At 49.2% G+C, this 61,562-nt stretch overlaps 2 protein-coding genes across 2 annotated transcripts in view; one reads left to right on the top strand and one right to left on the bottom strand.

Annotated features, from left to right (window-relative positions):
* Positions 1–1,357: 1,357 nt before the first annotated feature.
* Positions 1,358–40,853, bottom strand: LOC115082577 (immunoglobulin superfamily DCC subclass member 4-like). Its single transcript, XM_029586795.1, has 7 exons — positions 40,633–40,853; positions 15,265–15,579; positions 12,235–12,376; positions 11,994–12,127; positions 5,851–5,985; positions 4,208–4,362; positions 1,358–1,450 (listed from the first exon to the last, which is right to left on the bottom strand). Exons 1-7 carry the CDS (start codon positions 40,679–40,681, stop codon positions 1,358–1,360), a joined length of 1,023 nt encoding a protein of 340 aa, XP_029442655.1. The 5' UTR covers positions 40,682–40,853.
* Positions 40,854–61,468: 20,615 nt separating this feature from the next.
* Positions 61,469–61,562, top strand: part of LOC115082578 (very-long-chain (3R)-3-hydroxyacyl-CoA dehydratase-like) — a gene marked incomplete at its 3' end in the record, with an annotated part of 23,830 nt that continues 23,736 nt past the window's right edge. The window contains exon 1 of the mRNA XM_029586796.1: positions 61,469–61,562. This exon is cut by the window's right edge and continues 245 nt beyond it.

The following is a 61,562-nucleotide window of genomic DNA, read 5'->3' as shown; positions in this document are numbered from 1 at the left end:
AACTATTTTAATGTAGCAGGTTCATCTACAACCAGTACCGCAGCTGTGCGACGCTTTGGTCTATTTAAAACGCGTGGGAGCAGAAACATGAATCACAAGCTGCGTTATTTATGGGCCACGCTCTTGTGCCCACGTGGATTTTCTTGATCAGATAAGCGTGAACCTTTCTTTTCTTCTGGCTGGTAGCATTGCCTCACTACTTCAAGCCTTGCGGGCTTCTCCAGTGTCACCTGGACAAACTAAAGAAAAACAATTTGCTGCAGCCGCTCAGAGAGGTCAGAAACGTGCACAGCAGGGCAGGAACCCGCACGCAGCCCCTTCTCGGGTGGATGAAGGGTGTAAGCAAGCTGCAATAATCTCAGTCAGGAAGAAGAGAAAGGCAGAGCTTCAGGTAGAACAAGGCGCTGCCCAGGATGTATGTCCACATGTGGCCCCGGCCGCTCACCCGCTCCTCCAGGCTTCCTGCTCAATCAGAAACTGCCTTGGCTGGGCTACAGCATCACGAGCCTTCCTTGGCAGCCACCAGCAGGGATGTCTTCCCCCCTCCCATCCCCCAATTTGAATCCTTTCTTCTATCTATCCCAACCATGGCAGCAATCGTCCTCACCCCGAGCCTTATCAATTGGGGTCACCACTGCAAACATCACTGGACTCCCCCCCCCCCCCCCCCCCTACACACACACCAGGGGCTGCATACCAGCTCTTGCTGGCTCAGGGATTCGCACCCGGGTCTCTGTGCTCACCTCCAGCACAGCCCCATGCAGATAATGATTGCAATTAATGTAAAATCCCCAGTCAGTTATAGCCAAGGTCTGAGCTATTTATGCTCCTCGCTAATCAGAATACAGAGATTTGCATATAAATTTCAGTTTCTGCAGGCATTGGAAGCCGCCATGCCATTTTAATCTAATCAGAGCCCAGGGATTTGCATACCCAAGTCTACACGCTGCAGCTCATCATCCCTGCGCTCTGATTGGCTGAGGAGACAGAGAGGCCCTGAGTACAGTTCTTGTATGGGGTCCCAGCAGGCTCCCCACCCTGCCACGCACCGGCAGCTTTCTGGTAATGGAGAGAGAATCCAATGATCTGCTCGCTGTTCTGCTCCTGGGCGCTGCCAGGACCCACGGCAACGCTGCTGCTGGCGAGGGGGAACGGCAGCCACGTGCTGTGGGGCACTGGCAAGCCTTCCCGGACGATGACGGAGAGTCTGGCCGTGGCACACGCCGTACCCAGGCTGCTCTCCCGCCAGGCACTGGTAGTAGCCAGCATCCTCCAACCCAATCCTGTTCATTACCAAGCTGCCGCTGGGCTGGATCTTCACGCGGCCGTTGGCGGCTGAGGGGTTAAATACCATTTCTCAGCCACGAGACGCTGGGGGCCGGCTCGCCTTCCGCCCTACAGACAAACCGGGCCGTGGCTGGCTCTGGTGCGGGAGATCGGTCTCAGGGTACTGGGGATGAATGGAGGAGCTGAAAGAAACACAGCAAGATCATTCCCACAGCACCTTTCAGCTGAACAGCCACGTCTGGGGTGGAAAGCCTGCAGCGCATTACAGCACTCGATTTAAAGCTGGACAGACGGAGGCAGATAAAGTGACCTGGCAGAATCACACCGAAGGGAGTGGCAGAGCTGGGATTAGACTCAGGCACATAGATTTGCATACGCTTTCTATGTTTTTATTACAGACTGTTTTATTTAATTTGTACTTTTTTAATTGATTTATAATTGTTCTAAGACCATAGATTTACATTATGCTTTTTATGTTTTATCATTACTTGTGTTCTATTATCACATTTAATTTTTGTTTAGATTATTTTTACTGGGATTTGTATATGTTTGAAATGTTTGTAAACCGATGGGACGGCTAGTCTAAACAACGGTATATCAAAGCCTAACAAATAAACATTTAAATAAATAAATAAATGACTTTTGTGAAAGTGAATTTTGCTGTGAAAAGGGATCTTGAGGCTTCAAAACAAAGCCGTCAGGGACGTACAATTGGGTTTGTCATAAAGCTGGTTTATTGGAAGAGAATGTACCTAAGACATGAAATGCCAGGGCAGGTTTGGCTCTGGTGGGAGGGGGTGATCAACTGTCATATTTTGGCCCCATCGTTGGCTGAAAGCAGGGGCAGGGCTCAAAATGTCAAAGAGATGCACTGGTCTGGTGGATTCTGTTACGGACACTGCCAATAAAATGCTCACTTTTACCCATAATGAGGGTGAAAGCCCTGTACACCGGACTGCTGGCCTGGCCCTACACCGGCTCTTTCTCCACTCACCCCCCCTTATGAGAAAGCTGGACAAGTGTGGACTCGTCAGCCTGAAGATAAGACAACTGAGAGGGGATATGATAGAGGTTTGTAAATTCCTGAGGGGGTGGAACACATATTTATTCTCTTAGACAGTACAAGAAACTAGGGGATGCTCCATGAAACTACAGGCAGCAGATTTAAAACAAATTAGAGGAAGTATTGTCAGAGGATGTGATCAAGCGAAGTTGCTTACCTGTAACAGGTGTTCTCCTAGGACAGCAGGATGTTAGTTCTCCACACGTGGGTGACATCATCCGATGGAGCCCGGCAGGGAAAAACTTATGCCGCTAAACCACGCGTCCACGCAGGGTCTCTCTTCAGTCTCTTAAGTAGATCACGAAAAAAATAAGACAACAAACCAGGAGAACCCCACTCTGCAGGGTGGTGGGTGGGTTTCCTGAGGACTAACATCCTGCTGTCCTAGGAGAACACCTGTTACAGGTAAGCAACTTCACTTTCTCCTAGGACAAGAAGGATGGTAGTCCTCACAAGTGGGTGAATCCCTAGCTGCAGGCTAGACCAGAGACCAATGGGACCCAGAGACACCAAACTAGGCACAAGCAACAGAGGTGGCTGTTGGTAACATCGGGAACAGACTGAACCCAAAATAGGGCCATGGGTAGGAAGAGTTGGATTCACAGCTGAAAAAGATTTCTGAGGACAGACTGGCCAAATCTGCTATCACGATGGCCGTCCCTTTCCTTCCAAGATATGGAGAGAATGCCACGTCGCAGCCTCGCAGATCTCCACCACCAGGTGCACCAGACGTTCCAAACTCCGCCTCAATCAAAAGCCTCCGATGAAAGGGCGAGGGGAGAGAAGACGACAAGTCGGAGCCCCCGAGGAGGATCGACGTCCGGCACCAGAACTGGTGTGGATGGCCTCGGGCCACTGGCATCGAGGGAAGATGGCTGCTTCAGGGGGTAAGGCAACAAGCGCAGTAGCCAGCCCGAGCCCGGCCCCACGTGCAGACGGGGACTGGTGACAGTGCTTCTGAGACCTCCCATGGGGCTCAGCCTGGTCCTTCCCCGGCGCAGAGGAAGACTATCCTGATGTCCGTGACTTGGAGGAAACTGAGACTGGGCGATCCCCGGAGGGCTGGTTCCCCCCGCAAGACTCAGGGGAGGAGTGGTCCTTGAGGGATCGAGGACGAATGGTTCCCCTCAGTCCTTAGATGTCGATGACATCGATGCCGAAGTGGAGGATTAGGATTTTCCTGAACCAAAAACCTTCTCCATCTTGGCCAACCTGGCCCGATGGCCTTTTGGGGTCATTTGAGCGCACAATTCGCAGCCCCAAACATCGTGCAATGCCCCAGGCAGAGGATGCACACTTCATGTGGATCCGTCAGGGACATAGTCCGGGGGCACTGATGGAAGGCCGAGGCCGCCATGAGGCTCACCACGGACCGGCGGGTACGGGAGAAGCACGAAAAAATACTCACCGACCAAGAAAGAAGTGGGAACCAGAGAGAGACCCAGCGCAGGAAGAAAAAAAGTGAAAAACTCACTTTTAATAAGTTTCCTGAGAGAAAAGAAGCACAAGCTCCACCTCCACGAGACGATAGCTCCACGGAAAAGAAAGAACTGAAGAGAGACCCCGCATGGGCGTGTGGGCACGCTGGGCATGCTCAGTGTGCCAGTTACCCATATGCGAGGGCGACCATCCAGCTTGTCCTAGGAGAAAGCACTGCTCATCCCTGGGAGCGGGCACCAGGACATGGATTGGCCACTGTCAGAGACAGAATGCTGGGCTCGATGGACCCTTGGTCAGACCCAGTATGGCACTTATGATGTTCTTAAGAGCCCAAGCCAGGAATAAAATCCCAGTCTCCTGTCTAGATGCATGGAGTATTAAAGATGATGATGACCGGGAGCTGAGCTTTCTACTCACCAAGAACTCGCAGCTCGGCTTCTGCTGTGACAAAGTATCGGGTGCGGGTTTATTGGCTCGGCAAACATAGACCCCGGAGTGATGGGGCTGAGTGTCAGGGATCAGCAGGTTTGCTTCCCCAAGAACAATCACATCCATGGAGATAGGTTCACCATCTATAGGACAGAGAAAAAAATGGGAAGCAAAGACGGGGGTGAGAGACAAGAGATTCTCTCTCATTGTATCACACGGTGCAGGGAGAGATCATCTCCGGGTATCTCCATCCCTTTCATCTCATTGTATCACACGGTGCAGGGAAGAGAGATCACCTGCAGGCATCTCCATTCCTTCTATCTCATTGTATCACATGCTGCAGGGAAGAGAGATCATCCACCCACATATCCATCCTTTCCATCTCATATCACACGGTGCAGGGAAAAGAAATCATCCCCACGCATCTCCATCCATTCCATCTCATGGTGCAGGGAAGAGAGATCATCTCCGGGTATCTCCATCCCTTTCATCTCATTGTATTACACGGTGCAGAGAAGAGAGATCATCCACCCACATATCCATCCTTTCCAACTCATTGTATCACACGGTGCAGGGAAAAGAAATCATCCCTACGCATATCCATCCTTTCCATCTCATTGTATCACACGGTGCAGGGAAGAGAGATCATCCACCCACACATCCATCCCTTCCATCTCATTGTATCACACGGTGCAGGGAAGAGAGATCATCCACCCACACATCCATCCCTTCCATCTCATTGTATCACATGGTGCAGGGAAGAGAGATCATCCACACACATCTCATCCCTTCCATCTCATTGTATCACACGGTGCAGGGAAGAGAGATCATCCACACACATCTCCATCCCTTCCATCTCATTGTATCACATGGTGCAGGGAAGAGAGATCATCCACCCACATATCCATCCCTTCCATCTCATTGTATCACACGGTGCAGGGAAGAGAGATCATCCACACACATCTCCATCCCTTCCATCTCATTGTATCACATGGTGCAGGGAAGAGAGATCATCCACCCACATCTCCATCCCTTCCATTTCATTGTATCACACGGTGCAGGGAATGCACACTATCTCCAGGCATTTCTATTCCTTCCTACTGTATCACATGGTATAGGACAGGCGCAGGCAACTCCTGTCCTGGTGTACCACAAACAGTTCTGGTTTTCGGGGCATCCACAATGAACATGCATAAGATATTTTTGCATACAATGGAGGTAGCATATGCAAATATACCTCATGAATATTCATGGGGCTAGAATTGCATACCCCTCATTTAGGGTACAAAGGCCATCCCCAGGCATTGCTATCTCTTCTATCACATGGTGCAGGGAATAAAGACCATCCCCAGGCAACCCCTATCCTTTCCATCTCACCATATCGCACAGCATAAGGAGATAAATAACATCCCCAGGAGAAGTTTCACTTACCTAGGGTTGCCCCATGACCCCGATAGGCTCATTCAGGATAGATTTTGTCTCATTTCATTTCTGGGCTTGCAGCCCTGCCTCTGCAATGGGCCAAATCCAGAACTGGATCAGCCTCTCAGGGTTGACTCGGGTCAGGTGGCAACCTTTAATTCTTAGTCTACCGTAACCCAGAGACCTTGGGGGGGGGCGCGGCTCCTTACCCTGCCGTATCCAGGAGACCAAGGGGGTGGGATTCGCTGCTGCCACGCACTCCAGGACTGCGCTCTGACCGGCCACCACTGTCGTGTTCTGGGGAGCAGCAACAATGGTAACGTCCTTAGTGACGGGCTGAGACCCTGCAGAAGAAGTCACGTAATCAGGTTGAGTTATAGCAAGCAGTACAGGGCCCCCTGCTGTACCAGGCGGCCACCCATTGCATGCTGGGACCTGTAGTTCCTGCCAGGGTACCTGCATAGCCCCGTCAAGGAGCCTTTAAGCTGGTGCTGAAGGTTTTCTTTTGAAACAGACTTTCTTGCTGAAACCCTTCATGGACACTAAAAACCTACAAGTCATTTTGGTTTATCTCAAAGCCAATAACGGCAATAATCTGACTTTCTTCAGTTGCTGCTGTCTGCCAGGATCCCATCACGGAAGGGGTGTCAGAACCTGGCCTAGCCGACTCCCCACAGAACTGAGTGACTGGAAGGTGAGAAAGTCAGCAGGAGCTTGGTTTTTTTAATCGCCTGCAGGAGTTGACTTCATTTAAAAGGTGTATAAGTGCTACTGGGCTGAATTCCAGCCCATGCAGCCCAGCGGATTCCAAACAGGAAATTCCCATCCAGGCTGCTCACTCCCGGATGTGGGAGGTGGGAACATCTAGGGCTGTCCCTCTGGACCACTCCTTTTTGAAACCCACAAATACTTTCACTGCTCTAGTAGACTGGGATAAGACTTAGCGCTGGGCAGGAGAGGGGAGTCGCCGTAGCCAGCAGCGCATCACAGCGTGGCCTGCTCTCAGATACTCTTTAGGGAAAAAGCAGACTAGAACTCAAATTAAATAAATAAGTGGAAACTCCACGTTACTGGGTCAGTCAGCCACAGAAAACCCAGTGTTTGCTGAAACAATATTAAACCTTACAAATATAGGAGACAGCCTGCACACCAAAGGCTGCTGCTGATATACTCCACCACCCAGAATTCCCTTTGATCCCATAGTACCCCAGCATCCATCCGAATGGTCCAAGACTAATAGGATATATAAAGCCGCAGTGTTCACATTCTCCACTAGATAGCACTAGAGAGCCAAAGATGAGAGCAGCACTCATCTGTGCCAGGTGGCACCATAAGGAGCATTTACCTTAGAATGCCGAAATTCCAGACACCCAGCGCCCCCTCCTCTGATCTGCCCAACGACTTCTCATGAGGCTGCTCCGGTGCCACATGGACACTATTGTCAGCTTTCAAAGCCAGAAGAGCCAGCCACCTGCGTCCACCCCCCTATCTCCCCTCCCCACGGACCTCTGGCAGCAGCAGCTTATAAAATCGTCAGTGCTGCCTTCCCCACCCCTAAACCATGCCTTTCAATATGGAAGTCAGGCGGCGTGGCCAGCACGGGGCTGGGGAGCAGAGGAGCCATACATCAAGCACCTCCGACCAGCCCCTGATTGAACAAGAAAGGCTCCATGGCGGATGAGGAGACCGTTTCAGCGGGTGTGGAAGACAGCAGCCTGCAGAAACCCGGCACTCACATTGGCTGCTTTCAAGCTTGGGCCAGCCGCTTGCCTGCCTAATGGAATGGAAATCAGCCAGGCCGGCCAAACACTAGCCGGTTGGCAATCCCCACGATTCCTGAGTGGGCTGGGGGAATTCAGAGCCCATAACTGCAAGGTTTGGAAGCAGCCTGGTGTGTGGCTCCCGGCTGTCACTGCAGCGGCTGGAGGGGGAGATAAAATAGTGCAAGCAATCCCCAGGTGCCAGACCCCAGCCCCAGGTCTGACTGAGCTGCAAGCAGAAGGGAACTGCCAAGTCAAGAAAAGCAAGCAAATGAAACAAAAATCACCCTAGCACCCTAGGAGGGAACTGCAGGGCCTGAAGCTCCAGTAACTTGACTCTGCAGCTGTTACTCAGGAAGGGGTTAAAGGGCAGCTCAGGAAGAAAACAAGCAAAGCCCTAAATCAGTCAAGGACAGGTATCAGTTTCCACAGCAAAGGGGCTCAGTCTGAGAGACAGATATGGAGAGTGGGGAGAGAAATAGTGGTTGGATTAACTACTGGAACTTCCACGCTCCTCTAGCGACATCCTGCAGGCAGCCACACGGGCAGCTGGGAGCTGGAGCAGTGTAAATCGTAAGCCCAGGGTAGATCGGATGAGCCAACAGTCGTCTGCCGGGGAGACCAGGGAAAAAGAGGGGACCCCGCAGTCATCAAGCAAGCCTGTTACTCAGATGCCAGGAAGCTTTTAGTAAAAGCTTGCAATTTCCTAAGGGAAATATTATTACACAGAAGTCAGATTAATGAGCTGGAAAACAGAATCACACTGACTGCAAAGCAAGGATAAAGGATATCCCAGCACTGGGAAGCCAAGGGATCCAGGTTCTAATCCCACCTTTGCCATCAATCTCTCAGTGTGACCTAGTGCTGTGCCAGGGCCTGGACACCAGCAGACAGACACATGCTCCAGTTCCACCTCCAGTGTCATTGTGTGACTTGTGTTCAGATCACAGAGCTGTGCAGCAGCAGATCCAGATTCCAACCCCACCGCAGCCACCAATGTCACAGTATAAACTAGTACTGTGCCCATAGCTGGGGACCCCAACAGCCTTTGTGACCTTCGCTAAGTCCCTGAAGGTGCCACAGCTGGAAACCAGAACTGTCAGCTTCTGAGACAGGGACTTTCATAAACCTATCAGGTATCCTGGAAGGAGCGGCTGCACAGCGTCAGCTCCTTTCAGCGCCACACAGGCAGCTGTCCCGTCAAAGGAAGGGACCCCCCCCCCATCTCTCGGTGCCTGCCTCTGCTGTTCAGTGCTCCTGGGTGTCAATCATTTACTGTCTGCGACAAGATGTCCTTCCTACAGAGGCATAAAAAAAAGCAACAAAATTAAAAGCCCTCTGGAGATTCTTCAGATGAAAACTCTGCCCTGGGGGAATTTGGTTCTGTGTAACAATTACTCAACCCTACACAGGATTGCATTAGGACCCACCTTGACGCCCCTTATTCACAGCATCTCACAACCGAAGCATCACATGCACACCGCATCTCAGTGCACGATTCGCTTATTACTAAAAGCAGCTCACAGAATAAAACTTGTGCTACATTTAACCCCCTTGATTAAATGAGAACACCCAAGCCTTTCTTTCCCGAGTATAACTCTCTAAAGCTAATCACACCCATAAGAAGTTGGGCCAATAACGAGCTGTCCCCTGCAGCTTGTTTCTTGATCTTTGGTTCTACAAATCTCATGCAGCTCCAGTCTGGTCGCATACTGATGACATCATTGTTGGAAACCTGTGATGTCATCAGCCAGGGGCCGGCTCCTCCGCCGCATGGCGGCAGTAACAGTGCAGGGGGCTTTTAAAGCCGGAGAACATGAGCTGCTTACGGAGCACTGAAAGTAAAACTCACTGGAAAGCAATTAGTCACCCAGAGCTCACAGGAGAGCGGTTGTCCAGAAGTGAAACTGACACCAAACAAGCTTCTGTACAAGATTTAATTTGCATAAATAAATTATGGGCGCTGGTGACAGATAGCATAATGTGCGCCATCCATGCTTAAGATGCTCAGCCCTGGAGACCTGTGTCCCAGATTTCCCTCCCTCTGCATCCTTTCATATCTTCCAGCCGCATGCTGGTGGCAAATTCAGAATTTATAGCATCCCCTGTGCCCTTCTGCTGAGCTCTCCTTATAGCATTTATTTGTTGTTCCCAAGGCAGTGTGGCCATGAAACCAGGGAAGGCAACAGCTTCCCAAGCAGGCACTTCACCTCCCAGGCTCTGCCAGTGCCCCACACTGCTCTAGGGGGGACAAGAAAAGCCAGAGGAGCAATAAAATCAATCAAGACCAAACGCTCCCAGAGACTCAGAAGACGTCAGCAGAAAAGGATCACTTTGTTTTCATCCAGTTTGGATCATGCATGCTAAGAGCAGAGTCCAATACCGCAGCCACCAGAGGAGAACGGACAGGCCGGGATGCAGCAAAGGTAGGTAAGGTAGGAGGCAGGGTGGGCACTGCCTCTTCTGCTGCCCCTCCCGAGTGTCTGAAGATGGTTTATAGTCGCATTGGGGTAATGTTACAGAAGTTGGGGTTATTTTTCCCTATATGCATCACCTTGCACTTGTCCACATTAAATTTCATCTGCCATTTGGATGCCCAATCCTCCAGTCTTGCAAGGCCCTCCTGTAATGTATCACAATCCGCTTGTAATTTAACTACTCTGAATAATTTTGTATCATCCGCAAATTTGATAACCTCACTCGTTTCCAGATCATTTATATATATATTGAAAAGCACCGATCCAAGTACAGATCCCTGAGGCACTCCACTGTTTACCCTTTTCCACTTAGAAAATTGACCATTTAATCCTACTCTCTGTTTCCTGTCTTTTAACCAGTTTGTAATCCACGAAAGGACATCGCCTCCTATCCCATGACTTTTTAGTTTTCTTAGAAGCCTCTCATGAGGGACTTTGTCAAATGCCTTCTGAAAATCCAAATACACTACATCTACCGGTTCACCTTTATCCACATGTTTATTAACCCCTTCAAAAAACTGAAGCAGATTTGTTAGGCAAGACTTCCCTTGGGTAAATCTATGTTGACTGTGTCCCATTAAACCATGTCTTTCTATATGCGCTACGATTTTGATCTTGAGAATAGTTTCCACTATTTTTCCAGGCACTGAAGTCAGGCTCACTGGTCTATAGTTGCCCAGATCGCCCCTGGAACCCTTTTTAAGTATTGGGGTTACATTGGCCATCCTCCAGTCTTCAGGTACAACGGATGATTTTAATGATAGGTTACAAATTTTAACTAATAGATCAGTAATTTCATTTTTGAGTTCCTTCAGTACCCTAGGATGCATACCATCTGGTCCAGGTGATTTGCTACTCTTTAGTTTGTCAATCTGGCCTACTACATCTTCCAGGTTCACAGTGATTTCATTCAGTTCATCTGACTCATTACCCCTGAAAACCATCTCTGGAACTGGTATCTCCCCAACATCCTCATTAGTAAACACAGAAGCAAAGAATCCATTTAGTCTTTCTACAATGGCCTTATCTTCCCTAAGAGCCCCTTTAACCCCTCTGTCATCTAATGGTCCAACCGATTCCCTCACAGGTTTCTTGCTTCGGATATATTTTAAAAAGTTTTTATTATGAGTTTTTGCCTCTATGGCCAACTTCATTTCAAATTCTCTCTTCGCCTGTCTTATCAATGTTTTACACTTAACTTGACAATGCTTATGTTTTATCCTATTTTCATCAGATGGATCCTTCTTCGCTTGCCGATACGTGCATCTATGGGCGCACGTGCGTTTGTTTTAAAATTACCATCTAAGCCTGAAATGCCTCATAACGAAGTGGAAATAGCAATCCAGGGGCTTTAATACGACATGAGAACCTGATCAGTCCAAACTGCAGTCTTTAGTATTAAAATCCAGCCTTGTTTAAAACAGAAAGATTTTCTCTGGAAGTCTGTGGTTATGTTGGGGCACCACAATCCTGCCTGCCCATCCTCTCACCCTCCTGCATTGAGTTCCAGGTTAAAAGGACCAGCCTGTGCCAGTTCTGGTTTTATCCCATTGCATATAGGAACACAGATTGTTGACCACCCCAAGTCCATTCATGCAATGGAGTAAAACCAGGACTGGCTCAGCCTGGCTCTTCTGACTTGGAGCTTGCCGGGACCCTACGAGAGCGTGCAGGCTCACATTAAGTCCTGCAAAACCTTTGCAAGACAGAGAGAGAGAGAGGGCACACAATGGTCTCCTGCTGCACCACAAGCATCAAATTGCCCAGGAAGTCCTTCCCAGCTCTGGAAAGTCTTGGAGACTTGTGAAAGGGCTCTGGTTAAGCCCGATCCTAGGATCCGATAACCTGATACTGCACCAGTCTAACCCAGCAGCAATGCTCCATTCCCCTCCCCCCCTCCAGAGCTGCCACACCGGTCCCTGGGGAATCTATCCCAGAGGTGGCTGCATACATCTTTCTGAACTGCATGGGCATGGAGTATCTATGTAAGAAAGAGGACAGGAGAGGCCTCCAGAGAGAGCAAGCACGTGCCAAAGAGAAGAGAATGTTCTAGAAAAGAGAAGAATGTTAGAGAGAGGGTGAACCTCTCCAGTGGTACCTGCTTCCTGGCCCTACCTTTTATCACAGTGAGACGAGCCTCGTTGCTGTGCCGGGCATGCACGGCATTAGCTGCAAGGCAGCGGTAAGATCCTGCGTCGTCCTCCTGCACATTTCCAATCTGCAGCACGCCATTGGGAAACACCAGGAATCTGCTGGGTCAGAGGGGGAAAGGCAGCTGTTAACACAGGGACGAGCAGGATACAGCCAGCTTGGGCGCGCGGGGACAGTATCTTATGGCCGGGCAGGATACAGTCACCTTGGCTCCACAGGGACAGCTTTTCGGTTCCTTTCCCAGGTGATGCTGGGAGCTGGCAATCCCTCGATTCTACACTGGAAACGAACTGTCCGATTCTCAGTCGCACTCTGAGGCTCCGGATGCTGCAGGAACTGGGACAGAACTACAGCAGAAGAGAGGAGACCCACCTTAAAAAACACCATAACAGATGTGTAAGCTGCTGCAGACTGTACCTGCAAGTGCATGCTGCAAGCTGTAATCGTGTGTGTGTGTGTGTGTGTGTGTATGCTTGTGTGCTGCAAGCTGTAATCTTGTGTGTGTGTGTGCTTGTGTGCTGCATGCTGTAATCGTGTGTGTGTGTGTGTGTGCGTGTGTGTGCTGCATGCTGTAACCACACATGTGTATGTCTGTAATTGTGTGTGGTCTGCAGTCTGTAATCCTGTGTGTGTGTGTATCTGTGTGTATGCTTGTGTGCTGCATGCTGTAACTGCACATATGTATGTCTGTGTGTGGTCTGCAGACCGTAATCATGTGTGTTTGTGTAGGAGAACACCCCTCATGCACAGCTCATTTCAGCATTATCAGTGCAGTGCACTCTCCATGGAGAAGTCAGCCCCTTATCAGTGTTATCAGTGCAGTGTGCTCGCCTTAGTGCTCTACCCTCCAGGTGATTAACATAAAAACATAAGACTTGCCACACTGGGTCAGACCGAGGGTCCATCAAGCCCGGTATCCTGTTTCCAACAGTGGCCAATCCAGGCCACAAGTACCTGGCAGCATTCCAGAAGGTTTATAGATTCCAAGCTGCTTATCCCAGGAATGAGGAAAGGATTTCCCAAAGTCCACCCTAACAATGATTTACAGACTCTCCTTCCAAGAACTGGTGTAAACCTGTTTTTAAAACGCATCTTTCACCACATCCTCCAGCAATGAATTCTAGAGTTTAATTATGCATTGAGTAAAAAAATATTTTCTTCTATTTGTCTTAAATGTATCAACTAGTAATTAACTTCATTGCATGCTCCTTAGTCTTTGTAGTTTTTGAAAGAGTAAACAATTGATTTGTGTTTACCCATTCCATTCATTATTTTATAGCCCTCTATCATATCTCCCTTCAGCTGTTTCTTCTCCCAGCTGAAGAGTCCTAACCTCTTCAGCCTATCCTCATAGGGGAATCAATCCAGCCCCTTTATCATCTTGGTCACCCTTCTCTGTACCTTTTCTAATTCTGTTGTATTTGGGAGGTGGTCACCAGAATTGCACACAACACTCAAGAAGAGGTCGCACCATGGAGCGATACAGAGGCGTTATGATGTTCTCTGTTTATTCTCCATTCCTTTCCTAATAATTCCTAGCATTCTTTTTGCTTTTTTTGGCTGCTGCTGCTGCACGCTGAGCAGAAGATTTCAACGTATTTTCAATGTTGACCCTACATCTTTTTCCTGAGTGGTGACTCCTAATGTGCAGGTATAATTTGGGTTTCTCTTCCCTAAGTGCATCACTTTGCTCTTGTCCATGCTAAATTTCATTTGCCATTTGCATGCCCAGTCTCCCAGTTTTGCAATGTCCTAAAACGCCTCTTAACTATAAAACCCTTGTGGTTGATCAATCCCATTGTTAAAGGCTACAGTCATCCCTCAGGCTTGCATTCAGGAAGCACATGATATGAAAGGGATCATATCTTGAATCCAGCAGCAGTTCTGTCATTAGGATGGATACATTTTAGGGTGGCGGAACGTATTCCCCTCCCCCCCCCCCCTTTCAACAGCCACCTCCCTTAATGAAACAGAGTGCTGAAAGGCTATAGACAATGTCTCATGCTACAGAGGTCTATTAGCAATTAACGACCACATATTGCAGGCTCCCTCACCACTGTCTGCCTTGTGCTGCAGTAGAGTTTAGGCCTCGGCTCCAGCAGTTGATGGCTCAGTCCTGGTTTGCACTGCCGGCTGAGCTCTGCCTATTTGCTGCGGGTCTGTGCATGTGTTCAACTGAGCCTTGCCGAGGATCTTTCTTAAGGTCAGCAGTTTATTTTATTTTGTATCTTAATCCCAGCAGAATTATGACGCATGCCAGCAGGAGCATTCACGGAAAGAATGCTGACCACTCATCCCATTGTCGGAGAAAAGGTTTTGACTTAATGACATCCTCACTTATTTTTCCAATCTTGTAATTAGTTGGAGCACTTTTAATCAGAGCACAGAGTGCAGGGACACGTGATTGGTTTTTGGTTGTAATAACTCTTCTGCACTGTTTCTAACAAGATGAAGCTTGCTGGAGTCAGATATCAGCATGTCAAAGAAACTATGAACCAAGAACCCCCCAAACAGCAGACGCACCAAAACTCAGTGTGCCCCTCACAGCGGCCTGGCATGAATCATCCTTCACAAAGCATGTGCCTGGAAACTGGGCCAGCAAGCAGCTCTCCTTTAACCGAAAATTAAATTCATACCAGCAGCTATCCTCGCTGAATCTCAAGATACGGAGTACAGAAAGCAACCGACTGCTCCCTCCAGAACTCTGTGTGTGGCCATTTTGGCTGGGATCCCCCTTCCCTCACCCAACCCAGGGTCTCTGCGGTATCCTCAGCCCCAGCAGGCCTGCGGAGCAGAAGCCCCGTCCAGGAATCAAAGTTGGGTCTGCATGAGAGCGCCCAGTACTTCCCCCGAGCCCTGGCATCAGACCAAGTCTGTGTCCCTCAGTGCCGTCCCCAAGCTCCAGGAGAAATCTACTCCTGTCTGGCCAGGGTTAATTCAGGGAGTCCTGAAACATGTAACTTAGCAGCGACAAGCAGGGGTACCTGGAGTTAACACTGACTGTGCAGTGTAAAGACATCAGTTTAGCAAAGCTTCACACACTGCACTGATAACATCCAAAAAGCGTGCACACTGCATGCATAACACTGACAAGGATGGCATGCTGCACCGATGACCCTGAAAAGGCACCAATTTTACCACTTTAGTTGATGCTGGTAGCCTTCCCCGGAGCACTGAGCCCATACAGCTTGGGTACATTCGTCTACGTTTTGGCTCTGATCACATTGGAGCTCACCTGCAGGTCTGACCAGGACCGTCCTGCTCCTCACAGCACCCAGAGCAGTGTGGGAGGTGCAGGAATAGCTCCCTTGGCTGCCTGGCATCTCCACCTGCTCGTTGTCCTGCCGTGACTGGGTAATGATGAGGGAGCCGTTGGGGAGCATGCGAAGGTGCTCCTGCTCCACCAGGAGTGCCCCATCCTTCCTCCAGGTGATGTTTCTGGGTTGGTCAGCGACTCCCAGGCTACAGTCCAGCATCAGGGCATGGTTGGGCTCCAGGACTGCTTGCCCTGGGCCAGCACTACAGCTCAGCTCCAGCGACGTCATCTTTCCTGCAAGACAAAAGCAAAGGCTCAGGGTAGACTCTGGAATGGAAAGGAATCAGTCAACTTCTGCGAGACGTTCACCACCGGGAGGTTTCAGGTTTAAGTTACTGGTGCCATCAGCAGAAAATTATACAAACGGAGGACTCGTCTTACAGCGTTTTTATTCTGAGAATTTCCAAGACCTCGGAAACATGACGGCAGTACAAAGACCGTGTGGCCTATCTGCCCAACAAATTTACCTTTACAATTCAATCTCTAGTTCAAACCTCAGTTTTTAAGCTCCAGCTCTTATGGTCTAAAAACTTTTTTTTTTGCAAGCGGACAATTTCCTCAGTAACTCAGGCGCTGGTGCTGTCATTCTTAGATTAGTGCAATGCTTTATTTTTCGTCCTGCCAAAACTGACCATGAAAGCATTACGGCGAATTCAAAATTTGGCGGCCTGTACTTTACAAGTACAAATCTCTCCTGTTTTAAGCAATTTGCATTGGTTCCCAATTTTTTGGCGGATTAGGTTTCAAATTTCGGTCTGGTTTTTAAAGCTATTCACCTGGGTGTTCTTCCATTACAGGCCGTTCCCATCCGTCGTGCAGGGAGATGCTGATTAGTGATTGCCATCTAACACAGATTAAAATCTCCGAGAGACTGTATGTATGGGGTGCCAGGACTGTGTCTCTAGAATGAACTTCCTGATTCTCTAAAAAAAGAAACTGACCTTGTGAGATTTAGGAAACAACTTAAGATGTATCTTTTCACCTTGGCTTTTGGCTCTGGCACGATTGATGCTGGCCATGGTTTTTGGGATAGGGTGGACGTAGTTTGGGCATGATTATGTATATTCTTTTTGTTTGTTTATGATTATGGAATTATGTATCTCAATCTGTTCCTCACCGAGAGTTTTGGATGAGCAGGTTATAACATTTTATAAGTAAATAAAATTGCCAGCACTCCCTCAGAGATCCCCTGTGTTTATCCCAGGCTTTTCTAAATTCAGATTCTGTTTTTGTCTTGACCACCTCCACCCTCTCTATAAAGAAATATTTCCTAAGATCACTCCTGAGTCTGCCCCCTTTCACCCTCATCTCATGACCCCTCGCTCTAGAGCCTTCTTTCCATTGAAAAAGGCTCACCCCCTGTGCATGGAAACCTTTGAGATATTTGAATGTCTCTCTCATATCTCCATATCATGCCCGCAACCTAGGAGTCATAATTGACAATGAACTATCCTTCAAGAAACACATCACTGCTAAAATAAAAAGACGGATATCACAAACTCATAACCCTAAGACGACCAAAACCTTTCCTCTCCCAGAACAACTTCAGAACAGTCCTTCAACTACTTATCTTCTCCAACCTGGACTACTGCAACTCCCTGCTATTCAACTTACCTCTCACCACCATCCGACCACGCCAAATCCTTCAGAATACAGCCGCCAGAATACTCACTGGAAACAAAAAACACGAACACTTATATCACTACACTAGCTCCCAATAAAATTCCGAATAGACTACAAAATTCTATCCATATTACACAAAATAATATATAAAAAGCAAACAAACTGGTTAAGTGCAGCAATAAAACTACTCTCACCAAACTGAAACCTCCGATCAACTAACAAAGGTCTCTTAAAAATTCCTCCTACTCGATCCAAACAACTTACCTCAACTCGGAAAAGAGCCATTTCCCTAGGAAGTCCCAAACTCTAGAACACCCTCCCAACCGAACTTAGAGCACAACAAAATTTAAAAACCTTCAAAAAAGAACTAAAAACATGGATGTTCACCAAAGCCTACCAAAACACCCAATGACTATTATTACTTCCCTCTCTACCTGACATTTGTAACCATGTGGAACCAATGTAAGCACGTAATATAACATGTATAGCTCAATATCCGAACTACTTTTATAACGTCCACAATAACTATGTTAACACTCGCACGAATCTTTTGAACAGTCTGTTAAACATCGAAACTTTGTAAACCGTTGTGATGGCAAAACTGAACGACGGTATATAAAACTTAATAAATAAATAAATCTCCCCTTCCCTCCAGGGTGTACATGTTTAGGTCTTTAAGTCTCTCCCCCTATACTTTAGAAGGAAGACCGCTGCCCATTTTAGTAGCCTCCCTCTGGTCCGACTCCATCCTGTTTATATCCTTGTGAAGGTGGGGGTCTCCAGAACTGTACTCAGTATTCCCAGTGAGGTCTCACCAGGGTCCTATACAGGGGCAATATCACCTCCCTATTCTGCTGACCAGTCCTCTCCCCATGCAGCCAAGCATCTCTCTGGCTTTTACCATTGCTTTATCCACCTGTTTGGCCACCTTAAGATCATCAGAATCACCCCCCAGATCCTTTGTGCTTAGAAAAATTTCACCTTCAATACTGTAGCTCTCAGGTTTTTGCATCCCAAATGCATTACTTTACATTAAATCTTAGCTGCCAGACCATAGACTGTGCCTTAAGCTTAGCTAGATCCCTCTTCATGTTCTCCAGTCCTTCCTGGCTGTCTATCTTGTTACATATTTTGGTATCATTGACAAAAAGTCAAACCTTTCCCAACAACCCTTCTATTATATGACTCACAAAAATGTTGAAAAGAACCGGTCCGTGGACCAATCTCTGAGGAACATTGCTAGTAACACCTTTTCTTAGAGTGAACTCTGTTTATCACTACTCTTTGTCGCCTCCCACTCATCCAGTTTCTAACCCACTCACTCACTCTAAGGCCCACACCAAGGACACTCAATTTATTTATAAGTCGCCTCTGCAGAACTGTGTCAAAGACCTTACTGAAATCCAAGCGCACTACATCTTATGCTCACCCCGATCTAACTCTTTGGTCATCCAGTCAAAGAAATTGATCAGATTTGTTTGACAAGATCCACCTCTGCTAAAACCCTGATGCCTCGGATCTATTGGATTCCAGAAACTGCAGTATCCTCTGTTTTAGCAGCGATTCCATTAATTTGCTCACCAGAGAAGTCAGACTAAGTGGCCTGTAGTCCCCAGCCTCCTCCTTCCTTCCACTTTCATGAAGAAGAACCACATCTGCCCATCTCCGGTCCTCCGGAACTACTGCCGACTCTAAGGAAGCATTGGAAAGGTCACCAGCGGAGCTGCCAGGACATCTCTGAGTTCCCTTAGTACCCTTGGATGTACCCTGCTATGTTATCTACTTTAAGTTTAGTCACCTCCTCATGAACACACTGCTCTGAAAATCGATTGAGGTTTACCCCACTTCTAATTTTGTTTGTTTTATGTGGTCCTGCTCCGGGCCCTTCCACATATTCCTCCCCTTCCCCTCTGAGTCTCACAAAGCTACTTTTGTACTTCCTTCTATTACCAACGTAGTTAAAATAAAAGTCTTGTCCCCCCCCATTTACCCTATTTGATATTTTTTCTTCTATTTGAATTTTCGCATTCCTGACTGCTTTCCCAGATATTGCGCCTGCCTTCCTCTTTCTGTGATCTCTTGTAGTCTATGAACGCAAACCTTTTCAGTTACTTCTTTAGAAAACCATAACGGCCTCTTTTTCCTCTTCCCTTTACATTCCTAGCAAAAAGATTTCTTGCTCTTATGATATCACCTTCTAGTTCCCTTAGGTTTTCCTACCCAGCTAATGACTCCTTGAGATGCTCCCCCATTTTAATAAAATTAGTTTTGCTGAAGTCTAGGACTCTCGCCTTAGAATGAATCTTCAACTCGTGCGTCCTAATACCGAGCCACACTGGATCATCCATTACAACATCAGAGATACTGTCCCTGTCGGTAAGCACCAGGTCCAGCATCTCCCCCTCCCATGTGGTTTCTGTTACCACTTGATAGAAGAGTTCTCCCTGCAGAGAATGCAGGATCTCCCGGCTTCATGAAGACACCACAGCCGGGATGTCCCAGTCAACATCTGGCGGATTGAAACCCCCTAGCATAGCACATCCTCTTTCATAGCAATTTTGTGAATATCCTCCATGAAATCTCTGTCCATTTCTTCTCTCTGTATATTACCCTGGGAATGGATCTCCCCTGTAGGTACATCCCAGACATGCAGACTGGCCCCTGTCAGGGCTAGCATGCTGGGCTGAATGGAGCCTTGGTGCCATGCAGGATCAGACTACAGATCCATTCAGCCCAGCATCCTGTCCGGATCTCCAGGAAGTACTGGGAGATCCCAATGGTCCTCACTCCCGGGGTAGGAGATGGCCAATGTTAATGGAACTCATCCACATCTTTTTTTTTTTTTTAAACCCAGCTGTACCATTAGCCTTGAGCCCTTCCTCTAGCAACAAATTCCACAGCTTAATTGTGCACGGACTGAAATAAATAGTCCCCTCAGTTTGCTTTTTTGATCAATACAAAGGCTCATTGGATATATTTTTGGTTCGCAAATAACTCATCTTTTTTCTAACGCAGGCACACGGTCTATAAACCAGACAGAATTTCTGATCCTACAGGCTTAAATAAAACAAAACGTTTAAACAACCTTAGGCTTATTAGCAAATATGTTTCTGGATTATTTTCTAAGTCTTGTTGTGAAGGAGGAGCTGAAGCCCAGTTCCTGCCAGCAAACCTCCGATCCCCGACTAGCCAGGCTGGCAGCAGCGACTCTTCATCTCCAGCTCCCACACCCGAGGCAGCATTTTCAAGGCAAAAATCAGTGCCCGTCTGTAGAGTGAGTTTATCAACCTTGGACTGGAGTCACACGGCTCCCTGCTCGGCCCCTATCCCAGACTCTCCATCAACGCAGGCTCTGGCCAGGCATGGAAGAGGGGATTAGTATCGGGCAATTTCAAATAGCATTCTTTCTCCATTAAAATGTCCTTCATTTAAGCAGATCTTTCACGTGCACAATAATAATTATATCTAATAGGACTAGGAATTGGAAGGCCCAGGTTATTCGTTAATGATGCCAGGAAATGTCACCATCTCCCCTTTAGAAGCTTTCATTCAGCTCAGGTGCCAGAAACAAGCCACCAGGCCACCAAGTACCTTGCAATCTCATTATATACTTTCCAAAGAGATTTTACATTAAAAGTCCGTTTTCTATTCTGGGTAACAAATCCATTCTTCTGCTTTCATTGCCAAAAGAAAAGTAAAAAGAAAAAACAAAACAAAAAAAAAATCCCCCGTATGTAACCAAAGCTGCCAAGGTAGCCAATTCCAGGAGAGCGACTGTCGGCCAGTCCTGGGTTTCTGACACCCTGGGACCTGCAGGAGTTGATGTCAGCGGCTCCAGTCAGGAATGATAAATTGCACTAAGGACTGGATGCAAGTTCAAAATCAGGTCTCTCTCCTGGAACTCTCTGCCGCTCTGTGTGATGCCCGAGGGCAGGGCAGGCCATGGGCGCACGCCAGTGAGTGAGAGCCCCGCAGCACACGTCAATAAATGCCCCAAGAGAGAGAGAGCAAAGTGCAGCCGGCTTGCTGGCCTGAGACACTTCCAGAGCTGACCTCACCTTGCCAGTCTTGGCAGGAAGAGGGCTTTCCTCGAGAGCAGCTGCTGCAGGCTGGAGCCAGGCCAGCCCGCCTCCTCACCCACCCAGATCTGGCACCATGCACCTCCTGGAGCTGCAGCCAAAGGAAATCTTCCAGACGCGACAGCAGCCAGGGAGCATCGCCCTGGGTGAGGGGGGGCACCTCCTGCTCCACCGCGACGGCGGCCGCTGGCTCTTAAAACCTCCCTCCTCGACTCACAACCATTGCAGAGGGAAGAGTTTTCAGCAAAACGCGCCAAACCCCGGAAATGCAAGCTCTCAGACCAAAAACGGGGGGAATTTAATGAAATTCTCTCTCCTGGTGGATGAATGCAGGAGTGCTGCGACGTTAGCTTGCTACACAGCTTTAGTTACAGTTTCTGCACAGGGGGCGGAAGGCAGAAAAGAGCCGTGAAAGGGCCCGGCTTCTGGCTGCTCTTCATCCTCAGGTATCCGGTTCTTCGCCCACCAGGGGGCCTCGCCTAAGTCCCAGCGGCTCGGGTCCCTCACGGGCTCCTCCTGGGGGGGACCGCGGGCTTCCAAGGGTGAAGCCTTCCAGGGTCGTCTTCTCAGCGCCGCCTCCCGCCTGCGACGTCCACTGTGAGTCCCCTCAGTGCATCTCCATCCGTCTCGGCCGACTCGAGGGTCCACGTTCCTAACAGTTAATTCTGTGAATGACGCGGCTGGAGGAGGAACGTTCCTCACCGAGGGAGACACATTCAGGAGTAAAGCCCTGCAAGTCCCCAGCTTCCAGAAACTCTGTGATCCCAACGGCAAGGAACCTTCAGCTGTGCTCATATCACTCCCCAGGCCTGCAGTGTGAAATAAGATTCTGCCTCCTCTTACCAAGAGGCAGGCATCGGTAACCTTTACAAGCTCATCACATTACAAACTTGCTTGCAGTTGCTATGGGTATCTCTCGGTGCACCTATTGTGAATCATGTCCTTACTCTTACACCCTGCCAGCCACTGCCGAGCGTGTCCTCAGATTGCAAGAGCTGAAAACAGAGGAGACTGCGGCAGCAAATCTGAGGGCCTAGGGGCTGAACGTGCTCCGAAGCAGGAATAGCCCTAACCCCGGGCTTCACTTTCAGCCACACAGGCTCCCACTGTTTACTATTGGAGGTAAAAAGATCCTTTTTACGTTCTCTCTCTCTACAGAAAATCAGAGGAGCTCTGCTGCCTTGTTTTCTTTTATTCTACCAATGGCATAGTCAAGTTTCAGAGCTCGATAACCCCTGCTTTTAAAGAGAGTCAGTAGGGCTCACCCCTCCCCTCTCATGCACACCTCACCCTCACATCCCGTCTCACACGCAAACAGGAACTCCGCATGCCACAAAGTCACCACTGCCCGACGCAACATCTGGGCTGTGCTCTCAGCACCTTGAAGCAAGAAGAGACCCTAGCGATGGCTTTTGTTGTAAGAGCTCCTTTCTGCGAGTAGGGATCATTACGCTCGCTGCCTCTTCCTGGCTACAGCATGCGCCCCGCAGTAATGCACGGGCAGCTTGTAGGGCACAGAGAGCAGATACCCACTTTCTGCAGCCCACGCATTGAACTCAGCCTTGGTCTTCTCCCCAGGCTGAGTGTGCACCGAGCACTGGCTGTGACTTACTGAGTGTTGGGAGGAAGGGAGGAACTCTGGCAGCCACGGTAAGGAGCTGAGCACACCACCCCCACCTCCCTTCTCCTAGTCCCTTGTGATGAGTTCAGCTGTGTCTCCATCCCCTCTCTGTGTTTTAAAATTTGGAAGAGAGACTTGCTGGGATTTTCAGAACTCTTCCTTTGGCCACGAGTCATCTTCATGTTTGCAGGTGCGCCTTTGGTTTGAAAAGGCTGAGAAACACTGTAGTAACTGTTACCACACACAATACACATGCAACCAGAATCCTGCACGCGTATGTTCCACCCGGCCTATCAGAGAATCAACTGCACAATATTTATTGAGATTAATCAAAACAAAATGTTTGCATTTTCATTCTTTCGGATGTGCCCACTGGAACTGGAGGTTCCCTCTCTGGGTGTCTTGGCTGGTTGAGTTGCCTCCAGTGTCTCCTCTTCTAGCCAGAAAAATATAGGGTTGTGAGGAGAAACATAAAAATCATTTGTAAAAAAAAAAATATAGTTAAAAATAATTCATCTCCGTTAGCTCTTTGTAGAATTTGATGATGAACATATCAATATTATGGAATGGTAGAAGACAGTAACAGACAATGATTACCTTCCTAACACACTTCCTAAGTAACCAAATAACAAAGCCATGCAATGTAAATGCAACTCTGATAACGTACAGTAAGCGTCAGACATTGTAAAATAAAATGCTCAGTGACAGAGGAGCAACAATACATCAGCTGAAACATACAATAAATTCATTCAGAAAGCACAGCAATGGAAGTCAGCTCCAAAGTCAAGGATGAACGTACTAATTCCCTGCCAAGAAAAGATGACTTTATAAAAGACAAAGAGCAATCACAACGCCCAAGTACACCTAGGATTGAAATCACAATGGGGAAAGGAAGAGAAGAGAAGAGAAGAGGAGCAGCATTCCCAACCCCAGAACTGTAAGCAAGAAAGTAAATGCCGCACTTCCTGCACAGCCAGAGGGGCTGACACCAGCCACCCTGCGCCAAACAAAAACAGAGTCCTGGAGGCTCAGATCTCTCTGAAAGACATAAAAATAGGAATCAGACATGAAGATGTGAACACATCGCTGCAATCTCCTGAAAGGATGGATTATATGCAAAGGCCCCATCAACCCTTGCCACCACCTGCAAGAGGTGAAGGTGCAGAATGATCTGACCCCATGGCATTTTGCCCTCACTCCAATACTCCTGTGGCCTCCTCAAGTACAGGATGACAGGCCTCGGTGGCACAGAGTCCGCTGCCGTGGCTGGGTGAGGGGCTGATGGATGTTGGCTACAATTGGCCATTGAGACCTTTTAAATGGAACAAGCTCACCAGTGGGGCAGAGCGGTCAAGGTCTAATTTGTGTTCATGCTTTTCAAAACATGTGTCAATCTATATCTCTAGACAAGAACATGCCATGTTGACTAAGACCAAGGTTCATGGAGCCCAGCATCCTGTCTCTGACAGTGGCCAGTGGTGTTCCCTCAAAACAAAAAAAATTACTTGTGCCTTATGAGGGTGCTCCTGTGACGGGCCTATATTTCTTGGATCCTCTGATGTTGTAGTCTTCGTTTCCTCGTGCTGCTTCCAGCCTTCATCCTCATCCACTCCTCCAGGCATCACGAGTGGGTTGTGTAGGGTGCCTCATGGCACAAGGCCCACCTTTAAGTCTGCTGATCTCCGGAAGGTCCTTGCTTTTAAACGTCGGGTCCCACTCCTGGTTCTGCGTTCTTGAATCATATTCCAGGTCTTTGGAGGGCCTTGTTCTAGTGTCTGTCCATGTCTAAGAGTCAAGCCCAGGTTCTGCTCCACATTCGGCGTGGTCTGCGACCAGCTCACAGGCTGTGCAGGGCACGCTGTGGCACAGGGCTCTATCTGCACCTGAACCAGAGTTCCTTGTCCCCAATGCCTTTGTCATGTCCTTGTCCCAGAGTCATCTTCCGTCCTCGACCTCCATCTGTGCTGACACACTAGCTGCTCCCAAGCGGCAGGTCCAAAAGAGTTTGAGTGGCCAGAGGGCTACCCAGAGACCAGCATTGTGTTGCTGGGTCTCACTCCTGTGCATACAAGTACAACGGAAGTCCAAGTGTTCAAAGTCTCCAAGTCTGTCCAGCCCATGCTCGGATGTGTCTCACCTACCCACGGTGCGTACCTTGGAGTCTTGCCCTGGGGTTGTGCCGTAGCCCAAGGCTCACTCTCTCGTGCAAGAGACCGCACTCACAACAGGAACGGCTCCCTTAGGAAGAAAGGCTGAGCAGGTTAGGGCTCTTCAGCTCGGAAGTTTATAAAAACGTGGAGTAGGGTGGAACAGATATTTACTTTTTCAGATAGTACAAGGACTAGGGGACACTTCATGAAGCTAATGAGTAACAGATTTAAAATACATTGGAGAAAGTATTTTTTCTTTAAGCGGTATGTGGCAGAGTCCCCCCGTTTTCCCCTTTAAACCTGTGCAGGACCAGTCTGGATGTCTGGTCCACCTTACATCCCACAGAGGGAGAGAGAGCTCTGTGGGCAGAACCCTGCCGGCCAGGGAGAGTCCTGAGGATGGGACCAGCTGGGATCAGGAGGCCCCTGTGTCTCCAGGAGAGGCAGCTCCTGTAAAACTATTCTGACCCAAAAAGGTAACACAATATGGTTTTCGGAACATAACTAAATGTAGCCAACTAGATATACAGAGATTACTCATTATTGTGGGCCACACTGAGGACTGACAGGTTTGTACTGGTCTTGCATATTCAGTGTCAGTCTGCATTTGATCTTCACAATTATATCCTATGGAGCCAGGGTGAAAACGTGCTTTGGAGACAGTGCTGAGGCTAGGGTGGCGGCAAACAGGGCAGCTGTCCCTTGTGATATATTACAAGGAGCGTCAGCGTTTCTCTCTAGATCAGGCAGCCCGTAACTTGTCACAAATAGATTAGCAACATGCAGAATAGTTCAAATGAAATAAAGTTTCTAAAGGTGGTTGCAAGCAAACGCATCCCCCAACATGGCCATGTTTCGCCTATTGGCTTCTGCAGGAGGTTCAAAAGTTGGAGATACCGCGGGGGCTTACATATATGACTAAGTGCAAAAAGCAACACTTCACTCACGTTTTTTCATTATTTGAAATCCTATTCTCTGGCTATCTTGGAATTTATTATTTTTATTAGTATGGTTTTATAATTATATTTCTTGATTTTATTTGGTGTTTTATGGTGCTGATTCTTTTTTATTGTTGCACTACATAATACAGTTGGACTTGTTGCAGTTTCCAGTTCACTTTTTGTCTGCAAGTTTCTATTTGTACTTCTGTAATTGGTGGGGGTCTGTCTGTGCTCTGCATGTGAAGATTCTGGTAGCACAGGGTGGCCGACTGCTGCTTTGTGAGCTTTATGCACTGGCTGTGGCATCGTGTGGGAAGGGGCTGCTGCAGGCTACGGGAGGGCTGGCAGCAAGCACGAAAGGTACATAATGTGGCAGTACTGCGGCAGGGGCAGCACTCACCGAGTGAGCAGAGGAGCAGCAGCACAATAGCAGAGTGTTGTGTGTGTGTGAGAGAACGTGTGTGAGAATGCATCTGCGAGTGCATGCACGTCTGCATGTGAGAGTATGTGTGTGCACATGTGTATGTAGGGGAGGGGGGATGCAGAAACAACTGGTCCTGGCCCTGTTTGGTGGGTTTTTCAGTGATGTAGTGTGGGCAAGCATTTTCGGCATCTTGCCCTTCATTAGCACTGGTGTTGCAGGCTGACCATGCCCCAAGCACTACTTGTAAGGGACAACAGTGTCACTCCACCTCTCTGAAACGATGCAACGAGATTCGGGCACATTGTAACCAAACCAAGCCGTGCCTGCTTGGTCCCACATGCCGCATTAGTTGTTCAATGTCAAGATTCGGTTTTCCCCTTCACAATTTGGCTGCCCCTTCTGAATATCTGGACATGATGGCCTTTATGGGAACAGAGTCTCATGTCCTGACTCGCAGGTTAGCTTTATACAATTTTCAGAATGAAGTATTTAGTGTCAGACTCGGCTGCTGTCAGAAGATGGAAAATGAAAGCTCTTTTCTTCTATATTTTGGAGCTTAATGTGCTCCAGGAATTCAAAGTTGAGGGGGATGACCAATAAGATCCAGGTCACAGGCTGCGCCAGAACTGGACTTGTAGGTCCAGTGTTTCTACAAAAGGCAGAAGTAGAAGACCCGAGATGCACTAGGGATAGAACCAGCCTGTCCCTTGGATAATCGGCGCTGTAGATCTGCTGCTGCTTTATGTGGGTCTGCGATGCTGATCCTGGGGGTGGGGGGAGAAGAGTGCAGCCTGGAGCCAGCTGGGAGGCTGGCACCTCTGTCAGAACAGATGCTGTGTAATGACGCGTCAGCACAAAAGATGCGCTACCTGAGAAATGCTATGTAAATGCCAACCTTGGCTTCCTTCAGTGCTTCGGTTTATGATGCTAATTTAGAAATTGCTCATGTGCCATAAAGGCTGTGTAATGAAATCAGCTAACGACTAAATCTAATGTTGGCTGAATGAAAAGATGAGAGAGATATGAATGAACATCCTCAGAGGAACCTGGCTAATCGCAAACCTATGTGTTGAGAGATTCTTTGAACTCGTTGAAGACCCTTTAAAATCTCACTGACCAAGAATGTGATGCCCATTCAATAACCCGAGCATAGAGCACCCCTGAGAGCCCTTTGAATAATCCGAATTATATACAGAGCATAGAGCACCCCCGAGAGCCCTTTGAATAATCCGAATTATACACAGAGCACCCCCGAGAGTCCTTTGAATAATCCGAATTATACACAGAGCACCCCCGAGAGCCCTTTGAATAATCCGAATTATACACAGAGCACCCCCGAGAGCCCTTTGAATAATCCGAATTATACACAGAGCACCACCAAGAGTGAAAACACCACTTAAATAACTGTTTGGCGTGCAGCCTCAGTTTACTTTGTTGCTTTCTCTCATAGGGGAAAGAGCAGCCCTCACTGGTACAAGGATATTAATAAAATGCTGGCTCTAAGTAGCTGCGAGCGTGGTGCCAGACCCTGTTGCTCACAGCCTAAATTAGCATATTCACAAATCGCATAAAAGATGCAGAAAATTACAGAGAACACCAACTATGATAAAGGGGGTGCAATGGCTTCCTTATGAGAGGGGATAGAATAGAGGGGTGAACAGGTAGATAGAGGCCAAGGTAGGGGACACTCCATGCAGTTCTAAAACAAAAATCGGAGAAAGTGCTTTTTCAGTCAGCAGTGCAATCTGTTGCCAGAGGATGTGGTGAAAGTTAATAGCATAGCTGGGTTTAAAAGGTGTTTGGTGACATTTCTGGAGGTCAGATCCAACAGCCCGTATTAGCCAGGCAGCTGTGCAGATCGGGGCCGGATTTAGGCACAGGCAACAGAGGCACGTGCGTGGGGTGCCAAATTCTGATGGTGCGCAAAAACCGGGACTCCCCTGCTGCTCTGAACCCTCCCCCCCGCGGGAGCTCCCCCTCCTCTATCTGTGAATGCCCAACAGGGAAAGGATCTTCCAAGTGACCTGGACAGGTTGCTGGGCTCGATGGAGCACTGGCCTGACCCCGCACATCTACCCCTTCTAGGCAGGCTAAGCTAACACTCCTAAAATTACAACATATGAGGAAACAATTTAAAACCCAGCCAAACAGCTTAATATAACCCGACTCGTGTCCAGTTCCAGCCCACTGACCACAGCTGTAATATCACAGCCGAGGCAGGGCAGTGTCCGTCCTAAAGCGCCAGAGGGCAGACATCCCTGCCACGGACCCCGAGGGACAGGAACATTCCCAGATCTTAAACACCTGTGTGTCTGCCTGGGAGGCCAGAGGAACATCTGGCGGATACTCCAAAACCTTCTCAGCCACATCCATACGAACATGTGCCCGAGTAGGGGGGAAGAGAGGGCTTTAAAAATCTCCATTTCAATCAGACCCGTTATCAGAGGGAACAAATCAGCCCACACCAGAGAGAGACACAGACTCGGATTAGTGGCCATCAAGGACTATTTAAAAGTTAACAAGATTGTAATGAGCTGGACCTTCGGATGGATGGCCCTGCATCTGGCACTGCTTGGCATGGTCTGAGTGCTCCTGCTGCCACCACTCAGTGCAGTGAGCTCAGGTCATGGACGGAGGACCCTGGGGATCTCCTCGTGGTGCTCGTCATGTGCCGAGGACTGCTTGACAGGACACAGGATCTCCTGACGTGCTCGAGTGATCTTTCCCATGCGCCTGTCGGTGGGAGCGAGAGACCGCTGGACAGGACAGGGGGTGAAGCAGTGAGTGGTAACACTGTTACTGCAGACCAATCCTTCCTGTCCCTCCGCTCTCCAGAGCGAGCATCATTAAACACTGGATCTCTTCCGAGATTTAATTCATTGCTCCTTATTAACCCGGCACTGGGTGACCACCCCTCTCGATATTCCCCAGCTGGGCTCTCAGATCCGGCCCAGAAGACACGGGTAGCTTCACCGCCCAGACAAAACAGCTCAAAGTGGACATTAGAATCACCAGCTGGCTCCAGCTGATTCTGGCCAGGACGATCCACTCCTGGTTTTACCACAGGAGATCAGAAGTCCAGGTCCAAAGAGTAAAAGCAGTCATGGATCAGCCCGTCCTGAACCACAGGCAGCAGCTGGAAAGTCCTGGTTCACGTGCTCAAGGCGTGCAGGAAATGAAACCCTACACTAGGATTAGCTTCTAATCAGAATCAATTTGAAACCTAATCACTCCCTTGTGCGTAATTCACATCAGATATGAAATGATAACGACGCACGTCTGCCAAGGACAGAACATCGGTGCTTGAATGGCTTCAGCCAAGGTCCTTGCTGCACTCCAGCGCTGGCCCAGGAGGTCAGCGCCATTAATAAAGATTAAAATGTTCCAAATTCTGTGAGCCTTACTCATTACTGGGAAGTTCATTAGCTGCTTTGAGCCCGGCCCTTCTCTCTGCATGGGTGAGAGCTCATTACATGAATGAGTGGAAGTCACAGGAGTCCGTCCAGGCTGCAGAATATTTAAATGGGAATCATTTCAATGCTGAGTGACCCTGATCCTAGAGGGAGGCCAGAGGTCAGCCTTGGCTTTGACAACCCTTCTAAGGCCTGGAGTGCTGATTGCGTATGGAAGAAGCTGGGACTACAAATCCCAGAATGCACCGAGATGGAATCATCATCATCCTGCACTGGCTTCAGCTCTCTGTGCACCTGGCAGCTGTGCAGGTATTTGACTCTGGGTTTCTGGACGTAAAAGCGATGGAAAGATGTGGAGATTATGCAGCCCAGGCGCTATCATGCCACTAGTAATGGGTCCTTTACTGTGGTGCAACGTTTTCACTGCTCCCCTGCCTCCGAGTATAATGGGATTACGCTGCTGCAGAAGAGGAGTGCGCGAGCTGAGAAGGGCAACTTCCAATGTTCCCCTTGATGTGAGATTCAGAGGAATTGTGGGTTCTTCCAGTCCAGGTACCAAGAGACTGCTCCTAGGTATTTGCCAGGAGCCACCTGGGAGGACGACTGGAGCACAACCTCATTTACAGGCTCCTCCTGTGAAGAGCAGAGCGGTTCATGTGAGTGCTAAGGAGCAGGCCTGATGCACCAGGGCTCTGGGGGTTATTTTCTTGCAATGCAATCACTCATCCATCAGCGGGAGCAAATGCTGTCAGCAACCGGCAAATCCTCCGTGCAGGAAGCCAGCAGGGCTCGAGGAGGCAGCGCTCTGAATGAAGAGGAAGGGTTCGGGGAGTCCGAGAGACTGGAACAGTAACCCAAAATATCTCAAGCTGCTCAATGATTATTCATGGTCCCTCCCTGCGAGCTTTATCTCAATGACAAGAGAGTTTGGCATCACCCCAAGGGCCGGTGCAAGAATATTTGGTGCCCCAGGTGAACCTTCGGTCATTCACTTACGTCCCCCAACTTATTGGCGGCAGTGGCTCCAGCACGGCGCTCCCTCCTACCGGTGGCAGCTGTGGCTCCAGCACGGCGCTCCCTCCTACCGGTGGCGGCTGTGGCTCCAGCACGGCGCTCCCTCCTACCGGCAGCAGCAGTGGCTCCTGCACGGCGCTCCCTCCTACCGGTGGCGGCTGTGGCTCCAGCACGGCGCTCCCTCCTACCGGCGGCGGCTGTGGCTCCAGCACGGCGCTCCCTCCTACCGGCGGCGGCTGTGGCTCCAGCACGGCGCTCCCTCCTACCGGCGGCAGCAGCGGTTCCAGCTCAGCGCTCTCTCCTATGTGGTAGTATTGGCTCTGGTACGTTACCCCTCTGGGCCTCATGCTGGTGAGATTTTGCCACCCCCAAATTTTTGGCACTCTAGGCACCTGCCTAGTTTTCGTAACGGAAGCACCAGCTCTGCCTCTCCCCTCACCCAAATATACAGAAAGTGCAGCAAAGCTTCAGGTTGTATTGCTGGATCCAGGAGGGGGCAGTCGCTATTCTTAGTGCATGTTAAAGGTCAGGCTGCAGTGCCAGCTGCTGGGGACCAGGTCTTGGGTTTCCATTTTCTGTGCACAGACAAGATGTGCTGGGGCTCTGGTGACACAGAGCCCTCTGGCATAGTGCCAAGTGTGGCACAAAGTGCAAAGGGCTCGTTCCATGAGAAGCCATCCAAGGCCACCCACAGATAAGCAAAAGACGCAAGCCTGCAGAGGCCCAGCGTTCACCCTGCCAGCTATGCACTGACCTCTGATAAATTCTGTAAGATAACAGCCAGGAATCACATTAAAGGAGCAGCACTGCTTCAAACAGTAACCTGCCTCTTTCTTCAGTCTTATTCCTAGGTCTCCTAACTTTCTATCAGTGTTTGGTCCTACTATATTTTATCTCTTACATTTTTACATTCACTGCAATAAAAGGTGTGCACCTTATATAATGTTAACAGCTCTTGTATAAAAAAAAATTAGAAAACCCTGCGTTTGTTTACTCTTCAGCTGCTCATTGTGTATTCCTGCTTTCTATGAATCAATGCTCAGTACAGCAACACCACTCCGGTTATTTCTGTTACTCCACACTCCCTAGGTGGATTACATGAAACAACAAGTAAGATACGTACAGAGATGTCAACAATGCAAGGAAGATTTCTAGTAAATATATACAAGAAGTAGGTTCGTTGGATATAAACTGCAGATATGAGAGTGAGAGAGAGCGAGAGTCTATTTAACACAGGCTCAGGCAGCTTACAATATAGTGTTCATCTATAAGAACATGCCATGCTGGGTCAGACCAAGGGTCCATCAAGCCCAGCATCCTGTTTCCAACAGAGGCCAAACCAGGCCACAAGAACCTGGCAATTACTCAAACACAAAGAAGATCCCATGCTACTGATGCAATTAATAGCAGTGGCTATTCTCTAAGTCAACTTAATAGCAGGTAATGGACTTCTCTTCCAAGAACTTATCCAAACCTTTTTTTGAACCCAGTTACACTAACTGCACTAACCACATCCTCTGGCAACAAATTCCAGATCTATGGATATCTATGGACACATGGAAAATAGCCAGCAAAACGTAATAGAAGAAACTTGACATTCCTTATTGGATCACCAAGAGAAGGGATCGGAGGAGAGAGGGAACCCGCTGCAGGGGCTCGTTTGGAAGCGCCAGACAGGTTGATAAAGATCCAAAAAAGACCTCAAAAACCACACTCCCTTCTTTAGGCTTCACATAGAGGACTGCATGTTGTGCTGACGACGCACTGTAAACCTTCTGTATGCCGAAGTATTTAGGGAAATAACACGTTTGGGTGTATTTTTTAATCACTGTTTTTATGAGACCTTGTCTTGATAATCTGGTAAACAATTTAAAGATTTTTCTAAAATATTTTGCTTACAAATTGGGTTCGTTAGTGTTCCTGTTTTTCCCCAGTTATTCATCGTACACATATATCTGTATACACACATACAGAAGTGAGCCCTGTGGTCAGGAAAGTAACACCACGATTATGTTAATCCATGTAAAATTCTCTTACACAAACTTTATTATACAATGTCAAAAAATATTTCTCCTGTCATTCAAAGTGCTACAAAGACTAGGAAAGAAGGAAGTCCACACTCAGCCTACTCTCATCTTATTGTTATTTACAAGATATCCTGGATTTGAACTTGTGTCTGTTTCTTTTTCACTGGAAGTGTTTTATACCTGCTTTGCTGTTGGTTTCAGTAAATGCTTTAAGGTACAACATTTGTTCTGGTAAACTCTTTATCTAGCATGTGCAAAGCATTATTTGCCAGACTGAAGCTCACTTCCTCCTTTCTCTGAGGAGTTTGCTTGGCCTCAGCAGTTCCCAAAGTTGTGCCCCGTTATCTACAGAAGACCCCAGAGAAGGGGCTGCACTTCAGCAAGGCATGGGAGAATCTCTTTTAAAACAGGACAGACCTGTATAATGAAAGCAGGACACCTGGCCACCGCAGAGGAGGAGGAGAGACTGGCGAGGCTGAACTGTGAAGCAAGAGGAGGATGGACAGGAAAGCAGAAAAGTAAGAACAGAAGGAGCCCCAGAGCGATACAGAATGGATGTTTTGGAAAGGAATTGGCAAGTTGATTGAAATTTGATACAGAACTTATCCTTGACTGTTGCAGGGAAGCAGGGACATCGATTGGAGCAAATTGTGCAACCTCTCACACTTCTGCTGAAAAGGAGAACAGATGCAACCCAGGGCTCGGCTGCCCAAACAGAACCTGTAGGAAGTGCAGAGCAAGACCCGGCCCCGGGGTTCCGGAGGGAGTCGCAGTCTGTGGCCACGGACGGACAGACGGGCGGCTGGGCCAGGTGGGAGAAGCAAGACCACACCGCAGCAGACCCAAGGCAGCTCAGCCCAAGAGAGGAGGCAAAACAGTGCTGAGTGCAAGAGGGAAGAGAAGAGCCAGGAATGAAGCTGCAAGGAAATTCTGTACCCAGCCGGCAGGGCCGGAGAAGAGGCCTTGACCTCCAGGACAGTGACAGCTTCCCGGAGGGGGGGACCAGGGACCGGCACACAGAGCCATGGAAAGGAAACAGGCACCCAACAGCCTTTAAAAGCTGCTTGAAGCAACCCATGGCCATCTGCCAGCCCTCCCTCACATCCCACTCCAGCCCTCCCTCACATCCCCTCTCACACTCCCTAACACATCCCCCAGCCCTCTACCAGCTTTCTCCTCACACATCCCCCAACTGCTCTGCTGCCACCCTCCCTCACACCCTCTCTGCCAGCCCTCCCTCACACCCTCCAGCCCCTCTCTCTGCTGCCACCCTCCCTCACACCCTCTCTGCCAACCCTCCCTCACACCCTCCAGCCCCTCTCTCTGCTGCCACCCTCCCTCACACCCTCTCTGCCAGCCCTCCCTCACACCCTCCAGCCCCTCTCTCTGCTGCCACCCTCCCTCACACCCTCTCTGCCAGCCCTCCCTCACACCCTCCAGCCCCTCTCTCTGCTGCCACCCTCCCTCACACCCTCTCTGCCAGCCCTCCCTCACACCCTCCAGCCCCTCTCTCTGCAAGCTCTCCCTCACACATCCTCCCCTTAGAGAGCCCCAGACCACGCAGTCATCATCACACCCCTGCTCACAACCAACCAGACAATGCTGGGCTGAAGTTTTGTGCTTTAAAGGAACCGCGTTTCCCATGCCTGCAGCAGGAATCGGACTCCCAGCCCCAGCTCCCCAGAGCATTGCTCAGTTTTTCTGAAAGAAATGCAGCATTGTTACCCCACTTTCTCCCCAAAACATACACACGATTGTTTCTAAATTCAACTGAGAAAAACACTCGGGCAGGAGCCTTGAGAAAGCTTCCTCCAGCAGCTGATCCCACTCCCAGTTCATACAAGAATCCCCCCCCACCCAAGGGCATTGCAGCTCTGCCTGCTCCAACCTTTCAACTCTGGGGACTGAAGGGGGGGGGGGGGTACATGTGCTATGATTTCGACACCACTAGACCGTCCTAAAGTGTGCAGGCCGTGTGCCTACCCTTAGGGGAAAATGGAGTATCTAACATTTTAAAAGAAATAAAGAGAGAAACCAGACCCCAATAAAACTGCCCCTGGGGCCACCTTAACGAAACGCATGAGGCAAAGTAGAATATGAACAAAACCAACTAGCGCAATGCACCCCTGCGAATGAGACTCCCCTTACTCCAGCTCTAAAGAAAGAGGATTTAAACAAATCTCATGCAGCAATCGGAGCCCGCAGCCTCTCCAGGACTTGGGCGAACAAATCATGCTTGAGGCTGCGCCAAGCCGCCTCTTTGCCTGCGTTTTTAACCCCCGATGCATCACATTAGCTTACTGCACCGGCAATTAAACTAAAATCAGCTTGTATACACAAAAAATATTCTGATCAGAGAAAGCATTTTGTGTGCACGTAAATAATATTTCATACGTGAAAAACCTGCTTTTTTGTGCAGATAAAATCCGGTCTTACAGGTCTAGGCAGCAGAATTCCTGCTTTTGCCCATGCACTAACATCAGCCCTGGAAACGTTCCCGCACCTTGGACTAGGAGCTGAATTTCCAGCGCCCCAATACCCAAATCAGCGAGGGATTTCCAGCGCTGCGCGCACCTTTTCTGCATGCAGGACTCCTTGTTGCATCGACGGTAAAGTTTACGCACAACTGAGGGTTAAACTATGCGCCATGCCAAGCGCACCTTATCGCATTAACCTCAGAGTGTAAGCTCAGAGGGGCTGGGATTTATTGTACCCTTTGGGGGTATCAGGCAAGGAGGTGTAAAATAATGACATGAAGTAGAAATCCTCCAAGAGCTGAATAAACCTGGTACTGGGGCAGGCCCTGAGAGCCAGAGGCACGGATGTGACCACGGGGCGGGCCCTGAGGTCCTGCTTTGCTGCTCCACAGGAAGGGCGAAAGCCGAGCTCTGGTGGACATGGGTTGCTGAAGATAAGAACATAAGAGCATGCCATACTGAGTCAGACCAAGGGTCCATCAAGCCCAGCATCCTGTTTCCAACAGTGGCCAATCCAGGCCATAAGAACCTGGCAATTACCCAAACACTAAGAAGATCCCATGCTACTGATGCTAACTTGATTATATAGCAGTTAATGGACTTCTCCTCCAAATACTTATCCAAACCTTTTTTAAACCCAGCTACACTAACCCCACTAACCACATCCTCTGGCAACAAATTCCAGAGTTTAATTGTGCAGTGAGTGAAAAAGAATTTTCTCCAATTAGTTTTAAATGTGCCCCATGCTAACTTCATGGAGTGCCCCCTAGTCTATTATCCGAAAGTGTAAATAACAGATTCACATCTACCCGTTCTAGACATCTCATGATTTTAAACACCTCTATCATATCCCCCCTCAGTCGTCTCTTCTCCAAGCTGAAAAGTCCTAACCTCTTCAGCCTTTCCTCATAGGGGAGCTGTTCCATCCCCTTTATCATTTTGGTTGCCCTTCTCTGTACCTTCTCCATCGCAACTATATCTTTTTGAGATGCGGCAACCAGAACTGTACATAGTATTCAAGGTGCAGTCTCACCATGGAGCGATACAGAGGCATTATGACATTTTCCGTTTTATTCACCATTCCATTCCTAATAATTCCTAACATTCTGTTTGCTTTTTTGACTGCTGCAGCACTCTGAACCGATGATTTCAATGTGTTATCCACTATGATGCCTAGATCTCTTTCTTGGGTTGTAGCTCCTAATATGGAACCTAACAAGGGTTATTTTTCCCTATATGCATCACCTTGCACTTATCCACATTAAATTTCATCTGCCATTTGGATGCCCAATCTTCCACTCTCGCAAGGTCCTCCTGCAATTTATCACAATCTGCTTGTGATTTAACTACTCTGAACAATTTTGTATCATCTGCAAATTTGATTACCTCACCCATCGTATTTCTTTCCAGATCATTTGTAAATATATTGAAAAGTAAGGGTCCCAATACAGATCCCTGAGGCACTCCACTGCCCACTCCCTTCCACTGAGAAAATTGTCCATTTAATCCTACTCTCTGTTTCCTGTCTTTTAGCCAGTTTGCAATCCACGAAAGGACATCGCGGAGGAGCGGTTAGGGCATGCACTGGAGAAGGGATGGCTTGGTGCACAGTGCGACCTGCTGAATAGTGAGCAGAACTAAATTAAACTGCTTGTCAGCCCGCAGACAGAAATGCCAGCGAAAGCAGAGCGGGTAAGGTCATTCCAGGCTTTACTGTGAGCTTCAGCGGTCCCTGGCCAGACCTCTACCAGTAAGGAAATCACCACCCAAACCCTCAAGTGGATGCATGAACCCTACACTGGGAGTCTTAGTATAGGCCTGGCTATAGTGAAAAAAATGTCAGTCTCAGAGAGGCCCAAATTCCCCCAATTAATGTCTGAGCCAGAAACAAGAGCTATCACAGCTGTTAAGCAGCAACGCCTGTACACGTCTTCCTTTTTATTCAGCAGGCACAGGGTAGGCAGAGAATTATCAGCACAGGCACCTACCCCAAAGAGCTTACAGTCTAAATGGGAGAAGCTTGAGGACCAGGGAGTGGGCTACAAGCAGACTCCTGTGGAAGAGGAGCGGGTCAGGCGTGTCCTGGATAGGAATTAGATGGAATAATGTTTTCAGTAAGATAAGCACAAGGCTTTTCCTGCAGACATTAAATGTGGGCTGGGTAGGTTTTGGGGGAATCTCTGACCCGGATTCCTCCTCCCCCCCTTTGGGCTGAGAAGAGTCAGAAGCAGTCGGGATGCCAGTGAGCGCTGCCAGCACACGGGACTATGCTGGCGCCCGGGCAGAGCTGCACTCCCCACCAGGGACAAAGACAGCGGAAGGGGAGAGAAAAGGAAGGGATAGAGAGAAGAGAGCGAGGAATAAGAGAAGGAGCAGAGAACCCGTTTTCATTTATTTTCCGTGAAAACTGCATGGAAGGATTCAGAGCAAAGCCCCCGGAGCTGCCTGGCTCTCTGTCCTGGGCTTTCATAACCACAAAGAGCAAAATCCTTCCCCCGGGAGGGGAGGAGGATGCTGTATCCCGCATTACAAACACACAGAGGGGAAACCCCATCTCCTCAGCAGGCCGAGCTCGCACACCGCCCTTTCCAGCTCACCCTCCTCTCCCTCTGTGCCCGAGAGAAAATCGGAGCTAGACGGAGCTGGAGGAGGGAGAAGAGCCGGTGCCGGTCCTGAGGTTCTTCCAGTCCTCACTTGTTCCTCTGCAGTTTCCCCTCCTCGCACATGGCTCCCACTCCCAACCATGGGGCATTCACGGCTGTCCTACAGCTAGATCTGGGGGGGGGGGGGAGAGAGCAGGGGAGAGAGGGATGTAGGAAGGGAAGAGGAGGGAAAGGGAGTCGCAGACCTTCTGTATAAACCAGGCAGCACATGGTCTTCACTCCGCTTCCATTAGTTCCACAATCCTATTGTGAGACTCCTTGCATCAGCAGAGCCCGGGAACAAAAAGCACTGACATCTGCCAGAAATGGGAAACCTCATTTGGTGCTTCTTAATTTTTCAGCATCGTCCAGCCTGCCACAAATACCCCGGCACACTCCGCAGCAGATGCCCCCCACCTCCTCCCCAATTCTGAAACAGTAACCCAGTAATGACAGCAGAAAAAGCACACCTAGTCCAGCCAGCAAGTTTCCTATGGCAGTAACTGCCGCTCCCTACAGGTTACCCCCATGTTAATGTTAAGGGCACTAACTGCCTCTCCCTGCAGGTTACCCCCATGTTTCTGTTAAGGGCAGTAACTGCCGCTCCCTGCAGGTTACCCCCCATGTTTCTGTTAAGGGCACTAACTGCCGCTCCCTGCAGGTTACCCCCATGTTTCTGTTATGGGCACTAACTGCCGCTCCCTGCAGGTTACCCCCATGTTTCTGTTAAGGGCACTAACTGCCGCTCCCTGCAGGTTACCCCCATGTTTCTGTTAAGGGCACTAACTGCCGCTCCCTGCAGGTTACCCCCATGTTTCTGTTAAGGGCAGTAACTGCCGCTCCCTGCAGGTTACCCCCATGTTTCTGTTAAGGGCAGTAACTGCCGCTCCCTGCAGGTTACCCCCATGTTTCTGTTAAGGGCAGTAACTGCCGCTCCCTGCAGGTTACCCCCATGTTTCTGTTATGGGCAGTAACTGCCGCTCCCTGCAGGTTACCCCCATGTTTCTGTTATGGGCAGTAACTGCCGCTCCCTGCAGGTTACCCCCATGTTTCTGTTATGGGCAGTAACTGCCGCTCCCTGCAGGTTACCCCCATGTTTCTGTTATGGGCAGTAACTGCCGCTCCCTGCAGGTTACCCCCATGTTTCTGTTAAGGGCAGTAACTGCCGCTCCCTGCAGGTTACCCCCATGTTTCTGTTAAGGGCAGTAACTGCCGCTCCCTGCAGGTTACCCCCATGTTTCTGTTAAGGGCAGTAACTGCCGCTCCCTGCAGGTTACCCCCATGTTTCTGTTAAAGGCAGTAACTGCCGCTCCGTGCAGGTTACCCCCATGTTTCTCTTAAGGGCAGTAACTTGCGCTCCGTGCAGGTTACCCCCATGTTTCTCTTAAGGGCAGTAACTGCCGCTCCCTGCAGGTTACCCCCATGTTTCTCTTAAGGGCAGTAACTGCCGCTCCCTGCAGGTTACCCCCATGTTTCCGTTAAGGGCAGTAACTGCCGCTCCCTGCAGGTTACCCCCATGTTTCCGTTAAGGGCAGTAACTGCCGCTCCCTGCAGGTTACCCCCATGTTTCCGTTAAGGGCAGTAACTGCCGCTCCCTGCAGGTTACCCCCATGTTTCCGTTAAGGGCAGTAACTGCCGCTCCCTGCAGGTTACCCCCATGTTTCCGTTAAGGGCAGTAACTGCCGCTCCCTGCAGGTTACCCCCATGTTTCCGTTATGGGCAGTAACTGCCGCTCCCTGCAGGTTACCCCCATGTTTCCGTTATGGGCAGTAACTGCCGCTCCCTGCAGGTTACCCCCATGTTTCCGTTATGGGCAGTAACTGCCGCTCCCTGCAGGTTACCCCCATGTTTCCGTTATGGGCAGTAACTGCCGCTCCCTGCAGGTTACCCCCATGTTTCCGTTAAGGGCAGTAACTGCCGCTCCCTGCAGGTTACCCCCATGTTTCCGTTAAGGGCAGTAACTGCCGCTCCCTGCAGGTTACCCCCATGTTTCCGTTAAAGGCAGTAACTGCCGCTCCGTGCAGGTTACCCCCATGTTTCCGTTAAAGGCAGTAACTGCCGCTCCCTGCAGGTTACCCCCATGTTTCTCTTAAGGGCAGTAACTGCCGCTCCCTGCAGGTTACCCCCATGTTTCTGTTATGGGCAGTAACTTGCGCTCCGTGCAGGTTACCCCCATGTTTCTCTTAAGGGCAGTAACTGCCGCTCCCTGCAGGTTACCCCCATGTTTCTCTTAAGGGCAGTAACTGCCGCTCCCTGCAGGTTACCCCCATGTTTCTCTTAAGGGCAGTAACTGCCGCTCCCTGCAGGTTACCCCCATGTTTCTCTTAAGGGCAGTAATATTAATCAAAACCAAGCAACTGTCAAAGCTATAACAAAGTTACTGCTGGCGACGTTTTTACAGCCCTCCTGATACTTCTTATAGTGCTGCTGCTTGAAGGTGCTTTGCCTCTGGACTTAGCAGTCCTGCACTTTCCCCCTAATGTCTGCGAATCAGCGCCCCGGACTGTAAAAGTCGGGGGCCCAGCGCTGGCTGTCATCGGAATCCCAAAACCTTGTACAACTGTACAGTGCGACGTCTGGTGCCAACGTAAGAGCCCCCCTGGCTCCCAGCATGGGCTCCTCTACAAATACTTCTCAGCGAGGACCGAGGCGCTACAAATGCGAGCCGACGGCAGACGGACGGACAGCTCCGCGCACAGCTTGCACGTCTAACAGCCCTGCAAGGAGGAAAGTTTCCTCGGGACAAAAGGGCAGAGCTCCTCCATACAGCACCCCGCAGCCAGAGAGGGGGTCCTGGGGCTCAAGGAGCCAGCACCCCAAAAGAAGAAAAGCAGCCCCCCCCAACAACTCCAAGAAAGGTGCCGGGGGGATGTTACCTTGCAGCAGCAGGAGCAGCGGCAGCCAGCGCAGGCTCCCCAGCGCCATGGCAGGACGCCCCAGGGGAGCCCCCTCACGGGGGGAGCAGCCTCTCCCTCCACCCCGTCGCCATCTTGTGCAAACACTCCGGCTCCTCTCGCTTTACTTCCAGCCACCTTTTTTTTTTTTTTAATGGATTTTTTGCTGCCACCTCCTGGCCAAAGTTCTTTGTCCAGCTTTGCTGCTCTGCAGGCCCTGGAGCCCCTCACCTGCAGGCTGCCGTCCAAGGTTTCTCACTGCTCCCTCCCCCCAGGCCCGGGCTGGCTGCAGGGGTAAGGCTCGCTGGCATCTCCTTTGCACGAAGGTTTTCTATAAAATCCAAAGATTTGCCACCTCTTCTGGGACCCCCGCACCTGCAGTGCTGTACACGTGCACGCCCCTCCCTTCTCTACTCAGAATAAGGAGTCATGGGTGGGCAAAGGTGCACGACTCAGCCGTCGGGACCCCTGTGGTGAGAGACAAGGGGGCAATTAGCACAGGAAGCCTGCTTGATGAGAAAGGGTAAAAGGCAGGCGAGAGGCCGCAGAGTCTTTACCGTGAACCGGGCAAGAAAGCAGGCAGCAGTGCGGGGGCTCCCGTCCCACTCACAGGGCAGCTCACGATGACCATGGGGGGCATCGTAGGGCTGTGGTGGCTACAAATGATAAATAAAAGGCTCCTGGGGGGGAGGGCCGCACTAGCAGCACAGGTGAGGTGGGGTGGGGTTGGTTTTCGGTTCATTTAATGAAAGTTCAACAAAATTCAGCTGAAGTTTGTTGAGTTTACAAAAAAGTGACATTGTTGCTATTCTATTTAAATGGAAATTTGGAGCCTTCATCAGTTTGTTGGAAGAATACATTTATGATAAAAGTGATAAAAAAATTATAAAAAAAATAGCAAAACGGACCTGAGACCATAAAGAGAGTCTGGTTGAATACCTTGACCCCATGAGTAGTGGTCCTATAAAAATTTATATTCCTTTTTGAAGCGAGACAGCTTGAATGAGTTTATAAAAGAGATACCAGGTACACCATCATTTGTGACAGGTTGTGTGTGTCTGTGACAGCATGCGCGGGCTGCTGGCGTATTCTCCAGGCTCTTCTAGCAGCGCTCTGGTCACTCACACATCAGGAACGCCACAAGGCAAGGGTAGGACTGATGTTGTCAATCTTTAAATCTCGTTGTAAAACCATACAGGGAAATAAGATACTGCTTCAGAACTCGGCACGGATATCTTTCTCCCACGAGCCTGTTACTTCATAGAGCACGGCCTCTTCATGGTATAAATCATCATCTGCTGGAGCTCTGTACTCGCTGGTGAGCACAGCCGCTCTGCAGCAGCCAAACAGCTCTTTCAGTGCTGCCTCTGCTAAGGTCCCCCATGCCTCTGGTTTCACCCACCTGCTCCCTCACAGCCCTGGGCCCTACCCGCTAGTGAAGTGCAGAGGTGTCACTAACAACCTGCTCAGGAGCATTATCACTAGCTTCATTCTGCTGGCCAGCACCTTACATGATCTCATCGGACATGGTCACACTGAGGTATGATGCACATCACTAGCTCCTCTCCCCTCGTGATATACTTGCTGCGTCAGAGGTGGACCCTTGGGCTGAGGTGGGGTTGACGCAACCCATAGGCAAGGACCTACGGATCCCCACCGTCAGCAGGTGGAGGGGCTGAAGCTAGACGCCACTGGAGCTTCACCTATACCAGCCCTCGTTCCCCTTGGGTTGAGCCTTTGGGTGCCGGGGCCGGCAGGACTTAGGTGGGCCTCGAGGTTAGCTAGAAATGGAAGGTGATTCAGCCCAGAGGCAGCATGTGGTAGATGGCATAGTCCTATCCTGGACAGGATTCGGTACTGGAACTCAGGTGCCAAAGGAACAATGAGTAACTGGAGGTGCTCAAGCAAAGGAAGGCCTAAGCCTTGTAAGTCCACATCCAGAGGATAGGTGAGGGGAGGCGTCACTGTCAGGCGAGGATCAGAGCCGGCGGCAAGTGGAAGTTGTGGCAAGCAATGTAGAACTCTGACCACAGGAAAGTCTGTAGCGTAGTCATTCAAAGCAAGGGTCAAGACACGGAGAAGGCAGGCGTAGTCGTTCAAAGCAAGGGTCAAGACATGGAGAAGGCAGGCGTAGTTGTTCAAAGCAAGGGTCAAGGCACGGAGAAGGCAAGCGTAGTTATTCAAGGCAATGGTCAGGGCACAGAGAAGGCAGGCGTGGTCAGGCGTAGCGAAGGTTCGGGGCTGGAGAGAAGCTGAAGAGTAGTCGGGCGTAGCGGAGGTTCGGGGCTGGAGAGAAGCTGAAGAGTAGTTGGGCGTGGCGGAGGTCCAGGGCTGGAGAGAAGCTGAAGAGTAGTCGGGTGTGGCGGAGGTCCGGGGCTGAAGAGAAGCTGAAGAGTAGTCAGGCGTAGAGGAGGTCCGGGGCTGGAGAGAAGCTGAAGAGTAGTCGGGCGTAGTGGAGGTCTGGGGCTGGAGAGAAGCTGAAGAGTAGACGGGCGTAGAGGAGGTCCGGGGCTGGAGAGAAGCTGAAGAGTAGACGGGTGTAGCGGAGGTCCGGGACTGGAGAGAAGCTGAAGAGTAGTCGGGCGTGGCGGAGGTCTGGGGCTGGAGAGAAGCTGAAGAGTAGTCGGGCGTAGTGGAGGTCCGGGGCTGGAGAGAAGCTGAAGAGTAGTTGGGCGTAGCGGTGGTCAAATCCAAAGAGTCAGTCCAACACATAGACAAAACAGGAACAAGGAGAACAGAAACTGGGAACCACAGGGAAACAGCAACACATGAAGGAACGATTCTCGGATCAGCAACGGGTATGAGGAGTACGAGGAGACCTGTTGTAAAGGCAACGCTATGGAGCGAGGCCTGAGCTTTTATACGCTGAAGAGTCTGACGTCAGCATCCGGGTCCGCGGCCAGGTTCCCGCCATGTGCCATATAAAAGAACTAATGATGTTCGCGTGCCTAGGAAGGGGCGTGGCACTGATGGCAGCGCCTCTCCACGGGCCATGCGGATAGGCCCGACGAACAGGGACATCTTGGCTGCAACATTGGGTAGCGTGGCCAGGACCGAAGGCATTGGAGAGAACCCGAGGTCAGAGCTGGCGGCCCACAGCCACCAGTGAAGAGGAGCCAGGCCCTGGAGTCCATCTGAAAAGGTGAGAGGGCCGCGCCATGGGGCTGCCGCGGGCGGCACACGTAACAATACTTCTTCTTTGAATTTCTTCACCCCACATGCACGATTCTGCCCTCTCTTCCACTGAATTGTAACTGCCAAGCATTCAACCAGCCCTGGAGCTTTCTTACATCCCTTCTTATTCCGTCTGCTGCCCTCTCTTGCAGACTTATTGGTTTAGATTTAACTCGCGCCTTTTCATCGGGAGCGCAAGGCGAGTTACATTTGTAATCAGGGATGGATTTCGTCCACCACCGCCCCTAGGCACTGATTCAGTTCTGTGATATCCCGAAACTCAGCTCCATTGACAATCGTCATAGGTTAGGAAGCGAGGGGTCTAAGCCTGGGCTCACAGACCACCACCCAGATAAGAAAGGTAGAAAAAGCAATTTATTTTCAGTCTGGTGAGTGGGATACATTACACAATGATTTAGTATCTGTCCGGCTCCTGGAATAAACTGGATCCTCTGCAGGCTGTGATAGCTTTTATTGGATCAATTGAAATGTCACAAAATGAGGAATTTAAAAAGAAAATCTAGGGGAGCATCGAAAGCCCAACAATCTTCTTTTCAAATATTAAAAGAAAGGGAGAGAGGGGATAGAGAGATACATAAACCCATCCCAAAGAACCAGCTTCCTTTCTTATATACAAGTGCAGGAGAAGGGAAAAGCCAGAGGGGATAGAGAGTTACATAAACCCATCCCAAAGAACCAGCTTCCTTTCTTATATACAAGTGCAGGAGAAGGGAAAAGCCAGAGGGGATAGAGAGTTACATAAACCCATCCCAAAGAACCAGCTTCCTTTCTTATATACAAGTGCAGGAGAAGGGAAAAGCCAGAGGGGATAGAGAGTTACATAAACCCATCCCAAAGAACCAGCTTCCTTTCTTATATACAAGTGCAGGAGAAGGGAAAAGCCAGAGGGGATAGAGAGTTACATAAACCCATCCCAAAGAACCAGCTTCCTTTCTTATATACAAGTGCAGGAGAAGGGAAATGTTACGCTAGGGCTCCGGACAGGAGTCGTGCACACCACCCAGCAGGGTGGCTCCAGGTGGAGAGAGACAGGAAGCTCGAACAGAGTCAGGTACCAGGCTGGGTCAGGGCAGGCAGCAAGAATCAGAGTCTGGGTACAGGCTGGGTCAGGGCAGGCGGCAAGTGGCAGTGTCTAGTACAGGCTGGGTCAGGGCAGGCGGCAAGTGGCAGTGTCTAGTACAAGCAGGGTCAGGGCAGGCGGCAGTCAGCAGTGTCTGGGTCCAGGCTGGGTCAGGGCAGGCGGCGAGTGGCAGTGACAAGTACAGGCTGGGTCAGGGCACAGTAAGCAGGACAAGGCAGGTCAGAAGGCCCGTAGGCCACACACACACACACACGGAAGGCCCGTAGGCCACACACCAATAGCGGGGCAAGGCAGGTCAGAAGGCCCGTAGGCCACACACACACACACGGAAGGCCCGTAGGCCACACACCATAGACGGGGCAAGGCAGGTCAGAAGGCCCGTAGGCCACACACACAACACGGAAGGCCCGTAGGCCACACACCATAGACGGGGCAAGGCAGGTCAGAAGGCCCGTAGGCCACACACACATACACGGAAGGCCCGTAGGCCACACACCAATAGCGGGGCAAGGCAGGTCAGAAGGCCCGTAGGCCACACACACACACACGGAAGGCCCGTAGGCCAGGTATGGAAATCAAGGAAGAAGGCCCAAAGGCCATGCAAGGCAAGGTTAGGCCCGAAGGCCGCACAAGGCAAGGCAAGGATAGGCCCGAAGGCCGCGCAAGGCAAGGCAAGGCAAGGATAGGCCCGAAGGCCACGCAAGGCAAGGCAAGGCAAGGATAGGCCCGAAGGCCACGCAAGGCAAGGCAAGGCAAGGATAGGCCCGAAGGCCACGCAAGGCAAGGCAAGGATAGGCCCGAAGGCCGCGCAAGGCAGGCTAGAGCAGGGAGCCCAGGTGAGCTCGATGCCGAAGCACCGAGGCAACTGTCAGGCAGGGTTAAGAGGGCACACCCAGAGCATAGAGTGGACATAGGAGATGGACTGGGCCTGTCAGGAAAGTCAGCACTAGAGGGACCCCTGGTGGTGAGGCGGTAGCACAGCAGCCACAGCCGTAACAGGAAAGGCCAGAGGGGATAGAGAGTTACATAAACCCATCCCAAAGAACCAGCTTCCTTTCTTATATACAAGTGCAGGAGAAGGGAAAAGCCAGAGGGGATAGAGAGATACATAAACCCATCCCAAAGAACCAGCTTCCTTTCTTATATACAAGTGCAGGAGAAGGGAAAAGCCAGAGGGGATAGAGAGTTACATAAACCCATCCCAAAGAACCAGCTTCCTTTCTTATATACAAGTGCAGGAGAAGGGAAAAGCCAGAGGGGATAGAGAGTTACATAAACCCATCCCAAAGAACCAGCTTCCTTTCTTATATACAAGTGCAGGAGAAGGGAAAAGCCAGAGGGGATAGAGAGTTACATAAACCCATCCCAAAGAACCAGCTTCCTTTCTTATATACAAGTGCAGGAGAAGGGAAAAGCCAGAGGGGATAGAGAGTTACATAAACCCATCCCAAAGAACCAGCTTCCTTTCTTATATACAAGTGCAGGAGAAGGGAAAAGCCAGAGGGGATAGAGAGTTACATAAACCCATCCCAAAGAACCAGCTTCCTTTCTTATATACAAGTGCAGGAGAAGGGAAAAGCCAGAGGGGATAGAGAGTTACATAAACCCATCCCAAAGAACCAGCTTCCTTTCTTATATACAAGTGCAGGAGAAGGGAAAAGCCAGAGGGGATAGAGAGTTACATAAACCCATCCCAAAGAACCAGCTTCCTTTCTTATATACAAGTGCAGGAGAAGGGAAAAGCCAGAGGGGATAGAGAGTTACATAAACCCATCCCAAAGAACCAGCTTCCTTTCTTATATACAAGTGCAGGAGAAGGGAAAAGCCAGAGGGGATAGAGAGTTACATAAACCCATCCCAAAGAACCAGCTTCCTTTCTTATATACAAGTGCAGGAGAAGGGAAAAGCCAGAGGGGATAGAGAGTTACATAAACCCATCCCAAAGAACCAGCTTCCTTTCTTATATACAAGTGCAGGAGAAGGAAAAGCCAGAGGGGATAGAGAGTTACATAAACCCATCCCAAAGAACCAGCTTCCTTTCTTATATACAAGTGCAGGAGAAGGGAAAAGCCAGAGGGGATAGAGAGTTACATAAACCCATCCCAAAGAACCAGCTTCCTTTCTTATATACAAGTGCAGGAGAAGGGAAAAGCCAGAGGGGATAGAGAGTTACATAAACCCATCCCAAAGAACCAGCTTCCTTTCTTATATACAAGTGCAGGAGAAGGGAAAAGCCAGAGGGGATAGAGAGTTACATAAACCCATCCCAAAGAACCAGCTTCCTTTCTTATATACAAGTGCAGGAGAAGGGAAAAGCCAGAGGGGATAGAGAGTTACATAAACCCATCCCAAAGAACCAGCTTCCTTTCTTATATACAAGTGCAGGAGAAGGGAAAAGCCAGAGGGGATAGAGAGATACATAAACCCATCCCAAAGAACCAGCTTCCTTTCTTATATACAAGTGCAGGAGAAGGAAAAGCCAGAGGGGATAGAGAGTTACATAAACCCATCCCAAAGAACCAGCTTCCTTTCTTATATACAAGTGCAGGAGAAGGGAAAAGCCAGAGGGGATAGAGAGTTACATAAACCCATCCCAAAGAACCAGCTTCCTTTCTTATATACAAGTGCAGGAGAAGGGAAAAGCCAGAGGGGATAGAGAGATACATAAACCCATCCCAAAGAACCAGCTTCCTTTCTTATATACAAGTGCAGGAGAAGGAAAAGCCAGAGGGGATAGAGAGTTACATAAACCCATCCCAAAGAACCAGCTTCCTTTCTTATATACAAGTGCAGGAGAAGGGAAAAGCCAGAGGGGATAGAGAGTTACATAAACCCATCCCAAAGAACCAGCTTCCTTTCTTATATACAAGTGCAGGAGAAGGGAAAAGCCAGAGGGGATAGAGAGATACATAAACCCATCCCAAAGAACCAGCTTCCTTTCTTATATACAAGTGCAGGAGAAGGGAAAAGCCAGAGGGGATAGAGAGATACATAAACCCATCCCAAAGAACCAGCTTCCTTTCTTATATACAAGTGCAGGAGAAGGAAAAGCCAGAGGGGATAGAGAGTTACATAAACCCATCCCAAAGAACCAGCTTCCTTTCTTATATACAAGTGCAGGAGAAGGGAAAAGCCAGAGGGGATAGAGAGTTACATAAACCCATCCCAAAGAACCAGCTTCCTTTCTTATATACAAGTGCAGGAGAAGGGAAAAGCCAGAGGGGATAGAGAGATACATAAACCCATCCCAAAGAACCAGCTTCCTTTCTTATATACAAGTGCAGGAGAAGGAAAAGCCAGAGGGGATAGAGAGTTACATAAACCCATCCCAAAGAACCAGCTTCCTTTCTTATATACAAGTGCAGGAGAAGGGAAAAGCCAGAGGGGATAGAGAGTTACATAAACCCATCCCAAAGAACCAGCTTCCTTTCTTATATACAAGTGCAGGAGAAGGGAAAAGCCAGAGGGGATAGAGAGATACATAAACCCATCCCAAAGAACCAGCTTCCTTTCTTATATACAAGTGCAGGAGAAGGAAAAGCCAGAGGGGATAGAGAGTTACATAAACCCATCCCAAAGAACCAGCTTCCTTTCTTATATACAAGTGCAGGAGAAGGGAAAAGCCAGAGGGGATAGAGAGTTACATAAACCCATCCCAAAGAACCAGCTTCCTTTCTTATATACAAGTGCAGGAGAAGGGAAAAGCCAGAGGGGATAGAGAGATACATAAACCCATCCCAAAGAACCAGCTTCCTTTCTTATATACAAGTGCAGGAGAAGGGAAAAGCCAGAGGGGATAGAGAGTTACATAAACCCATCCCAAAGAACCAGCTTCCTTTCTTATATACAAGTGCAGGAGAAGGAAAAGCCAGAGGGGATAGAGAGTTACATAAACCCATCCCAAAGAACCAGCTTCCTTTCTTATATACAAGTGCAGGAGAAGGGAAAAGCCAGAGGGGATAGAGAGATACATAAACCCATCCCAAAGAACCAGCTTCCTTTCTTATATACAAGTGCAGGAGAAGGGAAAAGCCAGAGGGGATAGAGAGTTACATAAACCCATCCCAAAGAACCAGCTTCCTTTCTTATATACAAGTGCAGGAGAAGGAAAAGCCAGAGGGGATAGAAAGTTACATAAACCCATCCCAAAGAACCAGCTTCCTTTCTTATATACAAGTGCAGGAGAAGGGAAAAGCCGCACCGGTTTACATGGAACTGAACTGTTGCCTCAGGGGCAGAATACATTGTAACAAGATTAACTGAAAACAAGGTACAAAATCAGAAAGAGTGTGCACAGTGGTATGGACATTGGATACCGTCTATCGCTTCATCAAGTTTTAGCTCTCAGGGAAGGCTTGAGTGAATAGCCAAGACTTTAGCTTCTTTTTGAAAGTTGCTAGGCAAGGTTCTTGGCGGAGGTCCGGTGGCAGCACAGAAACCCACGCACGCAGAGGATGAGGCTCTCCCACATAGGCACAAGCACAGGCACAGACACGTTTATAACAGGCGGTTATAAATCAGACTACCCGAGCAACGCTGGGCACTTTTTGCAAGTTAAATTAATAAAATGAAAACTGCAGACATATATGGGTTCTTTTTCCATCAAAATCTGAGGGTTTACAATTATTTTGACTTCCAGAATCATTTGCACAGATAGATTTTCAGTCTCTAGAACTGAACCTTTAACTAAAGTTACTTGTTTTATTTTACAGTCTGCAATTAAAGAGCCTTAGAAACTGGTACCATAATTAAATGTGTGTTTTGAGGAACACGTTTGGAGGGCCTCAGGGAGTTCCCTGGGTCGATATATTTTCCCATTTTTATTTTCGATTTGCTCGAGAGAAGCAGCACTGGATTCTCCTGCCAGTCTTTCAGAGGAGCAATGGCTTTACAGATCAAAGAATGATTAGTGCTGTGTTTTAGTTTTGTATTTCCTGTGCATCAGATTGCAGAGTTTTAAAAGATTTGAGTAATGGTAGTGTAGCAACCAAGGGCCACCCCACTCTTTTCTGCTAAACTCCCACCATGTCTCTTGTTCACAGCCAAACCCGGCTTCATTCCCTTCTCTGACTGCAAGTGGAAAACCCCCAGAGGTGATTTTATTCAGATCTCTTTCTGCTTCCATGTGACATGGAGGGCCCACCAGACAAGTTTTGGAAAGATGCTTTGGGCAGGTTAATTCCTGGAAGGTCTGACAGATAAATAAACAGGAACATAGAGGAGGGAGCTCCAGTGCGCGTGGCATTCTTGGATTTTAAAAAATCGTTGATAACGTCACTCAGCAAAGGCTTGCAATGTAATTAAGGTGCGAGGCGGTAAGAGGACAGATCCACTCCAGGATTGGAAACAAAGGGGAAACGGTGGGACTAAATGGAGATTTTTCCTAGTGGTGAAAGGTGGAAAGGGATATTCCACGAGGATCTGTGCTGGGACAGGGCTGGTCAACATGGGGGTAAATTTTACATAAATTTGGGGGTTGTTATACACTTAAGTTACATCAGTTTTCAAACTGAATTTACACGTGCAAGCTCGCTTTGAAAATTATCCCTGCTCCTCTGTGCAGACAAAGATTTCAGGGAAATTAAAACGTGTGTGAGTGATCCCTTTTCCCCAGTGCGCTACAGTTACCTGCATGCAGGGGGTGTGGGCGTAATTTTATGCACACAATCAGCCAGGCAATTTTCAGAAAGGGCCATTTCTGGGGGCAAAGCACTGTTTTATCTGCAGAAGTTCCTTGGACAATTCACAAAAGTTTGCAAAGGGTGCAACCAATGACTTGGAATATGGAACAGCTTTCGTATGAGGAGAGATTCAGAAAACTAGGACTCCTCAGTTTGGGAAAAAAAACCAACTAAGTGGGGAAGTGTATAAAATTCTGGAAGGTGCAGAGAAAGTAAAAAGCAAACTATTATTACAGGGCAGTTTAAAAATAAACCCGCTGGCCCGGCCCGGTGGTGTCCTAGGCGAACCTTCCCTCTCGTGCCCGTCCCCTTACACACCTGTCTATCGGCTCAGCATTCCCATCTCTTGTCCCACTTAGCATCCAGCTCTCACTCTCTGCCAAATCCTGCATCCCTCTCCCTTTGCTCCTCTGTCCTGCACCTTTCCTCTCTGCTTTCTCCCCTTTTCTCTCTGCCCAGCATCCTCTCTCTCCACCACCTACCTGACCAGAATCCTCTCTAAACCCCACCCTCTCCCGCCCAGCACTGTAACTCCCGCTTCCTCTCTGCACCTCCATCTACCCAGCATCCATTCCCTGCTATGCCTTCAAAGGAGGTGGGTGGCACCTGCAGGGTTTGGCCACCCCAGGTAACCACCTAGCTCACCTATGCAAGAACTGGCCCTGCCACTGAACAAGTAAAATAATAACTGAGTAGTTTCACCCAATCACCTTGAGCTGGATGTTTAGCTAAAACCAACTGGCTAATTTGGGGGTAAATTTGGGAGTTAACTGATTACGTTTAGCCAGTTAGCATCAGAAATCTGTGCTGGCGGTAGATGAAAAGCCTGCCCCATTTCTGATCAGCTAAAACTGTGTGCCTTGCAAGTTTATCCACACGAGTTTAGCTGTGGAGGGAGTTTTTAACTAGATCGATTTACCCAGCTACCTGCCAAAGTTAGCCAGATACATCTTTTGAAAATCCACAGACGAGCTAACCTGTGGGACTTACTGACACAAGATGTTGTGGTGTAAGAAACATAACATGGAGAGATCAATGCCAGGCTATGGCAGGACCCATTAGGGCTTGTACCCTGGATTCAGTGCATACGTAAATCATGATTAGCACAAAGAGGACAGGTATGGAGGGATGGACAACTCTACACAGGTTGTTCCTTACACTTGCTGCTTGCCACTGTAGGGTGCTGGGCTAGCTGGACCTTTGGTCTGGCTTTGTTGGGCAGTTCTGGTGTTATGTAAGCATCTTGAAGTAGAAAGGCATCTGTACAACAATAGCTATTAAGAGAAGCCAGGTGCTCAATGTCACCATGCGCACTGCCCCCGCCACTCAAGGACGGGGAACACTATTTTAGTGCACATCATATGGCAACAGACAATAGAGGTGATGAGTCAAGCACACGTCCCTGGCACCAATGGCTCCTTCCTCCCTCCCTGCACTCGGCTAAGAGCTGGCATTTGAATAAGATGGAGAAGAGCCTCCCAGGACGTGAATAATCCCTCCCACACAGAGCAAATAGCTAAAGAATGGCAGGTTCCACTCCAAACTTTCTCAATTGCTGCCATGAAAATGCGAGGGTCAGAAGACATTGTTCTACGCAGATGTGGATGCGTGAAGGATGCTGCAACTGCTGCAGAATCTTCTAGGAAAAGAAAGCATTTCCAGTCACAGAATTCAAAGATGCTAAAATGCAAAGGCACAGAGAGAAAATAACCGTCCATAAAAGTGGGCCCATTACACCAAAATGATTCCCACATCCCAGGACAATGAGGCAGGCTCGCTGTCCTAATTAAGCAGAGGCTGTCTTTGCTTTCCTAACAATGAATAGAGGTGTTTAAGATCATGAGAGGTCTAGAACAGGTAGATGTGAATCGGTTATTTACGCTTTCGGATAATAGAAAGACTAGGGGGCACTCCATGAAGTTAGCATGGGGCACATTTAAAACTAATTGGAGAAAGTTCTTTTTTACTCAACGCACAATTAAACTCTGGAATTTGTTGCCAGAGGATGTGGTTAGTGCAGTTAGTGTAGCTGGGTTTAAAAAAGGATTGGATAAGTTCTTGGAGGAGAAGTCCATTACCTGCTATTAAGTTCACTTAGAGAATAGCCACTGCCATTAGCAATGGTTACATGGAATAGACTTAGTTTTTGGGTACTTGCCAGGTTCTTATGGCCTGGATTGGCCACAGTTGGAAACAGGATGCTGGGCTTGATGGACCCTTGGTCTGACCCAGTACGGCATGTTCTTATGTTCTTAATCGCACAATGGAAGAATCTAGGAGAAGTTTCAGCAAAGGAGACAATTTGTGCAATGAAATTCTGTGCACACACCTGCTCTCCAGGCTACAAGAAGAGTTTTGTACCCAAGAGTCCATCAAATGCATCTCCATCCCTAGCCAAATCAGCAGCTCTTCAGCTAACGCCTTTCTTGGCACAGAGTTGCGTGCGAGGGCGCTAAGGGTTTCTTTGCTGCATCGGCGGTAAAGTTTGCGGGTTAAACCGTGCACTCTGCTGAAAGCCCCTGGATACATCAGCCTTTCAGAAACACAGAACACGAGGGCAGATAAGAACCATCGGGGCCCACCCAGTCTGCCCTCGCTCATCCCTGGTGTGGTGCCAGAGTCCTCACATGGCGTCTGGCTTCTTGGAGCCCTCTGTGCCTGTTCCAGGCTTCCAACAAGTCTGATCCAGGCATCCTCCACCCTTTCTGTGAAGAAATATATTTTCTCCTCTTGCTCCTGAATCGAGCTTCACGCGGTCAACTCTTGTTTAAATCATTCCTTCCTCTGAAAGGATTGCTTCCCTTGTGTGATTGATAGGTTTGAAGTATTATCATATCCTCCCGCCTCGCTCCTCCCCTACAGGTCCAAAATCTCACCTTATATGGTCTTTTGGTGCAGACCCCTCAACATTTTGGAAGCCCATCCCTGGACCGCTTCCAGCCTGCCCATATCCCTTTGGAGGAATGGACCCCGGAATGGAATATAATATTCCAGGTGAGAGCTTGCCAGTGTCCCTCCTGCAAAGCGGGATTAGATTTAACTGAAAAATTCTCATGCGTCCGAAAATTACCTGTGAGTACAACTACCATCTATTCCACAGAACTGCTTCCCTGGAACCAGGTACTCGCTCCTCGAGGGCCTGCCCTCTGTTCCAGTGCCAGACCTCTCGTCTAGTGGAATCTCTGTTACTGCTAAGTGAGTACAACGCTACTGAGTCTCTCTGCTCTAAGGGATCAGGTACTCGCTCTTCGAGGGCCTGCTCTCCGTGTCTCGGAGCTTCTCCTATTCTACCTGGGACTCTGTATGTTTCTCACTGTGTACTCATAATTCTCAGTCTCTTTCCACTACAGCACAGCCAAGCAGAGGATTCGCTGTTCCAGCGTCCTGTGGGATACTCGCCCAGCCAGGCTCAACATCTACTACTCACTACTGCCACCTCTGGTGGTTTCCAAAACTGTTTAAATAAAGATTCAAATCTGTGTCTGTGTGTCCAGAGTCTAGCCTGACACCGTGATCCCTCACGGGACTGCCCCCTTGGGCGTGGTCAGCTGCCACAGTGTCCAAGGATCTACCCAAACATCAATAACCATAACAATACCGCAGGTAAAGAGCAGGTTATATATATATAAAAATATATATATATGTATAACACACTGACTCTGGAACCAGGCCAGCACCTGTTACGGTCCCGGGCCGTGCCCTGGTCTCTCCACCTACCTCGGTGCTGGCCCGGGCCGCAGGAACTCCTCTTCGGCTGTCTAGGCCCGACCTGGCTCCTGCCAGGTCGTGCGTTCCCTCCTCGAGGGAGATGCCGTCGATCCTCTGTGGTTGGCCTCGCCTCCTAGGCGTGCACGTGCGCAGGGGCTCCAGCCTTAAAAGGGCCAGCGCGGGAAAACTTAGAACAACCCTACGGATGACGTCAGACGCTGTAGGGTTATTTAAACCCTGCAGCTGGCCCTAAACCTTGCCTTGCAACAAGGTTCTCGGTTTAGAGTTGCTGGTTGCTGCTCCGGATTGCTGATCCTGTCTTCGATTCCTGTCTTCTGGTTCCTGACCCTGGCTTCCGTCCCTGGACTTCCGACTTCGCTTCCACCCTTGGCTTTGTCTTTGACTTCTGACTCCTGCCTTCAGACCTTGCCTCGTCCACTGACTTCTTGTTTCAGCTTCTGTTCCTGGCTTTGTCTTTGGCTTCTGACTCCTGGCTTCTGAACTTGGCTCGTCCACTGACTTCTGGAATTGTGGGAAGCCTGGAACAGGCACAGAGGGTTCCACAGAGGGTAAGTCTGGTCAGGGATATCAGTGTCCTACAATGACCTGGGTAAGTCTGGTCAGGGATATCAGTGTCCTACAATGACCTGGGTAAATCTGGTCAGGGATATCGCAGTCCTACAATGACCTGGGTAAGTCTGGTCAGGGATATCAGTGTCCTACAATGACTTGGGTAAGTCTGGTCAGGGATATCGCACTCCTACAATCACCTGGGTAAGTCTGGTCAGGGATATCGCACTCCTACAATCACCTGGGTAAGTCTGGTCAGGGATATCAGTGTCCTACAATGACCTGGGTAAGTCTGGTCAGGGATATCGCACTCCTACAATCACCTGGGTAAGTCTGGTCAGGGATATCGCACTCCTACAATCACCTGGGTAAGTCTGGTCAGGGATATCAGTGTCCTACAATCACCTGGGTAAGTCTGGTCAGGGATATCGCACTCCTACAATCACCTGGGTAAGTCTGGTCAGGGATATCAGTGTCCTACAATGACCTGGGTAAGTCTGATCAGGGATATCAGTGTCCTACAATCACCTGGGTAAGTCTGGTCCAGGATATCGCAGTCCTACAATGACCTGGGTAAGTCTGGTCAGGGATATCAGTGTCCTACAATCACCTGGGTAAGTCTGGTCCAGGATATCGCAGTCCTACAATGACCTGGGTAAGTCTGATCAGGGATATCAGTGTCCTACAATGACCTGGGTAAGTCTGGTCAGGGATATCAGTGTCCTACAATGACCTGGGTAAGTCTGATCAGGGATATCAGTGTCCTACAATGACCTGGGTAAGTCTGGTCAGGGATATCAGTGTCCTACAATCACCTGGGTAAGTCTGGTCAGGGATATCGCACTCCTACAATCACCTGGGTAAGTCTGGTCAGGGATATCAGTGTCCTACAATGACCTGGGTAAGTCTGGTCAGGGATATCAGTGTCTTACAATGACCTGGGTAAGTCTGGTCCGGGATATCAGTGTCCTACAATGACCTGGGTAAATCTGGTCAGGGATATCGCAGTCCTACAATGACCTGGGTAAGTCTGGTCAGGGATATCGCACTCCTACAATCACCTGGGTAAGTCTGGTCAGGGATATCAGTGTCCTACAATGACCTGGGTAAGTCTGGTCAGGGATATCAGTGTCCTACAATGACCTGGGTAAGTCTGGTCAGGGATATCGCACTCCTACAATCACCTGGGTAAGTCTGGTCAGGGATATCGCACTCCTACAATCACCTGGGTAAGTCTGGTCAGGGATATCGCACTCCTACAATCACCTGGGTAAGTCTGGTCAGGGATATCGCACTCCTACAATCACCTGGGTAAGTCTGGTCAGGGATATCAGTGTCCTACAATGACCTGGGTAAGTCTGGTCAGGGATATCAGTGTCCTACAATCACCTGGGTAAGTCTGGTCAGGGATATCGCACTCCTACAATCACCTGGGTAAGTCTGGTCAGGGATATCAGTGTCTTACAATGACCTGGGTAAGTCTGGTCAGGGATATTGCAGTCCTACAATGACCTGGGTAAGTCTGGTCAGGGATATCAGTGTCCTACAATGACCTGGGTAAGTCTGGTCAGGGATATCGCACTCCTACAATCACCTGGGTAAGTCTGGTCAGGGATATCAGTGTCCTACAATGACCTGGGTAAGTCTGGTCAGGGATATCAGTGTCTTACAATGACCTGGGTAAGTCTGGTCAGGGATATTGCAGTCCTACAATGATCTGGGTAAGTCTGGTCCGGGATATCGCACTCCCACAATGACCTGGGTAAGTCTGGTCAGGGATATCAGTGTCCTACAATCACCTGGGTAAGTCTGGTCAGGGATATTGCAGTCCTACAATGACCTGGGTAAGTCTGGTCCAGGATATCGCAGTCCTACAATGACCTGGGTAAGTCTGGTCAGGGATATCAGTGTCCTACAATGACCTGGGTAAGTCTGGTCAGGGATATCAGTGTCCTACAATCACCTGGGTAAGTCTGGTCAGGGATATCAGTGTCCTACAATGACCTGGGTAAGTCTGGTCAGGGATATCAGTGTCCTACAATCACCTGGGTAAGTCTGGTCAGGGATATTGCAGTCCTACAATGACCTGGGTAAGTCTGGTCCGGGATATCGCACTCCCACAATGACCTGGGTAAGTCTGGTCAGGGATATCAGTGTCCTACAATCACCTGGGTAAGTCTGGTCAGGGATATTGCAGTCCTACAATGACCTGGGTAAGTCTGGTCCAGGATATCGCAGTCCTACAATGACCTGGGTAAGTCTGGTCAGGGATATCAGTGTCCTACAATGACCTGGTTAAGTCTGGTCAGGGATATCAGTGTCCTACAATGACCTGGGTAAGTCTGGTCAGGGATATCAGTGTCCTACAATGACCTGGGTAAGTCTGGTCAGGGATATCAGTGTCCTACAATCACCTGGGTAAGTCTGGTCAGGGATATCGCACTCCTACAATCACCTGGGTAAGTCTGGTCAGGGATATCAGTGTCTTACAATGACCTGGGTAAGTCTGGTCAGGGATATTGCAGTCCTACAATGACCTGGGTAAGTCTGGTCAGGGATATCGCACTCCCACAATGACCTGGGTAAGTCTGGTCAGGGATATCGCAGTCCTACAATGACCTGGGTAAGTCTGGTCAGGGATATCAGTGTCCTACAATGACCTGGGTAAGTCTGGTCAGGGATATCAGTGTCCTACAATGACTTGGGTAAGTCTGGTCAAGCGCAAGCCACAGCAAATTAACAAATAAAGAGGATCAAATTTGCAAAGAGCTTTGCCTAGACATGCATGGGGACATCTAATTTGGCTAAACATAGGCTTCCTCCAGTGCTTTACTTTGCATCTTATTCTGCACAACAAATAGCTGCAAATTCCAGCAAGTGCCCAGCTTTGCTGAAACTAGTCCAGTGCTTCTCAGCTTTGGTGTCCCAAATGCCCATGCAGAACTTGGTTTCTGGATGATTGCAATGAATATTCATGAGCTGTATTTGCACACAGTTTATAAAACAGGTTAATTTGTGTATTTGGGTTACTCTGAACTGAAAACCACTGTGTTGGTGCAGAGAGTTCAGCTGTAGCACCTTAAGGATTAATTAGCGTGAAAAACCCCATGTCCTCTAGCCTATAGCTATGTACTTGTCCCGTTGGGCAACTGAGAGGTTCTGAATATGAATGTTTTATTCTGATACACTTTGATCAATTTTATTGCCCATTGACAGTTAAACAAAGTGGTGAGTTACATTTCCCATTTATATGTTATGTGACCCCTCCCCAATCCACCCACCCATATGTCCTGCAAATTATTTCTGTCTTTTAGTCTCTCCAAGGAAAGCACGGGATTTCAAACAGAAATAAATAATTCACTAGTGAACACCAGAGCATGGAACTGAGCAAGATTAAAGGGATACGCGAGGTTGGAGAGCAGGGAGCAGGTCTGGGGCTGGAACGTCACATGTACCCACCGTCCTAAAGCAGGCAAGCAGCCCAGGTCATAGGGCTCATCAGACAGCTTTGGGCAGGGCTCACAGTTAGTCGGGGGATCTGATTAGCAATCATTGCTAATTATATTTTTAAATTTTAATGAGTAATTACATGCACTAATCAAATCAAATGTAGCCTGGCAAGCTGCCAAGTGTGCAGAAGAGCTTGGTGCGCTCAGCTGTCTCATGTATTACTGTGATAGACAGGGCCAGCTTAAGCTGGGAGGTGGCACTGCCACAGACCCACATTAACTGGTCTTGAGAGGGAGAATGGGTCTAACATCTAAAAGGGCATCACCAGGCCACTGCCCACCTCTCCTCCACAGCTGCAGAAAACAAAGAACCATCCCTCCCCACATACGCTCTCTCCAATACAATCCATGCACCAACGCTGCCTCTTATCTCTCCACCCCCCACCCTCCCTCACCAGTGGGTCCCTGACTCACTCCCTCTCTCCACAGTCTGGTCAGGGATCATTTCTGGAAGGAGATGGCAGGAAAGAGTTTAATGTTTCTGGACAATAGAGTGATAAGCAATCCTGAATTATTAACTAAAATGCAATAAATGGAGTTCATTTAAACAGCTCCTGTACAATAAAAGGGAAAAGGAGATGAGTCTGGAGGTGGGATTTGAAAGAAAGCGAGTGCTTGTTCTTCACAACAAAATCCAGTTCTAGAGCAGAAAGCTGAAGACTTCCTTTAAAAAGCATTGTACCTTTCCTACATAGGATCCCTTCTGACTCACCATGCAACACACCGGAATTCAGCTCTTTACTTATGAATTGCAGATTTAAAGCAGTACCTGCAATTGTTTACATAATTCAAGTGGCAGCTAAAATAAAGAAAATCCTTATGATCTCTTTTTGATTCCAATTTTTCTTTCATGTTTGAAGAGGCATAAGTGTTGATAGTTATCAATTGCTTCTCTTCCTTAGTCACTCTCTCCGTTAAGAACCTAAAAACAAGAGAGGAGGGAAGGCAGATAGAGGAGGAGAAGAGGCTGTTCTGCCTTATCCAAATCCCACACTGGCAACAAACTCATATAGGTGAAGAATGAGTATAGTAGGAGCAGGTGTAGAAGGAATTCAGGGGAGATGTTTCAAAACAAGGGATGTGGCCATAATAAAGAGGGAACATCTTTAATTTCAAATAAATCTACCAAATGACCAATATACTTAGAGCAGGGGTAGACAACATTTTTGGTTCACGGTATCCTGTTCCTGTGAGATGGTGAGGGCCTTCCCCATAGTATCTTGCTTGCGTGGAGAGGGTCCCTCAATGGTCTCCTGCTTTGGTTGGAGGAGCCCCCAGAGTATCCTGTCTCTGAACGCTGCCACAAAATGCTAGCACTGCCAAGATTCTCAAAATCAGAGGTCAGCAGGGTGGCCCATTAGTTTTGAAATTTCTTGCAGTTTTGGCACTGTGTGGTCTGGCAGAATAGCTTGCCATCCAAAATATATGATGTATCCCAATCTGGTAGCCTACCGCGTACCGAGCAACGTGAAAGCGCGTTTCACTGCTGTTCAGCACCATGGTCTGGACAGCTCCTGTGACAGACGGCCACATGACTCCCATTTGAAACGCACTTCAAACAAGCATAAAAAAAAATAAAGAGCGACCTCGGAATAAGCCCACATGCGCGGCAATAGTGGAAAGTAGGGTGATCTAGCTAGCACTGCTGCTGAAAGAGAAAGCTGCAGCCACAGCTCAAGTAATCCCACGCAGCCCCCGAGTATCAGACACGTGTCCGAGCCCGGCCCCCGCTGCTCTTTCCACTTCCGGATCCTGCGGGTGGATCGCCACCAATGAGATCGTACGGCGCGACGCCCTGAGAGGCAGCGCCTCCTGCAGGCGAGGAGGCCAAGGAACGCGGTCCATCGCCCCTATTGCATGAAGAGGGAAATGCACAACACATCACAATCCTGAGCAGCAATGAATGCATCGTAAACACCATCACAATCCTGAGCAGCAATGAATGCATCGTAAACACCGTGCACGTCCCCCTGTTTCCAACCGGAATTAGGAACACCCTCATTATCCATGCAGCCACCTCTGCGGTGCATGTCCTGGCAGCACATCTTTGGTAAGTCACATGGCTGACAGTCCTCACTGTCTCTTATCCTAGGATTTGAAGTTTGTTTTTGGCGGAAGTTTAATCCTCTTGCTTTGGCAGTGGTCTTTTTTTTTTTGCCTTGCTGGGTCAGGCCAAGGGTCCATCAAACCCAGTGTCTTCCAACAGTGGTCAATCCAGGTCAGAAGTACCTGGCAGGATCCCAAGGGGTAGATACGATTCCAAGCTGCTTATCCCAAGAATAAGCAGGGGATTTCATGGTTTGTGGACTTTTCCTCCAGGAGCGTGTCCAAACCTTTTTTAAATGCAGCTATACTGATAGCTTTCACCACGTCCTCTGGCAATGAATTCCAGAGCTTACTTACACCTTGAGTAAAAAAATATGTTCTCTTATTAGTTTTAAATGTATTACCCAGTAACATCTTTGTGTGGCCCCTGGTCTTTGTACTTTTTGAAAGAGTAAACTGATTAACCTTCTTTGTTCCTTGGTTCCAGTGCCCAGTCCAGTGATTTTTAGCCCTGCTTCTGTCCGGAGATAGGACGGATTTCTGTATGCATCTGCCCCCCATGTCTTCAAAATGGTTCCCACACTTCGGGGTGCTGTTGCCACTTGCAGGAAGATAGGGCTTTTGTACTTGCTAAAACTCCGGAGTGATTTAAAAGCAGTTCCAGCTGACACATCTGCAGATCAGCAAAACCTAAGACCCAGTAACCAGATCCGAGCACTAGCCCGCGGCTAAGTAGGGTTCCCAGATAGAACCGAGGCCACTTAGAGCGCCCCACACTTTTTTTTCCTTTTAATATTGTGCGGCAGGAACGGTACCGCTTACTATGAATAGAGCGGCAGTTGCAGCTGGAGCTCTGCTGGTTACCGCGAGAGGCTGCTCATGAGCCACGTGCAGGTGCACGTGCAGCCGCTGCATGAGAACAGCGCTGCGCATGTCTGTCCCTTCTGACTGGGGGCTTGCGCTCACGTCCCACCCCTCTTCTCAGAGAACGAGGCTGTCTCGCTCGCGCCCCGCCCCTCTTCCCCTTGAGCTCGTGCCGGCTCCCCCGATCCTGTCTCCCTCTAGAGCGAGGCTCTCTAGCTCGCGAGAGAGGGCGCGCACAGGCGACTGTGGCTGCGCTTG

The sequence above is a fragment of the Rhinatrema bivittatum genome, unplaced genomic scaffold, assembly GCF_901001135.1.
Source record: "Rhinatrema bivittatum unplaced genomic scaffold, aRhiBiv1.1, whole genome shotgun sequence".
In the NCBI taxonomy this organism is placed as follows: Eukaryota; Metazoa; Chordata; class Amphibia; order Gymnophiona; family Rhinatrematidae; genus Rhinatrema; species Rhinatrema bivittatum.
This window is presented reverse-complemented; position numbering and strand designations above follow the sequence as displayed.

Coding starts and splice junctions, on each gene's coding strand:
- LOC115082577 (XM_029586795.1), bottom strand. CDS start 40,681: ATGGCGCTGGGGAGCCTGCGCTGGCTGCCGCTGCTCCTGCTGCTGCAA. Junction 5,986..11,993: donor TCGTCTCACTGTGATAAAAG/GTAGGGCCAGGA, acceptor CTTCTTCTGCAG/GGTCTCAGCCCGTCACTAAG. Junction 1,451..4,207: donor AGCCGAGCTGCGAGTTCTTG/GTGAGTAGAAAG, acceptor ATTCATCCCCAG/TACCCTGAGACCGATCTCCC.